Source organism: Pinus tabuliformis, chromosome 8 (genome assembly GCF_031772625.1).
Source record: "Pinus tabuliformis cultivar Carrire ecotype Pingquan chromosome 8, CPIR1, whole genome shotgun sequence".
NCBI classification, from domain to species: Eukaryota; Viridiplantae; Streptophyta; class Pinopsida; order Pinales; family Pinaceae; genus Pinus; species Pinus tabuliformis.
Window position 1 is genome coordinate 1,365,452,182 of NC_142294.1, and position 72,089 is coordinate 1,365,524,270.

Below are 72,089 nucleotides of genomic sequence, written 5' to 3' on the forward strand. Positions count from 1 at the left end.
TGTCGGGGATCGGTGATCGGGGGTGCTTCCCCTTTTCTGCTTAAATATGCCTTTGACCTCCTCCGATGCAATTTTCTTCATAAAGCCTTTTAGGCCATTTTTAAGGATTTTGCCTCTTTTTCTAAGGAACAAAGGGTATCTTTCTTGAGCGATAACTTCTGCATCCTAAGTCCATTTTTTCCCATTCAAGTTGCGTTGGATTCAGAATCAAGAGATCTCTGAAATGAGACTATTTCCAAGAGTAACTTGCAACTTTCATTTTCCTTTGATTTACAAAGGATTTGTGCCATTTGGCACCTTTTACCTCTTATATGAAGTCTTTTAGACTTAGAGGTTTATCCAGGATCCATTTTTGGATCACCGAGCAACCAAAGCTCCTCTTTATTGTACATGTATGCTAGCATAGATTTCTGGTTCTGTTCATTTGCTTAAGTAGCTGCATTTCCATTACAACAGTATAACGTAGATGATTCATGGTTTTTCTGTTCATTTGCTTAAGTAGCTGCATTTCCATTATAGCAGTATAGCATAGATGATTTATGGTTTTTTGTTTATTTTCTTAAGTAGTTGAATTCCGCTTACAATAGTGTAGAGTAGATTAGTTGTGCTTTAGTTTACTTCCATTTGTGCCTGCTTTTAGTTCACAGGTTAGATAGGAGAAAAATATCACCATAAGGTTGTCCGTAGGTGTCTCGACCTCACCTCCTCCCTCTTGGGCCATGACTTGAGGAAGAGACTCTTCAACAACCCCAAAAACATAGGTTTCTAGTTCTCGCATGAGCTATGGAGTTTGTTGTTTGATACAATTACTTGTTCACCCTCGCAGGTTTTTTCTGTCATTTTCATTTGAAACCTCCTTCAACACGTTCTTCGTGCATCGTTTCCTCACCGTCCGCTCCACAACAAACCTGCCCAATCACCATTTGATTCATTAGTTTATCCAAATGCTACCTCGGTGAAGTCTTCCACCTACTTTATGCGCTTTAAATTGCCACCGTAGATATGCCTTGCCTAATCTGACAGCTACCGCGTCACCTCAACACTTTATGCCCTTTAAACCCCCACCATCGATCTGCCTCACCTAATCCGACGGTTATTGCGTCACCCGCTCGCCAACCAGCTTGGCCAATCTCCACCATTGATAAGCCCTGCCTGATCCAACGGCTATCGTGCAATCTCATGCTACGTGTCGCTCAGTTAGGCTAATCGTGTGAAATTCAAAAATACATATTACAGCTTTGAGGGCATGCGAGAAGCTGCTTACCGCTTTTGAAACCCGCTCCATCATTTCCGAACGTTTTCTTCCCACGATACGATATCCGTTGTCCATCCTCCTATTAATCTTGTCCATCCATCTCTTGACTTAATCTCCATGATAAGATCTCTGCCATTCATCTCCTGTTAACCCTGTTCGTTCATCTAATCACTAAACTGCCCGCGATACAATCTTCGCTGTTCATCTGCTTCGTTACCCTATTTGTTCACCTATTCCCTAAATTGCCTGCGATAACATCTCCGCCATTCATCCTGTTCATTAACCCTGTTCATCCATCTATTCACTTAAGCCGCCGCGATAATATCTCTGTCGTCCATATTCTGTTTGTTGATCGATCCAACGGTCCCTATGCACTACTGCGTCCTTACATCCTCCTTTCACCAATTTATATCTCTGACTACTCTTCCACTTGAAAACATATTTAGTTTAGTTCCTTTTCTTACACCTTAGTATAGCTTAATGATCTTTAACTCTGCAACTTAGATAGCAACATCTAGTTACTGTTTAGCAATTCTGCTTAGTTTAGCATTACATGTTGTTTTCTTCATTATCGCAGTAGAGTAGTTCTCTTAGAATAAATTTTCTCTTCTTCCATCAAAGAATCAAGCTTCTTTTGACCCTATAGAAGTCTGGCTTGGAACCCTTGGGGTCTCTTTCCAGATGAACAAGTGACAACAGGTAGGACCTTCACTTTTACTTGTTCATATAGCATTGTTACCTCCAAGTTTGTACGAATCCCGCATTGATAAGTAAAGCTGGTTGCCCTGGGAGTTCCAACATTCTTGTTGCAATACCTAGGCTCATCACTTTTTGGCACTGTTGCCGGGAGGTGTCTAAGTAGAATGTGATTACTGCTTTCTTCTATTTCTAGTCTCCAAATTCTTCCATTAGTTTATTTCTGCAAAAGTAATCTAGTTTCTTCCTTTCTTTTAGTTGTCATTATCTGCTTTCCTTTCCATTCTGTAAGTAGAATTTCAATTCAACAAGTAGTTTCTTTGTTAGTATCCTCCTTTCTTTCATTTTTCATTATCTACTTTCCTTTTCATTATGCAAGTAGAATTTCCATTCAGCAAGTAGTCTTTTTCTTGTTAGTGGTTTTTCATTCAATCAACAATTTCCTTTATGCAGAGTACTTTCCAGCTTAAATAAATAAATAAAATTCTTACAAAAACCAACCCAAAAACATTTCTTTTCATGCCTCGTGATGAGTCCCAAAAATGGATAATTATATGGGCTTATTCAACCTCCTAATTCGACTTAATCCACCATTCTCATTATTTTATTGCATGTTTTTGATTATATTTATGCTAATAGAGTGAATTGGGTTAGTCATTATGCCAACAAGTCTAATGGGTGCTTTGTGCAGATTTTTAGTCAATTTTGAGACAAAATCAAAGGTTTTAATGAGCACTTGGCAGCCAAATTCGTGGAAGAACAAGGGAGAGGATTTGTAGTAAGGTGTCCCCTTCATTTATGGGCCCTTACCTCGAATTCTCCACCATCAGCTCGGAGTTCAAGGGCCATCAAATCAATTATCACAAGGGCAGCCGAGAAAGTGCTAGTAAAAGTGCTGTTAACTACAAGTTTTGGCAGCCGAGTTCCTAAAGTTTAGGAGGGCTATTGGGGTCCTCAATTTGTATAAATAAGATGGCTTAGGGCCTCATTTCAGTTAGTCACTTTTTAGGCAGAAGTTAGCTAGTTTGTAGTTCGATTTTAGTCAGTAGATTAGCTTTGCATTTTAGCACATTTTCAAGTTTTTCTTGTGGACATTTTTTGGAATGTAACTATTCTTTTGATCAATAAAGATGAATCCAACTTTGCATCAGCTCTAAATCTCTCTTAGGAGGCTGTAGCTCTTGGGGTTGGGCCCATCTCAAGTGCCCAGTACCTCCTTTGTTTATCTTTATGTGTTTTTGCTACATTCTTAGAATAAAATCTGCTATTTAAATTTTTAAATCTTGCTTTGTTATTTAGATTGCTTTTGATGATTAAAAAGGCTTTTTATGTTCAGATTGATTTGATAGGTTATTAATACGAAAGATCTTCAGAAAAAGGCCATCAAGCACCTTTGATTTCACCTCTCCGTCAGTGGGATCAGGAGCTGGGATCAAGGTGACCTTGCTGCCACCAAAAACACTATCTTTGCTTCACCATGCAATCATTAGTGTTCGACTTTTATTTGCAGAAGTTGGTTACATGTTCAGAGTCTTGATTGCTTAGTTTGCATAGCATTTCACATTATTTTGTTGCAAATAAACTGCTGTTCATTTTCCTTGCTGTTATTTAGGTCAAATTAGGTCAAGATAGCTAGATCTTGGGTTTGCATAGTATTTGTTTGGTTAGTTTTAGAAAATTGTGTGCAGATCACCTGTATTACCTCTCTACCTACCTTTCCTCCATCAGATAATCTGCTCCAACCCTTAATCCATGATTCCTACCCTTCATTTGCCATACTTTTCCCACCTTGCCCTAATTTCTACATTCTTGTGCATCATCGCTTCCTCCATCCTTGAACCAAACCCAATCGCTCCTTAGCCTCATGCGCCAGGTCCTAAACCCCTTAACATCATTATCCAACCTCCATTTCTACTTTCCCACCATTTTTCCTCCATAAACCCTCCAAAATCCACTTTTCGGAATATCTTGTAGAAAATTATAGAACATCCTGTAGAAATTCCAGAACATCCTGTAGAACCCCTGCAGACTTCCTGTAGAAGCTCACGAATGAGGTTTCTTGCTAGCCAAACTCTGTGAAACTCTTTGGAAGGGTGTTAGGGACCCCTTAGGCCCTCTCTGAACCTTCCCGACCTCCTCTAAGCATTTCCTCTCGCCAATCCACCTCTGCATAGTCAAAAACAGTGAAATCGCATGCATGATAATTCTGATAACTTATTCAAAAATACAAAAAGATGTTTCTTTTCAGATTTCACTTCAGAAGTAACTTAGTAACATGCATTTTACCTTTCTAGAGTCAATGGCATTCCTTTCTGAATCTTTCATCATTTTTCTTGCATCAGTAGGACTAGTTGGTAAAATTAGGGTTTGGATTTCCTTTCCGCTTTCAGTTTCTTTCTGCAAGTAGATTAGCCTCCTTTGAGTTAGCTTTCATCCATCAGTTAAAAAGCTTCTTCTAAGAGCTCATAGAAGTTGGCTTAAGCTCCTAGCGGACTTGTGGCAGATGATCAAGTGACAGCTGCGGCAAGAGCTAGTACTTGTGCATACAGCACCGTCGCTTCCAAGTTTGTTACGAACTACCGGGTTGATAAAATTAAAGAAGGGAGTCCCAGGAGTTGCAACATTATTGCTGCAATACTGGGGCTCACCACTCTTTTTGGCGCCGTTGCCAGGGAAGCGTCAAAGTATTGGTGATTTCTGCTTTTCTTCTATTTTTCACTACAACCTTCTACTAATTAGTTTATTTCATTTCAATTCCGCAATTTCAAGCGTAGATTAGCATTTCAATTCCGCAATTTCAATTCTGCAAACGTAGATTAGCATTTCATTCCTACAATTTCATTTGAGCAAAGTAGATTAGTCCTTCACTGCTTTCATTTCAATTCCGCATTTTCATTTCAGCAAGATAGTTAGTTGCAGTTCAATCTATTTTAGTTTTGTAGGTACAAGCAGAAAAAAGCAAAAATCAACCAAAAAGATTTCCTTTCATGCCTTGTAGGAGTAGAGATAATTCAGAAAAATGATTGCACAACACCCCCACTGCTTCACACAACCAACCTTCTCTCTTCTTCGATGGCTGTGATTAAAGAACCCTTAGGTGGACAACAAGACATATTTGAAGAACCTCAAGGGAAGAAGAAGAAGAAAACATTCCTCTGGAGCAAATGGCTACAAGCAGAAATGTTGGGAGCAGTACCTTATCCAAAAACGAATTTTCAAATCAGATGGAAGATTTCAAGAGCGAGATGAGGCAGTTTCTTGCCATGCAACTGGATACCTTGCAGATCCAAAGGAAGCAAGAGGAAGCCAAGAGGGCTTTGGACATCTTTTGTCCTAGGTGCACTAGAAAGCATCCTAGGAACGAATGTCCAATGCACTCCCTAGAAGTGTGTTTCGTCTGTGAAGAATACCATCCTACGAATCAGTGCCCTTCCTTGCCTAGACTTAAAGCTGCATATCAGAGAGCCAAAGGAGCCACTGAATCACTCTATTATATGAACCAAAGGAGGCCACATGGACCCATACCCTACCAGCAGGGAATGCAAGAGACATCCCAGACCTATTACGACCCCTATCAAGCCACTTCCATGCCTTCTTGGGGTTCCCCTGCTCATCCTTCCTGCTTGACACCTCCTCCTTGCTCCTTCACAGATCCATATTATGCCCAACAAGTTTCTCATTTGTTTCACTCTTATGCTCAGCCACAGCCTCAGTGGAATGCACCTCATCAAGGGTGGAGGCCCCAATACAACTCTCCTCCCACTCCTTTGCCTCCACCACCTGCTCAACCGCAACCATTGCCTCCTCCTCCACCAAGGCAGCCCCACATGCCTGCCCAACCATAACCCCATTCACATCCATCTCAAATATACACCCCCACTCAAATACCCGTACCACCATTTCCAAAACCATACAATGGAGTAGCTCAACCCAATTGCAACGCTGAGGCACAACATGTCCAAATGACTCCTCTTGAGCTCAATGATCTTCACCATAGCTCAGGAAGATTATTGCAAGAAAGAGACTATATTGATAGCATTGAAGGACCACATCCAACAAAAGGAGATTCAAAAGAGGAGATCAAAGAACCATGGGCTGCACTTGATGAAGAGAAGACATCAGAAGCAGAGATCAAAAAAGCTCCCTCATGGTTACAATCAAACCCTCCATGTAGTCAAGAGAAAAATCAGCAAAAAGAGGAAGATGTGAAGGTCATGATAGAAGAAGATATGGAGAATGATCCAAATCAGCAAAAGGACCAAGGATATCAGAGCTATATTGAGATATGGTTTCAAACGGTCACTAATTTGCAGCGGTACTCTCTTCCTCAGCTATGCTTGATCCCTTCAAAGTCAGATCATTTGGTTTCTGAAATCCGGATAGCTGTCAAAGCATGCATTTCAAGCCTCCACATCATTTTTTCTCTAATCTCGATGTGCACATGGCTCCATTGGAAGTATTCTTATACTTGAAAATGATTTTGTTTATCAAGTAAGGTAGGGTAGGAAAAAAAAAAGAAAAAACAGAGAAAAAAATGAAAATAAGAGGAAAATAAAAATCTAAGGTGAAAACCTCCTCGGAGGCGCCTTAGATTGGCTCATTGATTGAAAAACTCCATGAGGCGGTCAATGGGTTGGGAAAAAAGAATAAGATCTTTGGGTGAAAACCTCCCTTGGAGGCGCCCAGGGCAGGCAATTAGGGTGAAAACCTCCATAAGGCGCCCTAGTTGTTTCCAAAAAAAAGGAGAAAAAGAAAGAAAAAAGAGGAAAAAAATAAACCTAATTTATATTGAATAATTGCAGGTTGCAAGAAGGACATTGTAGGTCAGGAGGATCGCTCAAGACAAAGACAGAGGAAGTTTTGTGCCTTCTACAAGAAGTTCTGTGTCTTCTACATGAAGCTTACAAACAAGCCAAAATTGATCTCTGAAGAGGACCTGAAGGCCGGGAATCTATCCATGAGGCATGCAAGCATCCATGTTTCCATCCTTCACCCTTCTCCATCATTTTTTCCATCTCATTGTGCTTCTTTCCTAAAAACTGCGTGTTCTATAGGAAGTTCCTGTAGAAATTACAGGATTTCTATAGAAATCTAGAAATGGATTTAAAAAAGGTAGTTTGGCGAACATGATAGCTTCCTCAAGGGTTCAGAAGTCCTCCTGCAATCTTCAAACTCCTCCTCCATCATATCCATTTCTGCATCATAGCCCAAGCTCATTTTTTGTTACCATGCAAAAACTTGCAGAATGCTTTGAAGAAAAAATACATAGAACAGAATTTGTTTTTTCCCTAGCTTGAAAACCGTGCATCCATTTGCAAAACTGTTACAGTGGGGGTTGTATAGGGACGATGGCAACATGCCCGAGCAATTTCAGCCAATTTCGGTGCATGGTTTCCAAGAAACTAGCTTCCATCACCTTCAACCATTTTTGCATTTTCTCCATATCCGTGCATCCGTTTCAAAACCTGTTTCATGGGGAGATGCACATGGGTGATAGTAGCCTACCCAAGCAGTTTCAGCTGATTCCGATGCACGGTTTCCAAGAAATTGATCTCTGTAATATTCAACCATTTTCCATTTTTCTCGAAATCCATGCATCCATTGATCATAATTTTTCTATGGGAGGTGCATAATGATGATAGGAACATGCTCAACAAGTTTGAGATCGATCCGGTCTATCGTTCAGGAGAAATGGCGAAAACAAGTTTCGGTCCTGTGAAAATTCAGCAACAACAGCTTGAGGGTGCAGATCTGAACGTGAAGCCAACTCCTACAGCATGGATCTGGCCAGAGGATACCTGCACAAGAAAAAATGCCATGAATCAGCAACCAAGCCACCATGCAACCACAGAAACCAGTGCATGCAACAAATGAAAGGCCACAACACCTCACAGCAACCATTCGACCTCCAGGTATGTGACTAAAACTCGTTCCTCTATTGCATAAATCTAATTTAAGAACTGCATGAACGAATGGAATGGTGGGATTAAGCCACAAATATAGCAAGGTTAACCTGACATTGCCTTCTCTAGCGCCCAGGTAAAAATCACGCAGCATACGTGTATAGTCATTCACGTGAAATTTGAAAAACACAGGTAGTGGTACACGTGTTGAACTCCAGCGCACATGACATCAAATGATTAACAGATAGAAGAGAACATGTAGTTCATAACATCACTGCAGTTCGAATAAAGACAACACACATTTTGCCACCTCATCCCCTCGCCACAAATTACGCCGTAATTCAAAATGCTCGGCTAAAGACTCACGTTAATCGCTGTTCATTTACACTTGCAAACCTCTTCGACCGAAGTACGCGTTCTCTGCCTCTGAATTCTGTTAAACCGACGTCCTTTGCCAAGTTTTTCGGCCTGTTCAAAATTCTCCCGCATACCAAGATCGTTCAGAGGAGCAGAGACATCCTATAGAAGCTAGCCAACGTTCTACAGGAAGACGTTCTACAGGAAAGTACAACATAGCCTTCCAGAGCAGAAAAGCCTGGATTTTTCTTCAACAAATTGGGAGTCTTGAAAGAGGTAAGCTCGAAAAACACTCTTCCCTGCATGATATATTTCGAAAGGTGGTGAATTAAAACTGTCTGGAGTAGGAGAATTAGAAGCAAAACTGCCTGTGGATCAAGAATGGTAGTTTTCCGGTGTGATACACGGAATTTTTTTCAGTTGGTTCTGCATCACATTCTCCTCCACGGTTCCTATTAACAAATGTCTCATGTAGAAAAGTTAAAGCACTGTGAGGGTTAACATGTGCATGAAGAATGTGAATTTTATGTGGTTGTGTGCATGCTAGGGATGAAAATTAAGCTCTACACTCTGTCTATGGGAGCCTAATTCCCTTCTGACAGTCGAGTATTTGGGCAGCAAAAGTCTTGAAACCAGGGAATTGTTGTTCATTGATATCAAACAGCCGAGGAATTCTTCCTTGAGTCCAGGGGAAACTATAAACAACATTTCCGTTTCTGAAAAAGCATAAGAAAAAGGGAGCACTCTCACCATGCCAGGGGGATTCATAATTCAGCATTATCCATGGTTATCATGTGAACTTACACTTCATCCAGCAGTGAAGGTAGGGAACACATTGAGGCAAAAGAGAAAGTCAAGGGTAAGGAAACCCAGGACAGACCACCACATAAGGAACAAGAAGAGGAATGAGGGAAAGGCCAAGATGCTGAGGCCAAAACTGTGGGTGGAATAAAGGCACAAACACCAAGGGAGAAACGGTTGCAAATCAGGGCAGAAAGGACTGAAAACATCCAAACAAGTGAGGGCACACCCAAGGCAACCACAACAAAATTAAAAGAAAAGGCACCCCGAGCCAAGTAGGCCAAAACAGTGAAGACAATTTCTACAGGAAGCCAGAAAATAGTCAACATAAGACTTTCTATAGGAAGTCTAGAAACAGAGGAAAAAAAAGGGAAAATTGCCTGAGATTTCAGCTAGGGAGGCAGCAACTGTGCTGGCCACCCTAAGAACATCTCCAAAGTAGAAAAGGAAGTGAAAGAGGGAGCCTTCCCTGTATATTAAGGCAAGAAGGAGTGTGAGGATAAAGACTGGCAGACCCCAGCCACCATCAAAAGAACCAATCACGATTGTAGACACCCCAGCTACACAAAAGGAGAGGTATCCCTCCAAGGCATCCATCACCTATGAACGGGGAAGCCCAAAGACATCCACTTGCAGAGAAAAAATGAAAATGTTGGACACAAAGGCCTCTCTACAGGATGCTGAGACAGTTCTATAAGAAGCTGAGAATTCTCTAGGAAGGAGCACAGGCAGTGGGAAGAAGTAGAGAGAAAAGCATGGTTTCATGACCGAGAAGAGGACATCATTTCAGAAGCTTGGCATACAAGGGAGGTCACCAGGGCCATCAAAGATGAAGAGATAGATTGGTTGCTCAGAGGATGAGCAACACTTTCAGTAGGGGGGTGATGATGAGCCCCAAAAAAGGATAATTATATGGGCTCATTCAACCTCCTAATTCGACTTAATCCACCATTCTCATTAGTTTATTGCATGTTTTTGATTATATTTATGCTAATAGAGTGAATTGGGTTAGTCATTATGCCAACAAGTCTAATGGGTGCTTTGTGCAGATTTTTAGTCAATTTTGAGACAAAATCAAAGGTTTTAATGAGCACTTGGCAGCCAAATTCGTGGAAGAACAAGGGAGAGGATTTGTAGGAAGGTGTCCCCTTCATTTATGGGCCCTTACCTCGAATTCTCCACCATCAGCTCAGAGTTTAAGGGCCACCAAATCAATTATCACAAGGGCAGCCGAGCAAGTGCTAGTAAAAGTGTTGTTAACTACAAGTTTTGGCCGCCGAGTTCCTAAAGTTTAGGAGGGCTGTTGGGGTCCTCAATTTGTATAAATAAGAGGGCTTAGGGCCTCATTTCAGTTAGTCACTTTTTAGGCAAAAGTTAGCTAGTTTGTAGTTCGATTTTAGTCAGTAGATTAGCTTTGCATTTCAACACATTTTCAAGTTTTCCTTGTGGAAAATTTTTGGAATGTAATTATTCTTTTGATCAATAAATATGAATCCAGCTTTGCACCAGCTCTAAATCTATCTTAGGAGGCTGTAGCTCTTGGGGTTGGGCCCATCTCAAGTGCCCAATACCTCCTTTGTTTATCTTTATGTGTTTTTGCTGCATTCTTAGAATAAAATCTGCTATTTAGATTTAAATCTTGCTTTGTTATTTAGATTGCTTTTGGTGATTAAAAAGACTTTTTATGTTCATATTGAGTTGATAGGTTATTAACAGGGAAGAGCTTTAGAAAAAGGCCATCAAGCACCTTTTATTTCACCTCTCCCTCAGTGGGATCAGGAGTTGGGATCAAGGTGACCTTGTTGCCAACAAAAACACTATCTTTGCTTCGCCATGCAATCATTAGTGTTCGATTTTTATTTACAAAAGTTGGTTACATGTTCAGAGTCTTGATTGCTTAGTTTGCATAGCATTTCACATTAATTCGTTGCAAATAAACTGTTGTTCATTTTCCTTGCTGTTATTTAGGTCAAATTAGGTCAAGATAGCTAGATCTTGGGTTTGCATAGTCTTTGTTTGGTTAGTTTTAGAAAATTGTGTGCAAATCACCTGTATTACCTCTCTACCTACCTTTCCTCCATTAGATAATCTGCTCCAACCCTTAATCCATGATTCCTACCCTTCATTTGCCATACTTTTCCCACCTTGCCCTAATTTCTACATTCTTGTGCATCATTGCTTCCTCCATCCTTGAACAAAACCCAATCGCTCCTTAGCCTCATGCGCCAGGTCCTAAACCCCTTAACATCATTATCCAACCTCCATTTCCACTTTCCCACCATTTTTCCTCCATCAACCCTCCAAGATCCACTTTTCGGAACATCCTGTAGAAAATTACAGAACATCCTGTAGAAATTCCAGAACATCCCGTAGAACCCCTGCAGACTTCCTGTAGAAGCTCACGAATGAGGTTTCTTTCTAGAAAAACTCTGTGAAACTCTGTGGAAGGGTGTTAGGGACCCCTTAGGCCCTCTCTGAACCTTCCCGACCTCCTCAAAGCATTTCCTCTCGCCAATCCACCTCTGCATAGTCAAAAACAGTTAAATCGCATGCATGATAATTCTGATAACTTATTCAAAAATACAAAAAGATGTTTCTTTTCAGATTTCACTTCAGAAATAACTTAGTCACATGCATTTTACCTTTCTAGAGTCAATGGCATTCCTTTCTGAAGCTTTCATCATTTTTCTTGCATCAGTAGGACTAGCTGGTAAAATTAGGGTTTGCTAGGGTTTGGATTTCCTTTCCGCTTTCAGTTTCTTTCTGCAAGTAGATTAGCCTCCTTTGAGTTAGCTTTCATCCATCAGTTAAAAAGCTTCTTATAAGAGCTCATAGAAGTTGGCTTAAGCTCCTAGCGGACTTGTGGCAGATGATCAAGTGACAGCTGCGGCAAGAGCTAGTACTTGTGCATATAGCACCGCCGCTTCCAAGTTTGTTACGAACTACCAGGTTGATAAAATTAAAGAATGGAGTTCCAGGAGTTGCAGCATTATTGCTGCAATACTGGGGCTCACCACCTCATAGGAATAGGGACAATTTAGGGATATTCTTGTCAAATACCCCCACTGCATCCAATAGTCAACCTTCTCTCTTCTTCAGTGACGGTGAATTGGAAGACCCTTTAGGTGAGAAACCTTACATATTTGAGGAACCTACATGGTAGGAAGAAGAGGATGAACCCATTCCTACTGAACCAATGGCTGAAAAGAAAAATGATGGAGGAAATAGAGAGAGAATTGAGGGTTCCTTACCCATCAGGGAGACCAATGGGGACACTAAGATGAAGAATATAAGCCACTCTACTCTACCTCATTTCCATCGCCTGACCACAGAGGACCCTGACACTTTCCTATTTGAGTTTGCTATTATATGCTGAACTTATAACTATATAGATGATGAGCAAAAGTTGAAAGTGTTTCCATCTACCCTCAAGGATGCAACATTGCGCTGGTTCATGGGTTTACCTAGAGATAGCATCACAAATTGGGCTCAGATGCAACAATATTTTAACAACAAATATAGGGACTAGTGTAGGTCAAAGGATACTAAAGAAGAGATTTTCAGGATGAACATAGGCTAGGATGAATCCATAGAAGACTATGAAGAAATATTCCAGCTCAGTTAGAGGAGTTAGGAAGGATCTTCTGGATACCTTACATATGATAGTAGGAGGAGATATCTACCAATTACCCTATGAGGATATTAACTCTGTATTTATAAACCATTCTAGGGCAACCAGGAAAAAGGGTAGGGGTAGTCAACCTATGGCTAGTACATCATCCACCAACTCATCCATCAAAGGTGAAATTGGAAATATGCTGGAAGATTTCAAAAGTGATATGCTGCAAACCCTTGCCTTGCAATTGGACACCATGAACATCAAAAGGAATCAAGAGGAAGCAGGGAGAGCCTTGGCCATCTTTTTTCTTAGATGCACTAGCGGGCATCCTGGGAACGAATGTCCATTGAATTGTACTAAGATTTTCTCAGTCTGTGAAGAAATCCACTCCATAGACAAGTGCCCATCTTTACCTAGACTCAAAGTTGTATATCAAGGAGCTGAAGGGGTCACTGAGCAACTGTGCTACATCAACCAAAGGAGACCTCCTAGGCCTAGACCATACCAGTAGGGTATGCAAGGGTCATCCCATGCATATTACAACCCCAACCGAACCACAAATATACCTTCTTGGGGACCCACTGCTCATCCTTCCTAGTCTACACCCCCTCCTTGGTCCTATACATCTCAGTATCATTCTCAGCCAGCCAGTCAGTCATTTCAAACTTATGTTCAGCCACAACATCAACGGAATACCCCACTCTAGTGGTGGAGGCCCCAATTCAACAATGTTCCAGCCTTATTGCCTCCACCACCTACCCAACCATAACTCCTGCACTCTGCTCCACCCAGGTAACCCCAGATGCCTGCCCAGCCAAATCCGAACTCGAACAATAGGCAAACTCAACAACTATACAGTGGAGAGACATCATACCCACCTTATGCTGTAGAAATCCAGGAGATCAACCTAAGATTTGGGAGAATTCTCCTAGACAACCAACCTCCCTCTCCACATAGGGAGGTTGAGGAAGAAAGAGAGGAAAGCAACCTTAAATTAAATCCACCCTTTCCTGAGAGATTATCCCAACCACTCTAGCCTATCCCAGAAGAAACTGAAATTCTAGGAGAATTGAAAAATCTGTGTAAAGACCCCCCTTCTCCAGGAAATAAAAGATGTTCCCATTTACAATAAGTTGATTAAGGAGAAATGCTTCAAGCATCCAGGAAGAAGAAAAAGGGATGCCCCTACCATTAATGTCATTGGGCAACTGTCTAACTTAATGCTGGGGCATGTAATATGTCCAAAATATTTGGACCCTGGAAGCCCTGTAGTAGATGTGCACATCAATGTCACCATTGTCCCACACACTCTCATTGATCTTGGGGATTCCATTAATGTGATGAACAAGGACACCATGCTTAAGCTCAACCTCCAAGGGTCATTGAGGAAGACAACAACAGTTCTGCAACTTGCAAACCATTCCACAGCCACCCCTGAGCGAATTGTGGAGGATGTGATGGTCTCCATTAACTCCTAGGAGTACCCTACAAATTTCCTAGTTCTCCAGCCTAAGGCTAAGCTTACTGGTTACCCTCTCATCCTTGGGAGGCCATGGTTGGCCACAACTGATGCTTACATTAGCTGCAGAGCTGGGAATATGACCATCAAGAATGGGCATATGTCCAAACAGTTAGTCCTATACCCTCCTGCTCAACCTACCCTAGAGCATGATTTACCTTTATGGTTGGAGGAGGAGGAAGAAGATGAGGTTTATTCTACCCAACTTTATGCTTTGGAAGCAACCATAGGAGGAGGACAGTAAGATGAGGATGACTTAATTGAACACTTGCTCCAAAGTCCAACTCCTAGTTCACTACCATTAGAAGAAGAAGTAAGGGAAACCCAAAACAATCATCCAATTGACTTATGCTTGGCCAATTCCAACCCAATCCGTGTCAAAACCATAAAATTTGGCCTAGAGAAAACTTTGAAAATTAATCCATCTCTTTCTGCTTTAGAAGAGGAAAAGCTATGCAACATGTTGAGAGAAAACCTAGAAGCCTTCGCTTGGAGTTATAAGGAAATGAAGGGAGTACACCCCTCAGTGTGTACTCACCACATATACATCAAAGAAGGTTGCAAGCCAGTCAGACAACCACAAAGGAGGATGAATCCAACTCTTAAAGACATAGTCAAAGAAGAACTGCAAAAACTACTAGATGCAGGATTCATTTACCCTATCTCAGACAATGAGTGGGTCTCTCCTTTAGTGTTAGTTCCCAAGAAAAATGTTAAGTGGAGGATTTGTGTTGATTATAGGGAGTTGAACAAAGCCACAAAGAAGGATCATTTTCCCCTACCCTTCATTGACCAAGTGCTAGATGGCCTGGCAGGGAAGAAGTTTTTTTCCTTCCTAGATGGATTCAGTGGGTACAACCAAATCCAAATCTACCTAGAAGACCAGGATAAGACCACATTCACCTGTCCTTGGGGTACTTTTGCCTATAAGGTCCTTCCTTTTGGCCTATGTAATGCTCCTGCCACTTTCCAGAGAGCAGTCTTGAGTATTTTTGCTGAATTAGTACATGATGCTGTGGAAATCTATATGGATGACTTTACACCTTATGGCTGTGATTTTCAAGAAGCCTTGACTAACCTAGGCAAAGTATTGCACAAATAAATTGAAATGAACTTGTCTCTCAGTCTAGAAAAATGTGAATTCTTAATGACTGAAGGGACTGTGCTAGGTCATTCAATATCTCAGCAAGGACTGCAGGTGGACCTAACAAAATAGCAATCATCCAAAGGGTCCCACCCCCACAAAAGCAGAGAGATGTCAGGAGTTTCTTAGGGTTAGCTAGATACTACCAAAGGTTCATAAAGGACTTTAGCAAGTTGGCCTCTCCATTGTTTGGGTTGTTGGCCAAAGATTATGAGTTTATATGGTCAAAGAGATGTCAAGAGGCCTTAGAAATGCTAAAGGGTAAGTTAACCACTGCACCAATCCTTAGAGGCCAAAACTGGGCCCTCCCTTTTCATATTCATGCTGATGCCTCACATAAAGTCATAGGAGCAACCTTAGGTCAGGAGAGGAGAAATTTACCTATGCCATCTATTTTATCATTAAGAACCTGTCAAAGGCTGAGCTAAACTATACTGTGACCAAAAAGGAACTCCTGACTGTTTTGAATTCATTAAACAAATTTAGGCATTACATTATAGGATATCAAGCATTTGTGCATACTGATCATGCTGTAATCAAATATTTAATGAACAAACTAGATGTGAATGCTAAAATTATAAGATGGTTGCTTTTATTACAGCAGTTTGATCTAACTATTGTTGATAAGCCTAGTAAGGAAAATGTTGTTGCATACTTTCTATCTAGGATGAATCTACCTACAGGTGAAGAAGGAATGGTGGATGACTAGTTACCAGATGAGAATTTGTTTGCTATTTCAGTTCTCTCCCCATGGTTTGCTGATATAGCAAACTATTTGGTATCAGCACAGTTCCCACCAAACTAGCCCTCCAAATAAAAGAGCAAGATAGTCAGGAAAAGCATCGATTTCACCTGGACTGGGGGTAATTTTTTCAAAATTGGCCCAGATCAAATATTGAGAAGGTGTGTAAGGGAAGAGGAAGTTTTTGACATCCTTATAACCTGTCATGATGGGCCTTGTAGAGGTCACTTTGTAGCAAAGAGGACAACATTCAAAGTGTTGCAAGCAGGCTATTATTGGCCTACTCTTCATCAGGATGTGAAAATGTACATTAGTCAGTGTGATCGGTGCCAAAGGATGGGAAAGCCTACTCCAAGAGATGAAATTCCCCTACAACCTCAAGTGACTTTCGAGCCATTTGAAAAGTGGGGCATGGAATTCATTAGGCCTATCAACCCTCCTTCAAAGCAAAAGCATTACATTATTGTGTGCGCTGGTTATTTGACTAAGTGGGCTGAAACCAAGGCGATTAAGGAAACAATAGAAGAGAAGGTGGCTAAGTTCCTAAGGGAGAATGTATTCTACAAATTTGGGTGCCCTAGAGAGCTAGTCACAGACCAAGGCAGCCAGTTTACCTCCAGCATGATTCAATAATTGCTCAACCATCACAAAATCAAGAATAGGACCTCAACTCCTTATCATCCATAAGCTAATGGGTAAGTGGAAGTGACCAATAAGGCACTGGAGAACATCATAACCAAGGTAGTGAGCAGCAGCAGGAAGGATTGGGCAGAGAGACTAGTTGAGGCCACCTGGGCCTATAATACACCATGGAAGACCACCACTGGATTTACACCCTATGAGCTGGTCTATGGGAAAAAGGATTTGTTGTCCATTCAGTTTGAATATAACACATTGAGGATGGCAGTCCAACTAGATTTGGATCTCAGTCATGCACGAAAAGAAAGATTGTTCCATTTGAATGGCTTGGATGAATTCAGAATGCAGGCCCTCCTACATAGAAAGATAGTTTAGATTTAGAGGAAGATATGTCATGATAAACATATCAAGGAGAAGTAATTTCAAGAGGGAAACTAGGCATTGTTATATGATTCTAGGTATAAATACTTTAAGGGAAATATAAGGACAATATGGCTCAGACCTTATGTGGTGGAAAGATGCCATGATAATGGTTCAGTGCAAATCAAAACTATAGATGAAGAAGCCATTCCATTGCTTGTTAATGGACACTGATTGAAAATGTACAAGAGGCCATTATCAAAACACGAGTTCATTGAAAATATCAATAAGGCAGTGATGATGGTGGAGCAAGTTCCAGCTCCTCCCTCATCAGGGCACTGAAAAAGAGAAAAAAAGAATAAGGATTCAGGTGAAAACCTCCATGAGGTGCCTGAGTCCCATATTTGGGTTGAAAACCTCATAAGGTGGCCCAAGGATGAGAAAAAATTAAAAAGAGTAAGAAGATCCCTGGGTGAAAACCTTCCTTGAGGTGCCCAGGGCAGATATCTAGGGTGAAAACCTCTCTGAGGCAACCTAGGTGTTTTTCAAAAAAAAAAAAATAAAAGAAAAAAAAAGAAAAAAGACATAATTGTCATTTGCAGGTGGGTGAGAAAGAAAATCAAGGAGAAAATAGAAGATCCAAAGGGAACCCTGCCTCACATATATTCATCTCCTCCACTCCTTACCATGCATCCCTCCATCAATTCCATTGTTTTTTTACTTCATTGCTTCAATTTAAGGTGAAGATTGTGTTTTCTATAGGATCCCCTGTATTCCTACAGGATCCCCTGAATGGTAGGTTGGTTAGGTCCCCAAAATTCATTCTAGACATGATCTAACCCCTCACCTCATCCATTACCATCATCCCTGCACTCACACACACTCCTACTCCCTCTGTCCATTCATTACAACATCCTCACAACACCATCCAGCAACATGATCAAGAAATTCTAAGGGAGACACCAAACATTGCCAAGTGGTAATCCAGGAGCTACACAGCAGCAGCAACATCAGATCTGCAGTCACAGACACCATCAACAGATAACAGAGGAGGAAGAAGAATGACCATGCAACAAATGAACAACGCAACACCTCTGATCCTCGACAAACTATAGCATGGCATCAAGACCACAGGTAAGTATCCCACTCACTCACTCATATGCATCATTTGATCAAAAGTTGTAAAGTTTACAAGGTAGTTGGTTTTTAAGTGAAAATGTGGCCAGTTAACTTGGCATCTTTGTTCAGTCATCACATACAAAGCAGGGTGTCCTCTCACACATGGCTGCAGTCAACTCAAAGAATAGAGGAGTAGGATAAGAAGTGGTTAACTATGGATTTAACAACTGTGGGAGATGATTACAAGGAGTGGGAAAGATGAGGTGTTATAAAGGGAAACAAAACATCGTTTGCATGCATTCATGCATTCCACCTCCTTGAAACTCCCTCACTCAAGTAGCTCTCATAACGCTGGCCACCCACTGGAAGCAAGGATCCATCATTTTGCAAGAGAATTCCTACAATAACAGTCTACGGGATACACAGAGGTAGTCTATAGGATAGGCAGAGAGGGGTTCTGTTAGCTTTGCTGTGCAAAACTATCAAAAATGGATTCAAACACTCGCAAAGGCTGCAATTACACTTATAAATATGCCAAAGGATCCATGGTTGCTGTTCAGATTCTCAAATTATGGCTAAAAGTCTTCCACCGATCGAAAAATTGCAAGGGGAAAGCCCTTTGGAGGGCAGAAATACACTATCGGGAGGTGGAAATACCCCAAAAACCATGTAAAAATCAAAAGCGCAGGCTTAAGGATCCGCATCAATCTCAGCCATTGGATCTGGCCGATCAATGGTCCAGATCGCGTCGGCATATCGCAAGTCGGGGAGGCAGCGACAGTGACATGAGACATCGCCGATGAGCGATCACCGATATCGCATCGGCGTATCACAATGGAGGACTTACAAAAGGGGCTTTATTATTGAGCGATGAGCGATCGCCGATATCGCATCGGCGTATCGCTATTGGCATTTCCAATGGAGCATGGGCCTTTTATGTTTGCGACCCGATGGGCTGGACCTGACGGCGGTATTAATCCTTTTTGATAGATTTTCGGGTCCGCAGCAATACCGCATCGACATTATCAAAGAAATCGGGGCTTTTATGTTTGCGATGAGTGATCGCCGATATCGCTATCGGCGATAACAAAGGGGCGGGCTTTAACATATGTTATATTGCGACCTGATGGGTCGGACCCGATGGTTTATGGGTCACTTTTCATAAAATATCAAATCCGCGCTTGAGCCATTTTCAATGGTTTTGGACGCATTTTCTATGTATTATGAAATATAAAGAAAACTGCCAACCTTATCGGACCGCTTTTGCTCAACAAGTGGTTTTCCTACAAACGAGTCCGATGCAATAAAACTCTGCCACGCATCCTCTATACGTTTCCAAAAAAACCTTTCTATTGGGACGTAAAGGACAGTCAGGAAAGGGCCTCCGATATTCACCTCAACCGTTTGGTTTCTTGAGGGCAGATCAACGGTTGACGGACAACAACCGACCTGCAGCAAATAAATTTTACGTGGAGTAAAAATTTGGATTGACCAGCGTTTCAGAAAAACACTAAATAAAGTTCAATGGCATTCATAAATGTGCAGAGGCGAAGCAACATTGAGCTTGTGGAAGCAGAAGCCGTGAAGTGAACCATGCATGCACCTCTTAAAAGTCAAAATTGAAGCAGTGATGGGCGGGAATGAACAGTTTGGGCAGCGTTTCACTGTTTTAAGGCTGCACAATCATAATGGAGCCGTTTTTAATGATCAACAACAGAAATTAATCAGCAGTATGGCCGAGGAGGAAGCAAGACACCTCTGGGGAGTTCAGAGCATTCAATGATTATGGTTTCATTTGTATTTCACGCCACCCGTCCAAGCAGGACTGCAGGGCACCAGAGAGGGTCAAATCCATTCACAACACAGCCAGAGTCGTATCAGCAGCCCCATTTTTGAATGTAAATGTGGTTGGTGGCCATTTATGGGCTCCTCCACGCATAGCTAACAGGGAGATTGTGTAATGAGACACCATATATACTGAAAAAACCGATGTAGTGAGATTGATGAGTGTTTGATGAATGATAGTTTTGTTGTTGCCTTTAACTTCTAGAGACTGTAAATACTATGAGACCTGCAACTTCTGGTCTTGATTTTCAACTAATACAAGCTTCTTTTGCTGTCACCTGCTCACTTTCCACTTCTCTTTCTTGTTCCAGGCTGTCACTGCTGGCATTTATTTGATGTGCTGTGAATGTTTAATATCAAAGGGGCTGTCATCCCACCTCTATATTATAATTTAGTGGTTCATTAAAATTGCTGTTGTTTAACATCAGGGAGCTGTCATCCTGTCTGTGTATTAAACAATAGTGCTACAGACCTTCTAACTGGTTGCAGCTGGTCATCACAGGGTCCTGTGTATCTGCTGGTGTAATTAGTCTTCTCCATCATCACCTTTACCTTAAACTGTGAGTAGTTGGTAGTTGAAATCCTTGTAGTTTGGGGGTCTTCACCCATGTCTGGGGATAGTCATAGTAGGAGTGGTTATCTGGCTTAAATGTGTAGCATATCTCCATTTATCCATCATCTTATCCAACCATAATTGTTGAATTTGTAATGTTCTTGAGCATCACCGATATGAAACCTAGGTGAGTTTCTTGGGGTGATAACATTAATTGGTGCCGTTGCCGGGGAAAGGAGAATTGGAGCTCAAGCTTCCCTGGGAGAACGAAATAGTTTCAAGCTTTGATGACAGACAAGGTTTGAACACAGTATTGGTTGTAATCTTCTATCTGGCGACTCCATTGGTGGAAGACCATCCTTTGGTGACTCCACTTTGAAGTTCTGGCTCAGTTTGTGAGGCATACTAGAAGAAATCCGCAGAAATCTCCAGCTGAACCATTGCATGACCCTGAGAAAGTTGTTAAATCGAAGAAATCATCACAGAAAGGGGCATCAGGATCAGGTAAGCCTAAAAACTCCAATTTATCTCTGAAAGATGAGTTTATAACTGAAGAATTACAGCTTGAAGTCTTAGAGCCCAACACTGTTAATAAAGAAATTCCTTCAGAGATTAATTCAGCCCCTTGTGCAGTTAGTTCCCCTTTGAATCTCAGTCCAAAGAAAGCTTCCCATACTATCCAAAACATCCCAATATCTCTGCCATCCATTACATTATTTCCTACTGCTCCATCTGCTAGTGTTCTTCCACATATTCCAAACATGGCAGGACAACAAGCACCTACTAGGATTGAGAGGATTGTTGCTGCTAGATATGGACCTTTGGTATTGCCTGTGCCTCTAAATCCTATGCCTGTGGGAGAATATAAAAAATATATGCCTAAATTTACTGGAACAGAGGGAGTGACAACAGAAGAACATCTTGAAGCCTTTTACAGTTATGCTGATAATTTAGATATAAATGAGAATGATGTATGGATGAGAGTTTTTGTCTAAAGCCTTGATGGAGAGGCTAGGAAGTGGTTTATAGAATTACCCCAAAGATACATAATAGATATTGAAGCATTAGATGAGATATTTTTTAAGCAATGGGGAGATAAGAAGGACTTGCTGTATTATCATACAGAATTTGGAAACTTGAAAAGACAAAAGGGTGAATCTTTGCCTGATTTCAATAAAAGATTTAATAGAATGAATAGTAAAATACCAGCTGAGGTAAATCCTACCTCCACTGCTACCAAACTCACATATGCCAATGCTTTTGACTCTGATTTCTGCTTATTGTTGAGAGAAAGACAATGTGCTACTCTGGGTGATATGCAAGAGGCAGCCTTGGAGGTGGAATCCAATATTATGGCAGCAGAGAAGTTAAAGAATCAAGTTAATAGAAGGAGGCCAAGAGGTGAGGCTTCTTCTTCCCCTGCATCAACTTCAGAGCCTAAGTTAGAGAAGATGACTAAAATTATTGAGTCATTGGCTGCTGAAATTTCTAAGTTAAAGGTTGAGCAGACTTCAGGGAAAACAAGACAGCAAAACACATTTGCTCCAAAATCCAAACCCATTTAGAAAAGCGAATGAGCAGCTACAAATTATGCAAAGGGGTGAAGAAGAAAAAGAATATCATAAGGTTAAAGCTCCCTTTCAGAATGCAGTCATGGAGGGGGAAGAATTTGAAGAAGATGAGGATGAAATTCACTGCTTGGAGGATAAAGGCAGCGCTGCATTTTTAACATTGGCCGAATATGAAGAGTCATTGCTGCAAGAACAAAACAATTAGAGGTGGGACAGTGGTGCTGTTCTGCAATCTGGTGAGCAGCAACAAAAATATAATCTAAGATCCAATGCAAAGAATGTCAAAGAAAATGTTGCACAAGAAGCAACTACTCAAACAATGCCACAGAATAGAAGGCAAAGAAGACCAACAGCTGATCCTATCACCCTCAAAGCTCCAGTTCAAGAGGTAAAAACTGCTGATAAAGTATTATCTTCTTTTAGTTTTGAGTTAGAAATTCAGAAATTGAAAATATCCATGCCTCTGGCTGAATTGGTGAAGAGTGAATTATTCAGAAAACCCATCCTAGAGGCCCTTGAACTAGAATCTAAACAAACCTCCATTGACTCTGTCAATTTGCAAGATGACGAGCCTGCTATTGTGCTTAGCCCCATGATTGAACCTGCAGATAATAGCATAGTCCAGCTTCCTAGTAACCACATCCCTAAGGGTCTAATTCCTCTTGAGAGATTGTTTGACCACAATGATGTGCCTTACAAAGCTGCCCAAAAAAAAGATTAGTCTGCAGTTTGTAAGCATGATATAGGAAATCCAGGTCAGCCCAAATTCATAAATCTGTACAGTAATTTATCTGCTGATCGGAGTGCTGAATATTGCAAATTAATGAGGCAATTTGCCGATGTGTTCGCTTGGGAATACAATGATCTGAAAACATATGACAGGACTATAATTCAACATAAAATTCTGCTTGAGAAAGACACTATTCCTTTCAAACAGAAGCTGAGACCAATGAATCCTATGCTCCTTCCTATAGTTGAGAAAGAAATTAAAAAGCTGATGGCTGCTAAGATTATAGTGCCTCTCAGATATTCTAAATGGGTGGCCAATCTGGTTGTTGTGAGGAAGAAGAATGGAGAAATCAGACCGTGCGTTCATTTTAGGAATCTAAATAAATGCTCTAAAAAGGATAACTATCCCCTGCCAAAAATGGAGCATTTGTTGCAGCAGGTCTCAGGTGCCAAAGTAATGTCTTTTATAGATGGATTTTCAGGCTTTAATAAAATCACTATGAATCCATATGATCAAGAGAAGACAACATTTACCACTCCTTGGGGCACGTTAATGTATGCCAAAATGCCATTTGGGCTGATGAATGCTAGAGCCACCTTTCAGCGCACTATGGATATTGATTTTGTGGGTGAAAAGGATAAATTCGTGCTAATTTATCTTGATGACATAACTGTTTATTCTGGCAGCCATCATGATCATTTACAACATTTATAAAAGGTGTTTTTAAAGTGTATGAAATTTGGAATTTCACTCAATCCCAAAAAATTCCAATTTGCTTTGGAAGAAGGAAAACTGTTGGGGCATGTAGTGTCTGCTGCAGGTGTTCAAATTGACCCAGAAAGAGTCAAAGAAATTCAGGCCTTGACTCTTCCAAGATCAAAGAAAGACATACAGTCTTTTCTTGGCAAAATTAACTTTGTAAGGAGGTTCATTCCTAATTTTGCAGAGCTGGTTAAGCACATAACCTCCATGTTGAAAAAAGGAGCAGAGGTAAAATGGACTGATGCAGCCAGAAAATTTTTTGAGTCCATTAAGATGGATATTGTGGAAGCCCCTACTTTAATAAGCCCTGACTATAGCAAGGAGTTTCACCTATTTTCATTTGCCTCTAAGGATACCATTGCAGCTGTCTTGTTGCAGCAAGATGAAGCAGGGCAAGAGCATCCAGTGGCCTTTTTTAGCAAGAATCTGAGAGATGCTGAACTAAGGTATGATATTATTGAAAAGCAGGCTTATGCTCTTATCAAATCTTTGAAAGCTTTCAGATTATACATCTTGCATTCCAAAATAGTTGCATATGTGCCTTCTGCTGCAATAAAGGATGTCTTAACGCAGCCTGATGTTGATGGAAAAAGAGCGAAATGGATTGCAAAATGGTAGAGCTTAACATAGAGCTGAAGCCCATCAAGTTGGTAAGAGGTCAGGGGCTTGCTAAACTGTTGGATGAAGAAAATTGCAGGTCTTTGGACATCGATTTCTTGTTCAATGTAGAAGAAAATGGTCTAATGCAAGAGCATGAGACAGCTGAATCGCAGAGAGGACAGTCAGTGGCCGAGAACCTAGGTTCATGTAACTGGTATGCTGCAATAATTAATTTCCTTTTAAAGGTAGAAGTTCCTCCAGAATTTTCTCAAAGTCAAGCAAGAACGTTAAAGCTCAAGGCAATGAAATATTGCATCAATGGTGGCTTGCTTTATTGGAGGGATCCATCTGGAGTGCTTTTAAGATGCCTGGATAAAGAACAGTCAATAGAAGTTATGCAGAAATTCCATAATAGCATGTGTGGAGGACATCATTATTGGAGAACTACAGCCCAAAATATTCTAAGAGCTGGGTACTATTGGCCCTCTTTATTTTCTGATGTATTTGTTTTTGTTAAATCTTGTGACAGGTGCAAAAGATTTGAAGGTAAGCAGCAGTTGAAATCCCTGCCCCTAAAGCCAATACTTGCAAAAGTACCTTTTCAGTAGTGGGGCTTGGATTTCATTGGTGAAATAAGCCCACACTCCAGTGGCCAGCACAGGTGGATATTAGTTGCCACTGATTATTTTACAAAATGGATTGAAGCAATCCCAATAAGGAAGGCTGATCATAATGTGGTTATGAAATTCTTATCAGAAAACATTTTCAGCAGATTTGGTTGCCCACATAAGCTTATAACAGATAATGCAGCAGCCTTCAAGGCAAAAGAGTTGGTGGAAATGTGTGATTCAATGGGCATTAAACTTGTTCATCCCACCTCCTATTACCCCCAAGGGAATGGTCTAGTAGAATCCTCTAATAAAAGTATGATTAGGATTATTAAGAAGCTGTTAGAGGAAAATAAGAAGAATTGGGATGCCAAGCTCAAATATGCGCTTTGGGCAGATAGAGTGACCATCAAAAGATCTATAGGCTGCTCTCCTTTCAAGCTGGTATATGGTACTGATGCTATTTTTCCAATTCAACTTACCCTCCCTGTGGCAAAGTTGCTCCAAACAACGCAGAATGAAGAAGATGTTATGGCCAATAGAATCACTGATTTAACAGAATTATATCAGATCAGAGAGCAGTTGATTGAAAAAGCTACAACACATCAACAAAGGATCAAGGAAGTCTTTGATAAGAAGGCAAAAAGGAATAATTTGCAGGTTGGGGATTTGGTTCTGAAATGGGATGCATTTAAAGAAAAGAAAGGAAATTATGGGAAATTTGATGATATCTGGACAAGCCCTTTCATCATTTCACAGATTCAAGGGAACAATACCTTCATACTGAAAAGTATGGAAGAAGAACCAGTTTTTGATGGCCCTGTTAATGGGCGGTTTTTGAAAAACTATGTGATTTAAGGTCTTTTGGCCTTAAAAGCTGTAAATATTGTGCTTTTATTAGTTTTTAGTATAGCTGTAGTAGACTCCATGCCCAATGGAACACTAGGAATTTTGGCTAATCTGTTTGTTGCTGGAAAGGCATTGATCTGCAGGTTCTTGAGACCTCACAGGGAGGATCTCATCCCCAGAAGGAGCCAGTGTTAGCTTTGCTGTGCAAAACTATCAAAAATGGATTCAAACACTCGCAGAGGCTGCAATAACACTTATAAATATGCCAAAGGATCCATGGTTGCTGTTAAAATTCTCAAATTATGGCTAAAAGTCTTCCACCGATCAAAAAAATTGCAAGGGGAAAGCCCTTTGGAGGGCAGAAATACACTATCGGGAGGTGGAAATATCCCAAAAACCATGTAAAAATCAAAAGCGCAGGCTTAAGGATTCGCATCAATATCAGCCGTTGGATCTGGCCGATCAACGGTCCAGATCGCGTCGGCATATCGCAAGTCGGGGAGGTAGCGACAGCGACATGAGACATCGCCGATGAGCGTTCCGCGTATCGCAATGGAGGACTTACAAAAGGGGCTTTATTATTGAGCGATGAGTGATCGCCGAGATCGCATTGGCGTATCACTATCGACATTTCCAATGGAGCATGGGCCTTTTATGTTTGCGACTCGATGGGCTAGACCTGATGGCGGTATTAATCCTTTTTGATAGATTTTCGGGTCCACAGCAATACCACATCGACATTATCAAAGAAATCGGGGCTTTTATGTTTGCGATGAGCGATCGCCGATATCGCTATTGGCGTATCGCTATCGGCGATAACAAAGGGGCGGGCTTTAACATATGTTATATTGCGACCCGATGGGTCGGACCCGATGGTTTATGAGTCACTTTTCATAAAATTTCAAATCTGCACTTGAGCCATTTTCAATGGTTTTGGGCGCATTTTCTATGTATTATGAAATATAAAGAAAACCGCCAACCTTATCGGACTGCTTTTGCTCAGCAAGTGGTTTTCGTACAAACGAGTCTGATGCAATAAAACTCTGCCACGCGTCCTCTGTACGTTTCCAAAACAACCTTTCTATCGGGACGTAAAGGACAGTCAGGAAAGGGCTTCCGATATTCACCTCAACCGTTCGGTTTCTTGAGGGCAGATCAACGGTTGACGGACAACAACCGACCTGCAGCAAATAAATGTTACGTGGAGTAAAAGTTTGGATTGACCAGCGTTTCAGAAAAACATTAAATGAAGTTCAATGGCATTCGTAAATGTGCAGAGGCGAAGCAACATTGAGCTTGTGGAAGCAGAAGCTGTGAAGTGAACCATGCATGCACCTCTTAAAAGTAAAAATTGAAGCAGTGATGGGCGGGAATGAACAGTTTGGGCAGCGTTTCACTGTTTTAAGGCCGCACAGTCATAATGGAGTCATTTTTAATGATCAGCAGCAAAAATTAATCAGCAGTATAGCCGAGGAGGAAGCAAGACACCTCTGGGGAGTTCAGAGCATTCAATGGTTATGGTTTCATTTGTATTTCATGCCACCTGCCCAAGCAGGACCGCAGAGCACCAGAGAGGGTCAAATCCATTTACAACACAGCCAGAGTTGTATCAGCAACCCCATTTCTGAATGTAAATGTGGTTGGTGGCCATTTATGGGCTCCTCCACGCATAACTAACATGGAGATTGTGTAATGAGAGACCATATATACTGAAAAAAACGATGTAGTGAGATTGATGAGTGTTTGATGAATGATAGTTTTGTTGTTGCCTTTAACTTCTGGAGACTGTAAATACTATGAGACCTGCAACTTCTGGTCTTGATTTTCAACTAATACAAGCTTCTTTTGCTGTCACCTGCTCACTTTCCACTTCTCTTTCTTGTTCCAGGCTGTGCCTGCTGGCATTTATTTGATGTGCTGTGAATGTTTAATATCAGAGGGGCTGTCATCCCACCTCTGTATTATAATTTAGTGGTTCATTAAAATTGCTTGCAGATTGTTGTTGTTTAACATCAGGGAGCTGTCATCCTGTCTGTGTATTAAACAATAGTGCTACAGACCTTCTAACTGGTTGCAGCTGGTCATCACAGGGTCCTGTGTATCTGCTGGTGTAATTAGTCTTCTCCATCATCACCTTTACCTTAAACTGTGAGTAGTTGGTAGTTGAAAGCCTTGTAGTTTGGGGGTCTTCACCCATGTCTGGGGATAGTCATAGTAGGAGTGGTTATCTGGCTTAAATGTGCAACATATGTCCATTTATCCATCATCTTATCCAACCATAATTGTTGAATTTGTAATGTTCCCGAGCATCACCAATATGCAACCTAGGTGAGTTTCTTGGGGTGATAACATGTTCAAGAGAGAATATCAAGAGAATTGTCCACTGCCACCATTCTAAAGAGGTAGGATCTAAAAATCCATCCCCATTTACAAGCAAATGAACTAGAAGTCCTCTAAAAAGCTAGTGGATTACATACACAGGAAACTCTATTTTCTCAAGAATTTGCTCATTCCCTCACTCCACACAGTAGAATCCATGCCACTATTATAGTTAGAGGGCTCACGATAGATCTCACCCTAGAATTCATCAGTAGGGTCACCACACTTCCCCTAATAATTGCATGGAGAAAAGAAGACAAAGCAGACAATCAGGTGGCAAAAAGGAAATTCTTTTTAGAAGATGAAGAACCTATAGAGGATAAAAATGGAGTAAGGAGGGACAGTCTAATATACACATGGAGTGAGGTAGGCTACCAAATCATCAAATATATCTCATATGAAGGTAGATACAATGTTGTTTATGGCTACCATTTTATGATGCTTGAAGAACTAAGATTCGGGGTAGAAACACTAGTTCACCAAAGACTCAACATACCCTATTTCTTGAAGCAATCACTCATAGACTCCAACAACAAAGTAAAGGAAGGGAATTCCCAACAATTGGCTCACCATGGTTTGATCATAATCCTCATTAAGAATTCCCTCCAAAACCTCAGGATCCCTATAAAATGGTCAATCTTCAGAGACTTACCAACAGAAGATGACGTCAAAACCCTCATCTATGATGTTAGTCCTTCTATTAGAGAGGAAGAAGGCATTGAAACGGAAGGGGAAGAACACAAGGAGTCACCAGAGGCCCCTGAGAGGACAACTGCAGGAAAAGGAAAACCAACTAGAATGTATGGCCAGCCTCTCCTTGGGGGCCATCCAGTGTAGGATTCCAACTAAATCCTATGCTCTTTACCTCAGAAAACAATGGTTGCAATTTCAGATTAAAACACTAGCACAAAGGGGCACCATGCCATTTCAGGACTGCAGGCAGTTTATTGATCTTTGTGATCAAAGTGCACTAGAGGATAGGGCCAAAATGGCTAGGTTTTACTTGCACAACATGTCCCGCATAGACATGAATATTTGGAATTCTAATGCAAAGCTAGGATATCTACAATTAATGGCTTTGGCATCATCGATGAACCATGATAAGTCAAGGGCTGCAGAGATGAAAAGAATATTGCCCAGAGAGAAAAATGAACCTCTTTTCATCAGAGATAAACAATTAAATCCCATGGCCATAATCAACACCCATAATCTAATTGCAAATGATCCTCAACTGGCACCTAGATATCTTCCTGCACAAGAGAAAGCAATTTCACATTTTGAGGATATGTTTAGGCTGCTAAGAGATGATAATATACATGCCTACTAAAGGAGATGGAAAACACCGCCACATAGCTTGAAGATCAGAGAATATCACTCCCCTCAAAGGTTGAGAGAGGCACTCAACATGACACCTATGTATAAGTAATCATTGCAAAGGTTGAAGGTCAATTGGATAGGCCTAAAAAACAATCCACCACTACTCCTAGGGATGCTAGAAGGGAGAAACGAAGAAGAGGAAACGAGGCAATGGGAAGAAGTAGAAAGGAAAGCAGGCTTCTATAAACAAGAAGAAGAGACCACAGCAGAAGCATGGGATGTCAGAGAGGCTACCAGAGCCATGAAGGACATGGACATTGACTAAGTTGCTCAGAGGATGAGCAACACTTTCAGTAGGGGGGTGATGATGAGCCTCATCATTGGGTAATTATATGGGCCTTAATTGGCCTTAATTCACCTCCTATATTAGTCAAACCAACTATTCTCACAACTTATTGCATACTTTTTATTATATTTTGTTTATGAGATGAGTTAGAGTTGGATATTTTGCTTTTTGGTCTAATGTGCATGTAATGCAGGAATAATGGATAAAAGCAACGAAAAATGCAGAAATAAAGGATAAAAGCAAGGAACTGTGGCAAAGACTAATGAGCCTCGTCATTGGGAATAAAGGATAAAAGCAAGGAAAAATGCAGGAATAAAGGATAAAAGCAAGGAACTGTGGCAAAGACCTTGGTCAAAACTTGAATGGGACAAGGGAGAGGAATTATAGGAGGTAAATCCTCCTCATTTACTACCCCTCCATTCGAATATTCCTCCATCAGCTCAGAGTGAAAATAGCCAAATCATGAGGACTAAAAGACAACCGAGCAAGTGAAAGTGACAGAAACCAGTTTATCTTGAGTGGGGAGCCAAGCCTCCCTAATGGGAAGGAAGTCGTTGGAGACTTCAGATGTATAAGTAGAGAGGCTTAGGACCTCAGTAGGATTCAGATTTTTATTGTAAAACTCTGCTTTATCTCTGAGCTGCAAGACTTGTGACAATTTGTTATGTAATCCATGGTTTTGATAATGAGAATGAGTTTCGTTTTGAGCCAGCTCTGAGTTAACTCAGAGGGCTGAAGCTCTTGGGTTAGGGCCCAACCCGAGCAGCCAAAGCTCCTCTTTATTGTACATGTATGCTAGCATATATTTCTAGTTCTATTCATTTGCTTAAGTAGCTACATTTCCATTACAACAGTATAGCGTAGATGATTCATGGTTTTTCTGTTCATTTGCTTAAGTAGCTTCATTTCCATTACAACAGTATAGCGTAGATGATTCATGGTTTTCTGTTTATTTGCTTAAGTAGTTGCATTCCGCTTACAGTAGTGTAGAGTAGAACGGTTTTGCTTTTGTTTACTTCCATTTGTGCCTGCTTTCAGTTCACAGGTTAGCTAGGAGAAAAATATCACCATAAGGTTGTTCGCAGGTGTCTCGGCCTCACCTCCTCCCTCTGGAACCATTAATTGAGGAAGAGATCCTTTAGCAACCTCAAAAACATAGGTTTCTGGTTCTCGCATGAGCTATGGAGTTTGTTGTTTGATGCAGTTACTTGTTCACCCTCGCTGGTTTTTTCTGTCGTTTTCATTTGAAACCTCCTTCAGCATGTTCTTCGTGCATCGTTTCCTCACCATCCGATCCACAACAAACCTACGCAATCATTGTCCAATTCATTAGTTTATCCAACTTCCACCTCGCGTGAAGTCTTCCACCTACTTTATGCGCTTTAAATCCCCATCGTCGATTTGCCTCACCTGATCCGACGACTATCGTGTCACCTCAACACTTTATGCGCTTTAAACCCCCACCGTCGATCTGCCTCACCTGATCCGACGGCTATTGCGTCACCCGCTCGCCAACTAGCTTGGCCAATCTCCACCGTTGATCAGCCCCGCTTGATCCAACAGCTATTGCGCAATCTCGCGCGGATTACTGCATGGACGTTATCTGCTCGAGAGCATGCGAGAAAAGTGGTTTTCTCGTGCTACGTGTCGCTCAATTAGGTTAATTGCATGAAATTCAGAAATAGAACTTACAACTTTGAGAGAGCGCGAGAAACTGCTTATCGCATTTGAAACCCGCTCCATCATTTCCGCATGTTTTCTACCCGCGATACAATCTCTGTCGTCCATCCTCCGATTAATCCTCTCCGTCCATCTCTTGACTTAATCTCTGCGATAAGAGCTCTACCTTTAATCTCCTATTAACCTTGTTCATTCATCTAGTCACTAAACCACCTGCGATACGATCTCCGCCATTCATCTGCTTCATTACCCTGTTCGTTCACCTATTCCCTAAATCGCCCGCAATAAGATCTCCGCCATTCATCCTGTTCATTAACCCTGTTCATCCATCTATTCACTTAAGCCCCAATGATAAGATCTCTGCCATCCATCTTTTGTTCGTTGATCGATCCAACGATCCCTATGCACCACTGTGTCCTTATGTCCTCCTTTCACCAATTTCGATCTCCGACTGCTCTTCCGCTTGAAAACAGATTTAGTTTAGTTCCTTTGCTTCCACCTTAGTATAGTTTAATGTTGTTTACCTCTACAACTTAGATAGCAACATCTAGTTAGTGTTTAGCAATTCTGCTTAGTTTATCATTACATGTTGTTTTCTTCATTACTGCAGTAGAGTAGTTCTATTAGAATAAATTTTCTCTTCTTCCATCAAAGAATCAAGCTTCTTCTGACTCTATAGAAGTCTGGCTTGGAACCGCTGGGGTCTCTTGCCAGATGAACAAGTGACAACAGGTAGGACCTTCACTTTTACTTGTGCATATAGCACTATCACCTCCAAGTTTGTACGAACCCCGGGTTGATAAGTAAAGCTGGTCGCCCTGGGAGTTGCAACATTCTTGTTGCAATACCTAGGCTCATCACAATCCAAACATAGGATCAATATCTGATGCATGCATGATATTTACACTCCAGCAAATAATACAACTGATAGTACACTGTCCCTGCACTCTAGTCTCAACTAGGTCTTTCTCTGAACTGACATGCATGAGTTTCTCATGAGGTAATCTTCAGTTAATTGGAGTAGCACTAGTGGATGCACTAGTGCACCAACTGAATGTTAGTCCTCTATTAGTTCCTCGAACAGTTTGGAACTAATTTAACTAAAATTAACTCAGTAAATTGAGTGATCTAATTTCCAACTCAATTTAAACTCATATTGGACCCCTAAAAATTAGGGAGAACATATACATGACTACAAAAATACTTCCAACTCAAAATTCCAAAGCTAATTAAGTTAATTAAACTTAATTAACTATTAACAAGTTGCTATGAGAATAGAATTCGATTTTAATTCTCAGTTTAATTCAAAGACAAATTAAATTGGAATTTCTTATTGTCATTTCTCAACAGAAAGCCCAACTCTTTATCCTTTTCAATTTGTTCCTTCCTTTTGTCTTTATTGGTTTTCCTCCCTGTTCTTGTAACATTTCGGTCCATCTCTTTAGTTTTATCCATCTTTGATTTCTTATTTGCTGAGCTTGCTATGGTGGCTGGGCCGACAACTTCTTTTGAAGATAGGAAATCCTCCTCCTCATCTTCTGACGAATCATCTAAGGAGACCTCAGAGTCTTCACGAGAGTGATTCTCCTTTACCAAGGTTTTGCCGTTGTGTTGGAAAACTAGCTCCTGAGATTCATGGGAAGGGCCTTCTTCATCCTTCAAATTTGTTAAGGCACCATATTTTTTATTCAAGCCCTTGTCGTCCCCTAATTAATTTGAAATCTCCTTATTTTCGCCTAAATTGTTTTTGTTTCTTGTTCCTTTTGATTGCTGGGTTGATTTCCCTTGATTCAAGTCCTATTGTTTATTGGGGCCTTTTCAGCTTTTGGATTGCTTCCATTGTTCCCCCTGTTCCCCTTGATTTTCAAGAGTAGCTAGTGATTTTGAACAACTCCTAGTAAAGTGTCCATATTCGTGACAAATTCTGCATTTAAAGGGAAGTTGATAGTAATCAACTTCCTAAATGTGAGTCCAATCATACATGAAAAGATTGATTTCTGCCTGAAGCCCTTTCTCTAGATCCACTTCAACACAGATTCAGGCACATGCAAGTAATCCCTCTCTAGGTTCTGCGCAATCTATATATTTCCCTAAAAAGTTTCCAATCAGTTCGTATGTGGCATTGTTCCAACAATGCATAAGGAGATACAATAGTTTAACACATATTGGAATGAATATGGGTATACTATAGTCTGGATTAAAAATAGGGTTCCACCGATCCAGATATAACCCTTGTGGTCTCATGAAATATGGTCCACTTCTAAAGATCAGGTCCCAATCCTCCTTAAGTCCAAAGTAAAAAGTGAAGAAACCCTTCCCTACAAAGGAAGAAACAACTTCCCCTTTAATTTTTGGCTTCCAATTTGAATCGATCCAGGTTTTGACGGATCTAGGGGATGGCCATAAACCCGTAAATTTCCCTATCAAACCTCGATCTATAAGCTGAAGAGCCCTTGTCCTAGTTTGTGGAGTCGATATCACAATCTTTGGAATTTCGTCTATCTTTTTGATAAACTTCGAAGGGGGGGGGGGATTTTGAAACTTAGTGACATTAGAAACTAAGTTGTTGAAGGCCGCAACCTCCTTGGAGAGCTAAGACTCCTGGGCCAGGTCAACGATGGTAGCCACCACGTCAGAAAAACCTCAGGATCAAAACAAAGCTAGGGCAAAGAACAAACTTAAGGGTTTAGATAAAAGCCGAACCTGTCTAAGGAAAAAGCCACAACATCTTTCATGAGCAGAGCTTTCACACCAAAGGGGGGCATCGAGATCCAAGGCAGATGAGCTGATAGCATAGAGTCGACCAAAAGCCAACAAAGATCACGGCCCAATGCCACAGGCCTAAGCCACAGAACCTAGGGTTACCACAAGCTTACCTTCGCTACTCCTGAACCGCAGATTCCTTTCAATAAAGTTATTGTGTAATAAGTCGGGGTTTTGAATGACATGTTCATTGAGGATTCCCTATATAATGTCTACATTGAAATTGACGTCCAAGTATACCATTTTATATGCTTTTATTTTTGAATTTGGTGAGCTATCTCATCATCTTTGATTATCGCTCTAAGAGATCCAACAGATACCCTTGGGTAGGAGGCTAGGGAGAGATATCTTTGCAAGACCAAGAATCCAAATTTATTTGGAATCACATGTTAGCAATTAGACAAAACCTTAAAATTGGCCATCAAATAAAAAAATGATACTACTATTAAACCAAAATTGCAACTTAATTAACAACATGGCATTGTCTACTATAACCATTGCATTACAACTAAAAGGTTAAAATTTACTCCTAAATTGAAAAAGCGACATTAAATACAACTTTATTAATTGAATTTTTTGTAAATTTACATTAAAAAAATAACAACTAAAATTTTATTAATTATTTTTTAATATTGTATATTAATCTACATTTTCAAATAAAACAATAATCTTAACCCAAAAAAAAAACGTACATATATATAATCAAAATTTCATTTTTTTAATATAAACGAATTAAATAATAATAATAAAAAAAAATACAGTTAAAAAATAAAATAAAATTAAAAAAAATGCAAAAATTATCCCCAATGGGGTGAGTAACAAGGTGACGAAGGTTCATGAGGGGGTAATAAATCCACTCTCACGCAACAATTAAATGATGAAGAGTGTCGAAGATGCTCTGGATAGAGCGTAGATTCAGAGGTTTCGAGAATATATGAAGTTTATTTGTATGACTTGGTTGGTCGCGGGTCTCGACAGTCAGTTTCTGGTTTTGGACAGAGAGTTAATGAAGGAGATTTTATTCCTTGGAGTGCAGGGTGGCTACTTGGTGAAACCATATCTTGGCTTACGTTTTGTGCATGGGAAGCTCAATAGGGATTCATAGACTAATGGTGGTAATCCAATTTGCGAGTTGGTCCAGGGAATAAGCATTTGGGACCTTGGTCCAATTTAGGAGGTGCTGTCGGTGGGTGAATTCCGTGTAGCAGAGCGAGAGGGTTGCACAGTCAATAGGGCGACATTCAAGCCTGCCATGGAGGCTTTCCCTCTCTTGGTGGTGCATGTACCAAGTTTTTGTTCAATTTCCATTTTAGTTCGATTTTTGATTGATAGGGTCTCTGTAGTGGTGTTTGGAGAGTCCTAGGGTTTGGCCAGGCCAACCATTGAGGGTAGTGGAATTATCAATGCAACTTCTGCTCTTCCTTTTGGTAGTCATTTGTCTTTGGAGGGTCGGTGGGGAGGCAGGTTGATAGTTTGCAGTGTTCCATTCTTTGGGGGTGGGTCTAGAAGTCTTGTATTGAGAAGGGGGGTCTGTAGAAGGGTGAGTTGGTGGAGTCTTGGTAGGGGGACTAGTTTAGCAGAGAGGGGTTGAATTATTGACGCATATTGGAGGTCGCAAGGCAGCGGTTTGGACGCTGACGAAGTCTCTGTTATCTGGTCATCTATATGGGGAGTGGTCGAGTCAACTGGTAAGGTGTTTTGGGTGAGTTGGGCATTCGGATAGGTTATCCGCCTTGGAAACTGAGACACTGGGTTGATTTCTCTGTGTTGGCTGGAGTGGTTGACTGGAGCACCATGCAGTTCCAGCGAGGGTGGGCCTATTGTTGTGCTAGTCTGTGCAGTGAAGGTGTTGTTCACGATGCGTAATAGTAGGATAACATGGAGGAGTTGGAGCAACACCATGCAATTTTGCCGGAACTTGCAGAGCTGCATCCGCCATTTGATGTTTTAGAAGAGCAGCGTTGCCAGGTGACAACGGTGGAGCAGCTGGCCTGTGACTAGCATGACGATCGAAATGAGGTCATTGCTTTTATGAATAACCTCCAACACAACCAGTGGCATATGATGGATCCATTGGTCTCCGTTCAACATAGTCAGAAGTGGCTCTAGGAGAGGTTGGACAACTTGAAGGAAGGATGGCACACATGGAGGCTCATGTCCATGAAGCCTTTCGCTAACCACGTGGCAATGGTTCAGATGACCCAACTCCAGGTAATCTTGCGGGTTAATAATGAATGTAGATTGTATTTTAATCCTAGGATGATTCTGGTTTCTCTGGGCAATCTATGTATGGTCTTTAAGCTTTATTTTACCACTGTCAATAGCAAACATCTAGCCAACAAGTTTGATAGAAAAAACAAAAACATCTAACGAACAAGTTGGATAGAAATGAGAATAATAATACTTTAATATAAATTTCTTATAAACTAATAAAATATATAATTTACTAAAAATAAAAATTAATAAAATGAAAAAAATATTATAATAGATTATAAATATAATAAAATCAAAATTAAAAAATAAAAAATAAAAAATAAATAAAACTTAAAAGAAAATATGCAAATTTAGGAACAAACGAGCGAGGGGAATTCGTGAAATCGCACATTCCCTACACAGAACCATGGCCTACTTTACGCTTCTCGCACTCCACCTCTCACTCTGCCTCCCACATCTCTCCACTCAACCATTAAGCGAGAGGCTAAAGACGGAGAGGTTGAGGGTTTGTGCTGCGTGGATGCCAGATGGGGAAATGGGTAATTCTCAAGATCGTCCTCTCGCTACTGATATCGTTTAAAAAAAGTTTCATTCGTTTATTTTATTTTTTTGATTTTTAATTTTGTTATTTAAAAGTTTCAGTTTTGTTTGTTACTAGTTTTATTTTTAATTTGGTTAGTTATTATTTTAATTTTTAAGAAGAATTTGGAGAAGACATAATAATAGTATAACCTAGTGTTTTTAATTAGGGTTTGTTTTGTATGTTATTCTCTACTTGTTTTAAGGATGAGGTTTATTTTTTTTTTTAACAAATTGTCTAAGAAGTTTGTAGGAACGTTGGATTTGTTGGAAATATTTAGTAAATTTATCATTTTTGTTTTTTTCAAAATTTGATTGGAGGTAATGGAGATTATGGTCATTAAGAGAAACTATTATTTGGAGTATTTTGGAAAAATAAAATTCAATGGTGTTGTGTATCAAAAATAGTGCACGATCCAAAATAATAGATTAGATTTAATCAACATAGATCCATTTTAAATACGGATCTAACATGCGCTGGGAGGGATCCAATTTCTTCACGTGCAATATTTTTTATGAGCCAATATTATTTAAATGTTCTGTATAGTTATTTATTTTATTTTTATTTTTAGATTTTTTTTTTTTTTGGTCGACATGAGCAAAATTTCAACTTTGATGACGGACGAACACCCTTACACATCACACTGGGCTATAGAATGAGCCTCTCGGCTCAACAAGATTCCATAATGCATCCAATATATGCAAGATCATACTCTGATTTGCAACTTCATTGGACTATGGCCCTTTGAAAAGTCTTTGATCTGTTGGATCCAAAATAAATGGAACCTCAAGGGACAAATAGATCTGGAGCTAGGAGCAAAAGGGTTTTTCACAATACTTTTTTCTAGCTTGGAAAATAGAATGGTGGTTTTTGAAGGAGGGTCTTACTTTTTTAATAATTCTTGACTCTTCATGCGATTTTGGAAAGAGCCGTACAATCCTAAGAAGAAAGACTTCCTTGCTACCTTAGTATGGGTTTAACTATTTTCTCTTCCAAAGGAATGTTGGGAGGAATGAAAGCCTTGATAACATTGGCAATGCCATTGGTAGCTTTGTCGTGACTTTTGATGCAACTAAGAGAGGAAGAGACACATCCCATGGAAGCATATGTGTCTATATGAATATTTTGCAGCTTCTTCTAGCTTCAATAGATATTTATTATTGGGATAATCTTTGGAAGCATACATTAGATTATGAAAATATATCATTTAGATGTAGGTGTTGTCATGAATATGAACATTTTTTTAGAGACTATTCTCTAATTGCAAAGAATTTTCTAGCAGATCAATCGAGTCATAAAGAGTAAGAGAGTTTTAGAAAATTCCCCCAAAGGATAAGGAATTTGAGACCTGAAGGAGCAACAAATTCCAATCAGAACTCCATATCTAGAAACATGTTTGCTTCTCTCTCCTCTCAAGACGAGACCCTGACACAAGAAGTTAAATCAACCAATCCTCCATTTAGTTGCTGGAAGTATTCCCAAGCCTTTGCCACCCCAGTAAAGGCCAGGAAAAAGAATCCACATGGTAAACTGCAAAATTCTCTGCCAAAGGAGTCAACTAACTTAGTAATGGAAGTGGATAAGATTGAAGCCTTCGTATAAGACATGAATTTGGATGTTCCACATATGATTGCTTTGGCAATGACATGCCTTAATAAATATCCGCAATCCATGCTAGACTATTAAATTGATAATGCTCATTATGGTTCGAGTTCTTCAAATCCCCATTTAGGAGTTCATACACAATTTTTCAAAACCCCCCAAGATGGCAAGGAGGACTAAAATAAGGGGCACAAGAGTAGTGCGACTGTCCAAGAAGATGGAGAAAAGTTAGTCAACTAAAAGAAATCTTGAATTTTTAGAGAATAAGTGTGTTCTTAGTTGTAGTTATTGAAGATGGAGAAAAGTTAGTCAACTAAAAAAAATCCCGAATTTTTAGAGAATAAGTGTGTTCTTAGTTGTAGTTATTGTTATTACCAGTCTCTAATAGTTTGTTGTTAATTAGAAATTTATTAGTATTTTTGGTTGATAGACCAAGTTTTGTAGTCATTTGATGATAAATGACAATTGTTGGGCTTTACAAAGCCAACCTAGACATAACATTGAACTTTAAAAAGCCAAGCTAGACATAACTTTTATATTATTAATCAAAAGGCTCTTCTAATTAAAAAAATGTTTGTTAATTTTAATTTTTTAATCTTGTTTGTTAAAGTTTTGTTTTGTTTTTATTTATTCATTTTGTTTTGTTTTGTGTTTTTATTTTTTATTTTATTTAGTGTATTTTTGTGCCAAGCTCTGAGGGAGATGTTACTTAACATTACATAAAAGTAATAAAAAAATATGTGTCGGCTAATATATGTATATGCAAGAGATGTTGTGTGTAACGTTACTTAAAAAAAAAATTAATAACGTTATTTTAAAAACCAATGTTAGCCATAAATAAAATGCTTTACATCAAACTTTATATAGTGAGACAAAGTAATTGAAATTATTAAAAACAAATTAAAAAATGAGGGATATATGTAATTCCTTAATTGACCTGAGATCTAATGCCTATAGTATGTTAGAAATGCGTAACGTAATGTAATGTAAACATTTTAATTGGACGAAAATAAAATAAAAATAACCCTATAAAAATTAAATAATAAAAAAAATAAAAATGACCCATGGTTTTAAGAATCAATGATATTGACCCATAGTATTAATGTGGAATATAACCTATTTAAAGGGGAAATTAAACTAGCTTAGATCCATCTTAGTTTGATGTTATATTTAGATACATATTTAGATGTAGAAAATGACGTTAAAATGTAATTATTACATTTTATCTAATATTTCTATCTACTTTCATCCACTTTTTACTAGGTTATATTGGGTAAAATATAATACTATAATTTTTAACTATTACATTTTATCTAATATTTCTATCTACCTTCATCCACTTTTTACTAGGTTATATTGGGTAAAATATAATACTATAATATTACATTATACCCTATATTTGCCCTCAATAGGTCCACTTCTTATTGTAATTTCTCTTTATATTTGAAGTTTAAAGGTAAACAAACTCAATTCTCAATAGGTCCACTTCTTATTGTAATTTCTCTTTATATTTGAAGTTTAAAAGTAAACAAACTCAATTGTAAAATTAGCATGGGCGAGGGGGAATATTGAGTAAAATGTAATATTTAGGCAGGGGTGTGACTAAAAATATAAGGTAAAATATAATAATATTACATTTTAATTAGTATTGGGTGAGGGTGGTAATAAATATTGGGTAACATATAATATTGTAATATTATATTTTATGGAAGATTTCATATCACCATATTCACTTTTTATTAAAAATTTTCTTTATATTTGAGGTTCATAAGTAAATTTAACTCTTATGTAAACCTTTGATCCCAATATGGTAGATATGTTGTAATCTGTAAACATTTGATTCTAGTATGGTAGATATGTTGTAATCTTTAACATTTTCACTGGATAAAAATAAAATAAAAAATAAAAAAAAATATATTGAAGTTTACAATTATAATTTATTATAAATAATAATTAAACCAACCTAGATCCATCTTAATTTTAGATCTATTCAGAAAGATCAAATATGTTTGCATCTCAATAAATTTAATCTCTCCCTAAGCTAAAATAAATCTAAGCTAATTTAATGTTTTATAATATATTTTTTTGAAATCTAAATTTTAATTTTTAATTTTGTATACATCTACTTTTTTTTATTACATTTTGATTTAAAAAATATTAAATTTTTTTTCTTCTTTATTATATTATAGTAAATTTATTTAAAAATTAGTTAATTTATTTTTATTTTTTATTTTAAATATAAATTTAAAAAATAATAATTAATAAACCAATCATTATTTTGAGAAATCATTTCAAATAACAATTTATGAAAATTCCTGAAATAATCAAACATATGAACAATTTGAACGAGGAGCTTGCTTGCCTTGATCAAGCAACAAAGAGCCATGATAATCAAGTTGAATTTTTGAAATAGATCCCTCTTCCCTCGTTTTTGTCTCTCTTTGGTTACGATTCTCTCTTCCCATTTTGTCTTTAGCCTTTGTTTTTTTTAGATTTTTTTGTCTTGGTTGGATTTTTTATTTTTTTTAATATTTTCTCTTTTTATTTTGTTTTATCTTTTTATTTTTCAAATTTATATTTATTTTTACTTATTTTTATTTTTAATATATTATTATTATTATTATTTTACTTTATTTAAATTCTTTTTCCTTATTGTTTTTAAAGTTTTTTGTTATTTTATTATATAGATATTTTCTCATTATTATATTATTTATTATCTATTATATTATATTTTTTATATTTTTATTTACAATTTAAGCTTTTGTGATTCATAATCTGAGTTTATAGAAATATTTTCGGAAAAATCACATCAGAAAATTTTTGTCGACTCGTTTCAAATCAACGAGTATAGTTCATCCTCAAGACAAGTTGAAAAAATCAAATCATGACTACATGTTAAATAAAAATGACAGATCTTCCAACAATTATTAATTATTAATTATTATATATCATACATTATTTTATATTATTATTTATCATATATTTTATATTATACTTTATTCATATTTATTTAATCATTTATTTTTCCGTCTCATTTTGTTTTCAAGAATTCTGTTCTCTAGTGAACTTATTTCATAGCATCTCTTAGATTTTTTTTAAATTCCTGGCATTCTTCTTAGTTAACCTTGGCCTTGTCCTTTCTTCCTTACAGTGCATCTCATATTTATTGATTGATGTCTACATCTCTTCTCTTCGACTAGTGTCTCGAAGATGGATCTTTGTAAGGATTAGAAACATCTACAAACAACCAAAAGCACCATGGTTGATATTCTAGGTTCACTTTTTAATAATGAATCAATAATTGTTTATTTTATTTTTAAATTTTTTTGTTTTGTTTTTTCGCTATCACTATTTTTTTTTTCAATATAAATTTATCAAAATAATTATTTAATAAATTAATAAATTTTTTATCAATATCACTTTTCGATTTAAGAGCAAATTATAAGTTTTATTTTTTAATGGTTTTAGTTGTTAAGATTGTAGTTTCAATTAAGCCATAATTTTAACTGCAAAAATAAAATTGGTGATTCTAGTAGCATTGATTTTCTATTCGATTGTCAAATTTTTGTATTATTTTCAACACCACAATGCCAACACAATTTCAAACAAATCTCAATTTGAGCCACCTCCAAACAAGATGGTAGCATTGCTTTTCTATTCGATTGTCAAATTTTTGTATTATTTTCAACACCACAATGCCAACACAATTTCAAACAAATCTCAATTTGAGCCATCTCCAAACAAGATGTTACAGGTAGTACCACTTTTTGGTTCGAAGGTAAACATATTCATTTAAAGTGACGACTAGAAAAATGAGAGCTTTGGAGAGCTCTCGTTAACTTGACAACTTTGTTTGTTTAAGAATCCAACTAAAGGATTATCCCACTATTGATGTGGTCTAACCTACACTAACTCTTGGTAATTTGAGGTTTCACAAAGTATGCACTCACTAAAATGCTTATGGCTATCCATATTCAGCATAAACGAGAAACGTCATCCAAAATAAGTGTCAAACATAAGCCAAACAATAAGAGTTATGAGAAGAAGGTTGCTCAAGACCAAAGACACATCTAGAAAGAGCCATAACAACCAATGCTTTGTGCCACAATGATAGTAATGGGGGATGCAAGCAGAGACCATACCAGATTGGTTAAGAGAAAACTTTAGTGGAGACAACAACAAGTCTGGATAGCTCTTCAAACCTTTATGGAGGAAGCTTTAAGGGACATAGGGGTGTGGATTGATGGAAACCCTTCCACAATTAGAATGCACTCTTCATTCCAATGTACATGCATAGTCATTTCACCAAGATTAGCGAATAAAGAGTTGAAAAACATCATATCAATAAGAGCGATTGCACACATGCACTAGAATAATAAAACAATTATGTTGAACACCATGTTTAAGGGAACGAAACCTTTCCAAGCTTATCTGTAAACCTTGTTGTCCTAAAATTGTTAGGTTTTTGGACGTCTCACCACATATCTTGCTCCATGTGTTTGTTGACTTTTAAATTTTGCTTCATATTTTCCTCTTCCTTCTTCATTATCACTGTGAATTTAAGGTTCATCTAAATTCTTCATTATCATTGGAAGAATCTATCAAATGAATTTAAGGAAGTGAAACCCCTTGAGGCCATCATATACCAAAGTTATTGTCCCTTTCCACTTACTTTGTGGCTCTAGTTGGATGGTTTTTACCTATGATGTTTGGTTAGTGGAGGTTGTCATCTTATCTTCATAATTATGCTTGCACATATATTATTTGGTGGTAAATTTTAACAATTGTATTTTTTGTTTACTTGCTTTCTATAAGAGCTATTGTGTTTGTTGTGGATGCTATTATTGAAGTACCATTGCCACATTTCTTTGTAGCCACCACTTTCATTCTTATATATCATTGTTACTTTTGTCACTAACATTTTTATCTTTAGCCACTGATGTAGTTCCCTTTGTGTATATAGAGTAGTCTTTTCTTATTTCCTTTTAGCTCCTTTGTTCTCAAGATACCCCCTGTCTTCCTATACTCCATTTCCATGTATGTACACCATCCTATGGTGTTTTAGTTTTATTTATGTTTGCCTTTTGTTTTGATTTATTATTTTAACAAAAAAATGTTGAAATTTGTATTGAAAATAAACTTCAGTTGAGGTGTATGGCATGGAAATAAAAAAATATAGCCATGTCTTAAAAAAAACTAGTGATAGTTGTAAACAATATGTGTTTAGTAGGGAATTTGTGAACCATCCTTCACAAAGGATTTCAAAAATTTCTTGCTAGTCTAGATTTTATAAAAGACACCTAACATTAACATTGTTTTTCATAACGTAACATAAAAAATTAATGAAAAATATGCTTCTCGATGCTTCAACTTGACTGATATTAGTGGGGTGAGATTTCCAGTCGCCCAAGCCCATGTTTTCGATAATTTAGTGGAATATTTCTTCTTCTTTGAGATCATTAGATGTAGAATTCAATAATATTTTGAAATTTGAGGCCACCAAGTGGGAGCCTTTAATGAGGTAAGAAACGATGTTCCATAACATTGAGCATTCGGCTTTTAAAATTTGAATTTGCCTATTTTGCTAGACAACATTCTCCAAGACCACTACAATTTGAAAGATATAGTCATGTTCATTCTTATGTACCTTAGTGGTGACAAAAAAGATAGATGTTTTGTTTTTGTTTATAAAATCCTCATGCCTTTGGGAATCTATAATTCTCGCTATAATCAATAACCAAAAACATCAATAAAAGTCCAAATAAAGACAAAATCAACATTGAAAGGGACAATTTCAAAGGACCAAACTAGGATTTCCCAATTCGTAGGAACATAAAACTATACTTACTTTCCAAACCAAGAGGAAAAATACACAATAAATGTGAAATGATGGAGGATGATAAGAGTATGGAGAGGTTATGGGAAACCAACCCAAATTTCCTTTTTAAAATCAAACAAGGCCTAAAATTTGGGGTGCAAAGCCTTCACTCGCAAGGAATAGGCTTGGAACGATAGAAAATCAAGACCCTTAATTATTAAGCCATGGAGAAAGGGCTTTGCACTAATACGTGCACTTTTACTACCCCTTAAATCCAAACAAACTTGAAAATAGAGCATTGGGTTGAGGAAGAATCCACTAGGAATAGAAACAAACACACTAAGGAAGTGCCAAGAAACAATCAAATTTGAAAGGGCGAGCTTACTCAAATTTGTAGTAAAACCTAAGTTGATTGTTGCCAAAATCCCTCGCCATACACAATGCCCATATTCTGAGCCATTGTTCCACTTATCCCTTGTATAATTTCATTGTGTTCTTCAAATTGTTGGTTGAAATTTAAGTTGGGCATGCGCAAGGATTGCATAGGGTTGATTCAATTTGCATCTTTCCTCCCTTTTTTTATACTAAAACTATACATATTCATTGATGCATATTGGTTAATGGTCATGGAATATATCACTACGCATAAATTAATTTTGATAAAAACTTAAGGGATTGCTTGGAAAAGAATACCACTATTTTTTAAAAACTTCCTTCACTTAGTTTTGAGGTTGCATTTGCAAGGGTATTCACTTGATGATTTAGAGCCCTTGGAACTTGTGAACATATGATATTGTTGAACCAAGGGGTCTTTTTTTTTACTCCAGTGCCATGAGGTTGGGTAGCCTACTATTAGTGGGGTTTTACTTATTGTTCATAAGATTGATAACATGTTTGAATCACCAATAGCAATAAAATTTCTCACTCTAGTTACATTTATTGAGAGTAATATTTGGAGGAGAGAACATGCCTCAACCTAATTGTTTGTAGTTGTCCTTATCCACCATTCACAAGTAAATTATTGATCCAACTAGGATTGAGCATGGTTCCCTTGCACCTACCACCCTTGGTTTGTGCTTTGATTTATTATTATCTTTTAACATAGATAAGAGCTTTGCATGACCTTGCTTGTTTGAGTTCTAGAATGGGTTGGTTTTATTATTTTTAGCACATTTATCCTTGGATTGGATGCAATTGATATTATTTAGGATTTTCTCATCCATATAATTTGGTCATTGAATGGAAGGATGGGTAGATTTTATTATGGAAATATTACAGTTCATGTACTAGAGATATCATTGAGTCGATTGTTCAATCCACGCCATTTGAGCGTTTGTTCTATTTACGACTATAAATAAGTCTACATTATTTACAATGATGGATATTTATCATGAGTTCATTTATAAAAATTTACAATATAATAGAGTAAGCAGTTATCTATGTCTACATAAAATTAGTAGAAAGATGCCTTATGTTTCCATTAAGAGAGATTGCATCTATTTTTGTTACCACAATTCATGGAGATTCAATGTTCTTGATGATTGTTTTGTGTGCATATGGAAACTCACTTATTTCTAATAACCCAACCTTGGAGACAATTTCATATGGTATTGAGGTCCATGATTTGTCCCTTCATGGGAGATAAGGACCAATTCTTTGTCTTCCAAGATATACTCATTATACCATAGCATTTTTTGTTTTGAATTTTGACAAGTGCCTATAAATAATCCCAACTAACAAAATTTGTAGTATACGAGGCTACCATTTCTTTGCTATTAGGATATAGGTAAATATTTGATAAGGTCTTTGATATGGACCCAATGGTATTTTATGTTTGTTGATAACAAGGACTAATGTCTAAGATAGTTCTATTTTTTTTTCATGAAGAAATATCTTTATATTTCATATGAGGAATATACATGTTTCGGTCCTCGAGAGACTCTCAAACAACAAGGCTTGAAGCCATTACAATTATATAATCATTATGAGGTAAACATGTCACATGTTGGAATTGAAACCAATTTGGGCTTTGAAAATGGATGGGGTTATGTGTTGGATGCAGAATTAAACTCCCCATTTAATGGGTGCCTACACTTGACATTTGAGTAAACCTATAAGGATGTAAGCCAGAAATACAATTAAAAATATAATTTTATTTCTTTTCATATAAAAATTGATAGCTCTTGTTTTATTATTTTAACTATTATTCTACAATTTTCCTTAGGAAACCCCTTTTAGACCTCAAAATTCCCTTAATGATGGGGGTGAGATTTGATCCACTTATGTGTACAAAGGTCACAAGACCATTTAATATAATATCTCTAGGTGCAACCACATGTTCGACCACTACCTCAAGGTGCCCCCGTGGCTTTCTTATAGGCCTTCATGGGAATTGAACCTTGCATAATGACAAAAAAATCCTTGCTTTCCATCATTGTATCCAACCCCTTCAGGATTTTAAAATTAAAGGGCAGGGGGTGGTTTTTGATCCACTTATATGTGCACAGGTCGTGAGATCAATTAATATGATCTCTCTCGATGCAACTAAATGTTTGACCACTATACGGTAGTTCTAACACTGTCAAAGAAAACCCCCTAATAGGGTACTACCACAATCACATAGAGGGAATTGTAGCTCTCAAAACAAAGTTACCATCTCTTTAAGATCTTGCATCTTGTATGATCAAAAATCCACTGGGATATCTTAATAAAAAATGCGCTTATGATCATGATACAAAATTAAGACAAATAAGAGCTTGCCTCCTTTCACTAAAAACATTTGTGGATTGTAAGAAATTAAAATGCATCAAGATTTACTCAACATTGCACCATCAATGAGACTTTCCTACATGTTTGATAGTTACGGTAAAGTTGCAATTATTAGATTTACCCCTTTTCTATGGCATCTACTAAATATAATTACAGTCTTGGTAAAACAATTAGTTGATATTTCTATATGAAACTACCTTGAAGGTTTTGTGATGCACTTGAATGATGGATTTTTTTTATATTTGCTCATTCTAAATCAATAAATTGCTTACTTTCCTCTTGTCAAACACATCATTTTTCTCCCCTAATTTATGTTTCAATTTCTCCAAGTGAAGAATATCAACTTTTTTGTATAAGTGATATTCTTAATCCTCCATTATCTATTTCGATTCCATCTACTTCTACTGAGAATAATATGGTGTTGTTCATTGCTAATTGCACTACTACCATTGCTAATATTGGGGCCTTATTTACTTGCATTTCCATTGTGATGTTGAGAATCTAGTCCCCCAGTAATTTGTGTTTTGAAGTCAATTTAATGCTTCGTCTTTCTCTATAAATGATATTCTTGATCCTAAAAATTTTCCTTTGAGTTCATCTAGCTCTACATGTCACTATGTAGGATGTTGATAATAGTTATCCTGCTCAAACTACATTGAAATTGGCTAGTATGGAGAATTTAGTTGGCCATGCCCAGTTGCTAACTTAAAATGATGAGAATAACTTATTCATTAAGTTCAAAAGAAATCTTAGGGAGTGGCTGGTCATGGATCTAGTGAAGTTTTGAAAACTTGGTTAATGTAGACTTTTCCTTGGTCGAGTTAACCCCTACATATTATGAATCAACCATCTAAATGGTATAGGGGTTGGTTTGATATTGAAATGGATGAGTTGTACATTGAATCAACTAGTTTGGTACAAAATCAGTTGAGTTGCACCCTATAGATGTGTGCCAAATATTTTGAGGGTAAACTTAAAAAGAATAAAAATAAAAAGTTACACCTTATACCTAATTTCATAGAGGGGCACAACATTATTATAGGTTGAAACAACACTTGGATAGTACAAGAGGCCAAATTTCCCCATGTGAAGCACCAACAAAAAATAATTCCAATTGGACTTGCAAATGATGAGGGGATCCAAGGAAAATATTAGTTTTGACTTGGAGAATATTCCTCTAACCCTCTACCAATGTTAGGTACTCCTTTTTCTATGTTTCTCTCATGAAAATTAGCCTAAGAAGAGGAATAACACTCAAATTTGTTTTACTACACCATCCCCCACATCATCCAGTGCTAATGCCTCTTAGTCTCAACCAAGTTAGACTCAACCCACCTTAGATGACCATTGGAAGAAGCAATACAAATAATTTTCTTATGAATACATTCATTAGATGGTGGTATGATGTAGATATCAATTTCAATGCTACTTGCTCACTTTATTACCAACATATGTGAGATTCTACAATTGTTGTTGATAAGGAATTTGGTATGCATGACTTGAGGGGATCATTTTCACATAAAGAAGTTTTGTCCATGGATGAATATATGAATTATTATAAAGGGTCATGGGACAAAATGAGATGTAATATTATGTAAAATGGATATATTGATGGAAGGAACTGTACTATTAATTTTTCATCACATTCCAAAAGGGAACCATGTTTTTGAAATTGATGATACAATTGATAAGGTGAAAGATGCATATTCGTTAATTCAAGTAGATGATATTGTTTTGGGTGGCAAATGTTCATATAATCAAAGAAAATGCCTCCAACTATGTTTTTTTCGTGTAATATGTTTGTTAAAAATGGTTGTTATTGATGTCTAAGGTTGCCCAAATGAAGGAGGAAATTACATATTCAAATCTAAGCATATTATGAGAACTTCCCAATGAGATATGGAATTCCCACTAATTCCATAGGAATGAGGAGATATGAAATAATTTTTCAATATGACCCAACCAAAGTACAAGTTGACCCCATTTGGATACCCTATATTTGAAGGAACGTTTACCCCAATTACCTAGCTCAAATGGGAGCATAGGATATATGGTTGGAAATATTATATTGAGACCTTTCCAACGATATATGTCACACCTTCTAACTCCTCAAGGTTGAGGAGAAATTAATTTTTGAATATTCAATATACATTCTACACGTTTAATCAATTAGCCCAACCATTGGCAAGTTCACCCTATCCCAACGTCTAAAAACACTATAAATAGTTATGAAAAGGAGAATTTATAACTACTCGAATCAAGCATTCGGTTCTATGTTTAGGAGAGTGAAGGAATAGGTCTAAAGTTCATACCTAATGAATCAAGAAGAAGCGAAGTGAAGCTAAGTTGAATAAACTTTCTGTGGAAGGGTTTTGGCACATCTTTTGAAGGGTTTTCAACATTGTCCTTGTGAAGGGTTTGTAGTTTGTTTGAGATTAGTTTTTGAGGGTCAAGGACATGTTTCTTTGGAGGTTGAGTAGGCAAAGTTTTGGTGAGGAGAAAGCTAAACTTCAGGCCTATATTGAGGGCCAAATTTTATCCCTGTAGAGGCTGAGTTGGAGTTTTGATTTGAGGGTCGAGTTCTATCCCTGTGAAGGCCGAGTTTTAGGGTTGTGTACTACTCTTTGAAGGTCGAGTTTCAGGGTATGAGTTCTATTATTTGAAAGATGAGTTTTTCTATTTGAATATATAGTTCATGCCTAGTTTGAAGGCCAAGTCATGGTGTCTTGTAGTCCAAGTTCATGCTTGATTTGAAGTCCAAGTTTTGGTGTATTAAAGGCCAAGTTCAAGTTGGAGCCTACAATTACTATTAGTTGATGCTTACTGAGGATTAGTGTCCTCATATTATTGACAGGTTGGAGCTTGAAATTTTTGTAACTTGGTGCTTACATAGGATTGGTTTCCTCATAAGAGATTATGTGACTAGAAAAATTAATAAAATACTGATTCACTCGACCGTTTGAGTATTTCTAACAATTGGCATCAGATTTGGATTCTTCAAGAAAGATCTAATAGATGGAAGAAGATATTACAGAGGGCTATGGATAGACGAGAAGCATCAATAAAAATTCCTTTCTTTGATGGAATAAATTTTGTATTTTGAAAGATAAGAATGAGAACATGCTTGATGTCTCTTGGTGTTGAAGTTTTAAAGTATGTAATAGATGGATATAAGGTCCCATACTCTCCTCCAACTAATCAAGATGGGAGAAAAGCTTATGTCTCCAATGCAAAAGCTATGAAATCCATTTTAAGTGGCTTGTCAAATTCATAATTTGTTAATGTTATGAAGTGTGAATCAACTAAACAGATGTGGGACAAGAATTTAAGAAACTATGAAGGAGATGACTATTGGATAATTGGCATTGTCTGATTGGTCAGTGGAACTTGGTATGTTGGCATTAATGTCAACCAGACTAACATTGAGGTTAGAATAAATTGATGTGAGAATGTTGTTCAGGGGGAGTCCCATGGTTGCTTCAGTGTTCTGTAGAGAATCATCATAGTAACAAGCTTAGTGGAGAAGCCATAAAAAGATGATTATGATGGTTGGAAGTACAAGATTTTGGAGGAGATTATGGCTTAGGAGTCCAAATTAGATGTATCTATAAATGACCTCATTGGATATTATTCTGGAAGATCTTTCCAATGGTATGATGAAGTTCGGAAAATGTCTTATGGTGCAAGAGTTATAGACAGTTGAAGTTTGTAGATAAAGAAGTTCATTCCTAAGGACTTAGGCATATTTGAACCAATTTAGGCCAAGTCAGAGGTCGGGGCCATGTAGTAGAGCTAGCAGGAGAACATTGCGACCCCCAAACCCTGACCTATGTGGGACCATCTCTAAGTTAGGAGTCAAGCCTTGTCGGAGGTCAGGGTCGTGAAGAAGAATTGGTAGGGGAATACCGCAACTTCTGACCCCTGACCTATGTGGGACTTTGTACAAGCATCATGGAAGATGACGTTAGTGTGACGTGACAATACAAAGGACACATTGAAGGAATATTCAACATTATTGGGTAGAATAATGGGCCAAATATAGGTGACATGTGTCACCAGACAGAAGGTTCCAAGCAGACAAGATGATGTCAGCATGACATAAGACGAAGATGTGGAAAAACCTCGAAGTTTGTGCAAAGGGGATGTTTGTATTTTCCTGTGTATTTGGTCTTCAACATTGAAATTGTTAAAATAGGCCCAGAGCAAAGGAGAGGGATTTAAGTCAGGCTTATAAGAAAGTCGGGGGGTCGAGGAAAATGCAAGCGTATAAGAAAACATAGTGCGGCCAGACCTCCTGAATGACATTGGAAGGAAAATTGAGATACAAGGAAATGAGAACCTTGACTTGTCGCATATTAATGCCGTCTGACACAGTCAAACCTGAAGTTATCCTCATGCCATGAAGAGATAAATGGGAGTAATGGAGATTTGACCGAGCTCAAGAAATCAATGTTGATTGTACTAGAAAACTTTAAATGGAGGAGATATTTTGATTATGAAGGTGGATTGAAAATTAATTCTCAGGTTGGTGGAATCGCTAGAGCCCATTCTCAAATTTAATGCAGTTGCAGTGGACAAGTGTTGGGATGTAATAGGAGAATGGAGAGTTTTTTATGAGTACACACTCAAGTAGAGTGAAGCACAAAGTGGGCATCATTGAAGAACCCCAAACATTGAGTGAACTAATCCTACCTGCAGAATTGACTTTAGATGCCCATCCTATGCATCAAATTAGTTGGCGTGACTGAGAACACAATATACAACAACATGAAAGAGCCTTGCTGTTTTGGGTTCATTATTTGCATTAACTATAATGAAACTACAGTTGGATCCCATTCTTAGAGATTAATGCAATAATAATGGTCTTGCAGTCTGATGAAACAACAACATGGATAGCCATGCATAAGTACACTTACATGTACTGTGTTATAGACATCATCGATCACAGTGCAAGAGAGGAACAAAACATTGGAGAAAAGTTATGGAAATTGTGGGAATGCAGTATTGTTGTGAGTCACAAAGTGCACTGATGTGGGTGTGTGATTGAGCTAAGTGTCATTGAGTGAAGGTGTATCACAGGGTCGAGACCTGAGCTGGTTGAGTCAGCAGAGAGAATAGTTCTAAGGAGAAATGGGGAGCTGAAGGAAGGGAAATGATACTGGAGAAGACCATATTTGTATTTCTATGTATATTCATTCGCCTCTATTTTCAGTTTGAAAATTGTATGAAAAGTAGAACAATGGTTAGAATAGGTAGTGGCCTACATTATTAAGAGGTAGGTTCCTCTTGGAAATTAGTGGCTTGCTATCTTAAGGGGGTTGGTGCCTCCTGTGAGTGGTTGCTCACAAACAAATTGATTTAATTAAGTAGGTGCTTAATTACATCAAAGCAACAAACATATTGGTGGTTTTTTCCCTTTGGGTTTCCATGCAAAAATACCTGTGTCAAATGTGTATGTTACTCATGTGATGGATTGTATGTGCATGTGAATGCCTTATTGGTGGGATCCAGTATTGTAGCAATAATGCTACAACTCCTGGAGCTTCCTTCTCTAATTTTATCAACCCGGTAGTTCGTAACAAACTTGGAAGCGACGGTGCTGTATGCACAAGTATTAGCTCTTGTCGCAACTGTCACTTGGTCAGCTGGCACAAGTCCGCTAGGGCTCAAGCCAACTTCTATATGTTCTCAGAAGAAGCTTTTCAAGTGATGAACGAAAGCTATCTCAAAGGAAATTAACCTATTTTGCAAGAATGAACTGAAAGCCAACAAAGCATGGAAACCCTAGTAAACCCTAATCTGACCAGCTTAATCCTTACGATGCAATGGTGGGAATGCAACTTCTAAAAATGATGCCATTACTTCTAGTGAGATGAGATGCATGAGTTTAAACTACTTTCATCTGAAGAGAACATGTTTTTGTATTTTTGATCAAGTGGTTGGAGTTATTATGACTGTGCTTCTTACTGGGTCTTGACTGTGCAGGTGTAGTTCAAGGAGAGGAAGGCTTGGGAAAGGTTAGGAGGACTCTAAGAGGTTCTAGGGGATCCCTAACATCATTCCACAGAAGTTCACAACGTTCAGGTGCCTGGCAACCGTGTTTTCAAGCTTCTACAGGATGTCTGCAGGGGATCCTACAGGAAGCTCGGGATTTCTACAGGAAGTCTGCTACCTTCTACAGGATGTTCTGCAGTCGGAGTTTTAGGTGATGGAGGAGTGAATGAGATGTATGGGTGGATAGGTAGGATGAGAGGGGAGCTTGTGATGGCCTATGGACAGAGTGATGATATGGAGAAGGGGTGTGTCAAGATGGTTGGTCGATAGAAGGGTAGAGGCAAATGGAAGGCCGAAAAGATAAAACAACGTGGATAACAGAAGATATGGTGGCCAAATTATCTAATTGGGAGGTAAGGAGATGGCTTAGGCACAACTGAGAAGGATAAGGACATGATAGAGTGGTGCTGCGCAGTGTAAATGGAACAAATCACCTCTGTCTTGCACAAAACCGAGAATTCATCAACCTATTCTAACTGTTATATTAAAAACCAAAGAACATCGATGTGAGTTAAGAGAGAAATCGTGCATGTTGCTGAAACAAAGAGTTATTGCTCAAGATCTAAATGCATGGACACTTCTACTAATGGAAATATGACTTTAAAGCTTGCATGAACATGTAAGACTGCGTTTTTTGGTGGTTGGCACGGTCTACACTCCCAATCTCTAAACAGAGGTGGAAGTGAGTGTACGATCAACCTTTTCTTGGAACTCTGATGAATTCTAATCCTCCTATTCTAATCTAAACTACTGAAAGCATTTTATCCATAAGACTAACCTACTTAATCACATCAAGAAATTCAAATCAGCAGACTGTGTTTTCCAAATGCATGTCAAGGCAAAGAAATGAAATGCTGAAAGGAAAGACAAGTAACAATACAAAGAAAGGAGGCCTATTGCTCTCAGGTTGGGCCCAAACCTGAGAGCTATAGCTCCTCTAAGAACTCAGAATTGAACTCAAATCTGCCTGCCTTTTATTAAAAGATCATAATCACAAGTCTAACAACATGCCAAAAATGGCTTACAAAGAGCAAAACAGAGCTATAGCTCGTGATTCAAAATCTGCAACAAAGGTTCAAAAGTCCCCATCGAAGGCTACAGCCTCAATATTTATACATTATGAGGGCCAAGCTGGCCTCCTAAATTAGTGGGGATTGGCTATCCAACTAAAAGTAAACTGCTGTTCCTGTAGAATCTGTTGGCTGCCTTCTAGCTCGGTGGTGATAGCTGTTGGAGCTCGGAGCTGGGGTGGAGATCACGAGGAAGGTCATTCAAGGCTGTGGACAACCTTCCTACACCTGCAATGCCACCTTGGCTGTCTCCTTGCCTCCATCTGCGTGGTCTTTGCTCCATTTAATGTCAAAAAACCTGAAATAAACGTGTATTAGCCACATAGGCATAATGACTGCACTCCTTCCTACAAATAACATGAATATACTAAGAAATTATGCATAAGTGATAAAAAATGAAGGGTTGAGCAAGGTAAGTAGGCCAAATGAGCCCAAAATGTTACCAAAATTTGGGGTTCATCATCACCCCCAGCTAAAATATTTGCTCATCCTTGAGCAACTAGTCCAACTCTTCATCTTTCATTGCCTTTACTGCTACCCATACATCCCAAGCCTCTGTAGTAGTGTCCTCCTTGCTGATATGAAACCCAGCCCTTCTGTTTACCTCTTCCCACTGTTCATTATCATCTGTCTCTGTGCTGCCTTCCATCAATCCTAGCAGCAGTGGTGGGCTGAGTTTAAGGCCAATCCAGCTGGCCTGGAGGTTTTGCATGGATTTCTTATAGAGGTCCACTCGTACCAGAGTTGGGGTATGGTACTCTCAGATTTTCAGACTGTGGGCCAATGTATTCCATCTGCGGGTGCATGCTTGGACAGCGTTGTCTCCTAACAGTCTCTCCATGTCCTCAAAATGAGCTATGGCTTAGGCCTGTTGATCCATATATCTTAATGAAGCTTGAGGGTCAGTGGACAAATGTTGGTGTGCCGAGATTAGTGCAACTGGGTCCCCTGGTTCTGGTCTGATGAGCAATGGCTCGTTCAGCTCTCGGTTCATGACCGCTTTGGCTTCTGCTGCTCTTGTGTCCTCATGGTTCAGCCATGAGGCAAATGCCATTAATTGCATATCTCCCAAGGCCGTATTGGGATCCCATGAAACTACATTAGGCAGGGCCAGATTATGGAGGTAGAACTCCGCTAATTTGGCCCTATCCTCTGATGAACTAGTATTGCATACTTCAGTGAATTGCTGCGGGTCTTGGAGCTGAGAGATACCTCTTTGCGCCAAGGTATTGATTTGAAATTGCAGCCATTGGTCTTTCAAGTATAGGCCATAGGATTTGGCCGACTGTCTGCATTGGATAACATCCATGGCCCAGTTGGCCATGCAGGCCAATTGTGCCTCTTTCTGCTGCAGCTGCTCTCTGAGAGCTTGCACCTCAATTTGTGCTTGCTGTTCTGCTTCCTGTAGATGTGTAGTTGGCTCCCCAAGACCGGTGTTCAGTTCCTCTTTGCCTTGCTGTTCTGCTGTGGTGTCCTTGGAGGATGTACCTGTCATTGACCTCAGCTCCTGTAGCTGCAATCTCAGCTTTTGGTTTTCTTCCTGTAGGAACACTCGTTGGCAATTTGCCATGTGTTTAGCCATGGAAAATTCACTTCTGGCCTCCTTGAGCTGCTCCTGCAAGGGACCTATGTCCGCCACACCCTTTGACTTGGATATTTTCATCCACGTGTGTGTACGGACCCTTTCTTCCTCCAATGCAAAAAACAGTGGCACAGTAAATTTCTGAGGTATAATTTTGCCAGCCTCTAAAAAGTTGTAATATGAACTCAGACTTGGCTGAGGGCTGGGCTCTGGTATATGCTCTTTCTCCACTTCTTTGGGTGGCTCTACTTCGCCCTCCCTCGGTGCTGATAAGGGTGCTTCTCCTTCCATTCTCTCAGTTTCTTTAAGCCTGGCTAAGGTTTCCTGTAGAGCATATTCAACATCCTGTAGCCGAGATTTTGTAGTCAATTGGTCTAACCTTTCTTGCCATGTAGTTTTCTTCGGGCTTCCCCTCTCATAGGTGACTGATATCCTCGAGGGGGACCTTTCCTTGGGCAAAGTAGGGGCATCTTCAATAATGATTGGGCTGCTGGACGGAGGCTGTGGCTTGCCCATCTTTATTCTCACACTTCTTCTAGCTTTAAAATATATAGGGGTCTCCCTCTTCCTCTTCTCCTTTGGCTTAGGAGGTGTGCTGAGGGCAGCCAGCACAGCTGCTGCCTCCCTTGCAAGAATGTCAGCTTTCTTCTCCTTGGGTTTCACTTTTTCAGGGCTTCCTGTAGAAGACCCTTTTTCAGTTAATTTCGGGCTTCCTGTAGAAGCCGGTTTCGGTTTTCCTGTAGAAACAGGTGTCACCGCTTTGGTTTGTTTTGCTGCATGAGTTTTACTTTTTGACTTGGTTACGGTTGCTGTCGAGGCACTTTTGCTGATGTGGACCTTCTCAGCCTTGTCCACTCTGCTTTGCAATCTTTTCTCTCTTGCCGTCAAAACGGGTGTGTCATCTTTCTCTTTGGCACCCTTTTTCTCTTGTTTCTTCTCTTGCTTTTCCTTCTGCTCTGTGGTCGGGGTCTTCTGGCCTTTTTCTTTCTTCACTGTGGGCACTGACTCTTTCTCCTCACTACTAGATGAACCGAGCTCTTCGGTCAGCATCTTTATATCACCATCCTTGGTCAAATTTCTGAAGGCTTCCCATGAGAGAGGAACCTTGTATGTGTGGAGCGCATCCTCCACGAGGAGTTTGATGAGACCATGGTGGGCTACCTGGTCTGGTGTGCCTTCTTTCAACTTGGTGGCACACTCAATCAGAGACTGTAGTAGAAAGTAGGGGAGACTGAGCTTGTTTTCTACAGGTAGATCCATCTGGTGCCTTAATTCAGTGAGTAACCAAAAGTGATACCCATATACAATGCTAAAACGGCCTTCGCAGGTGATGTACTTCATTATCTGCAGGCTAACTTCATTCCACGGTGGCAGTAAACTGGTTCTACGAACCCCATTTTTATCTTTTGAGAATTCCTCCTCTGGTGGAAAGAATTCTTTCTTAGCCTGTTGGCCCAATTTCCTTTCTTCTTTATCCCATGGTAATCCCATTGGGAGCTCAGTAACTCGGCTGATGAATTGTGGGGTGAGTCTGCGACTCAAACCCCTGAAGTTAATGGTGGCCAATGTTTTGGATTTCAGCCTCAGAGCTTGCAAAAACTCCTCTGCCACCTCGTCGTCATAGCCCTGCAATTTGTCACAGAAGGATATCCATTGCGCTCGCGTGAAGAGCTCCACCACCTCAGGATTTTCTCTTAACTTCGTTGAATCAGTTGGTTCCCTTCTGATGAACCCACCCGGCATGGTGAAAACTGTTGCGTTAGCTGGAGGTGGCGAATGCAGAAGAAATTTGGCCTACTGGGACAGAGTGTAGAATTACGCCTCTGTCATGCATATAATTCACAAAGCTTATCTCCCGAGGACCTTATCACAACTTAATTACACTGACATCCTGTAGGCCGACAATTCATGCAACGGCAGACAATATTTGCAAAAATTTTCTACGACTAGACTGTAGACGTCGATTCTGCCACCCTTAAAACCAATTGCATGGAGAGTTCAGGCTTACCTTTTTAATCCGCCACCTTTTGACGTGAGGAACTCGATTTCCTGTAGAAACAACTTTCCTGTAGGAGCAGCATGCGAATTCTAGAGGATACTGCAGTGGGTCTGCGCTCTTGGTGTTGCTTCACAGGCGTTCGAATGGCCAAGGACTTGGAGTGTCGAGCTGCAGAGGGATCCGGATGATCACTCGAGTCTCAAACGGTGAATGATAAATGCATGGGGTGGCAATCTAGCCGATTAGATTTGAATTCGGCGGAATCCGTGGTGCGGGGGTGAGCTGTCCCTGCCGGACCGTTGGACGACGTCACTCCATCATTCGTCTGCGAGTTCCCTTACTGCCGCATCATTCCCCGCAGATCCGCCGCCGTCTCTTCTGTTAAAACTCGTTTTTCCCGACGGGATGGCTATCACGTGTGCACTGCCCGTTCCTTTTTTCCACGTCCACTGCCCCAAACATCCGACTAAACCACTAACTGGTCGACGTGGCCAGTCGAATGGCCATACAACCGCTCAACCCATTCAATTCACACTTGCAAACATTTTCAAAGTAAAATTCATGCAATTCGACGGAAGAAAGGGTCGAGGCACTTACCTGTGCAGCCGCAACACGATTTTTCGGTTCTTGGACGACGATGAGTGGATTCATTTGCTGCTGGTAGATTTGCACAGGTCCGGCGGTTCATCTTCACAGGCCGCTGACGATGAATTGGATGCTTTGGCTGCATGCGCCCGCGTTTTCATTGCATGTGGCAAGCGCTGTGAATGGTGTACACTCTAGCGGGCTTAACTGTTACGGGACTCCTGCAGGATGTCCTGTAACAGTTTTTCCTCCTCGGGTGCATGCTGCACGACGAAGGCAGTGGCCTCACGATCACGTTCACAGAGCTCATGGATGGCTGGGATGGATATGGTATGACATCTCAACGTTTTTTTCTTTTAAAAAAATTGCTTTCTCTTGATAACTCAATGATCTGCTTTGATGGTGCAGGTATCTTCATTGCATGTCGACAGGGGTGGTAGAAAGAGGTGACAACAGTGTGTAAGGGTGACAACAGTAGCTTGCATGCGTCCAAACCGATCCTTGGTCGTTAGATCTCCTCATACAATGAATTCTGGGCCGTCCCGAACTTCTACAGGAAGTTTCCTGTAGAAATACAGAACTTCCTGTAGAAAGTTTGCATTTCCTGTAGAAAGTCTGCACCTTCCTGTAGAAAGTCTGCATCTTCCTGTAGAAGACTTAAGTTGTGATGAAATCGTGCCCATACCTTGGAGAAGATGAGCATTCTTGGAGGAGGTGCTGGTGAGGTCTCCTGGCAGCATGATAAGGATCCTTGGCTTTGAGTTGAGAGACCTCCTCTCCTTCATAGAACACCTGCAACCTGCATGCATTTTCACATTATAAACTTGTTGTCCCTGTCCTTTTTGCATATTGTTTTTTATTTTTTTTTGAAATATAGCAGGGGTGCCTCAATGAGGTTTTCACCCTTGCCATCTGCCTTAAGCGCCTTAGAGAGGTTTTCACTCAAGGATCTTTTTCAAATCTCTTTTTTTTTTTTTTTTTTGAAAGACAATAGGGGCGCCTCAATGAGGTTTTCACCCCTACCACCTGCCTTGGGAGCTTCAGAAAGGTTTTCACCCAAGGATCTTTATTTATTTATTTATTTTTTTTAGATCTTTCAGGGTATGCCCAAAGCAGAGGCAAAACCCTTCTCTATGACCAACACTGATTTCTCCATAGTTTTGATGAACTCTTGTCTTGAGAGAGGTTTCCTGTAGATCTTCAATCGATGCCCATTGACAAGCATGGGGATGGCTTCCTCATCAATGGTCCGAATAAGAACAGATCCATTGTCATGGCATTTTTCCACTGCATATGGTCCTAGCCATCTGGTTCTCAGCTTCCCCTTGAAATCTTTGTACCTGGAGTCATACAACAATGCCCAATCTCCTGGCTGGAATTGCTTGTCATGTAGGTGTTGGTCATGCCACACCTTTCTCTAAAGTTGAACCACTTCTGAGTGAAGGAGGGCTTGCATCCGGTGCTCGTCCAGTCCATTCAGCTGCAATAACCTTTCTTGTTGTGCATGGCTGAGATCTAGGTCTAGCTGAGCTGCCATCCTCAAAGTGTTGTATTCAAATTCAATGGACAACAAAGCTTTCTTCCCATAGACCAGCTCATAAGGTGTGAAGCTGGTGGTGGTCTTCCAAGTGGTGTTGTAAGCCCATGTGGCCTCAACCAGGCGATCTGCCCAATCTTTCCTACCGCTGCTCACCACCTTAGTCAAAATCCCTTCCAATGCTCTGTTGCTGACTTCCACTTGCCCATTTGCCTGTGGATGATAGGGGGTGGAAGTCATATGCTTGATTTTGTGATGAGCTAATAGGTCTTCAATTAAGTTGGATGTGAACTGGCTCCCTTGATCGGTGACCAGCTCCCTTGGGTAGCCAAATTTGTAGAAGATGTTCTCCCTTAAGAAATCAGCCACCTTTTCTTCTGTTGCTGCCTTGATTGCTTTAGTCTCTACCCACTTTGTTAGGTAGTCAGTGCACACAATGATGTAAGGCCTTTGCCTTGAAGGAGGGTTGATTGGACCCACAAAATCCATACCCCACTTCTCAAATGGCTCAAGAGTCACTTGAGGTTGGAGAGGCATCTCATCCCTTTGAGTCGGTTTCCCCATTCTTTGGCATCGGTCACATTGGCTGATATACCTTCTGACATCTTGATGAAGTGTGGGCCAATAGTAGCCTGCCTGCAGGATTTTGAAGGCAGTCCTCTTTGCTGCAAAATGTCCTCCACAAGGCCCATCATGACAGGTGAGGAGGATATCAAAGACTTCCTCCTCCCTTACACAACGCCTTAAGATTTTATCAGGGCCAAGCTTGAACAGGTTGCCCCCGATCCAAGTAAATGAGGCACTTTTTCTGATGATTCTGCTCTTCTCTCTTGAAGATAGGTGCGGAGGGAACTGTGCTGAAACAAGGTAGTTTGCTATATCAGAAAACCATGGAGAGAGTACTGAGATAGCAAATAGATGTTCATCGGGCATCTGGTCATCCACTGTTCCATCCTCATCTGCAGACAAATCCAATCTAGATAAAAATTTAGCAACAACATTTTCTTTACCTGGTTTGTCAACAATGGTCAAATCAAACTGCTGCAAAAAAAGTAACCATCTAATAATACGAGCATTCACATCTAGTTTATTCATTAAATATCTAATTGCAACATGATCCATATGTACAAAGGTTTGATAGCCAGTAATATAATGTCGGAACTTGTTCAGTGCATGGACCACAGCCAAGAATTCTTTCTCGGTTACAGTGTAATTCAGTTCAGCTTTGGACAAGTTTTTGCTAACAAAGTAAATGGCATATGGAAGTTTTTGTTCAACTTGTCCTAAAGCTGCCCCTATGGCTTTGTTCGAGGCATCAGTGTGGATGTGGAAAGGTAGGGCCCAGTTTTGACCTCTCAAGATTGGGGTTGACACCAACTTGTCCTTTAATTCATTCAAAGCCCTCTGACAATCGTCAGTCCATTTAAACTCCACATCTTTTGCCAACAGGCCAAATAATGGCGAGGCTAGCTTGCTGAAGTCTTTAATGAATCTCCTGTAATACCCTGCTAATCCTAAGAAACTCCTAACATCCCTTACCTTTTGGGGAGGTGGAACCTTCTTGATGAGAGAAATTTTGTTAGGATCCACTTGTAACCCTTGGCAAGAAATGGTATGGCCTAGCACGGTCCCTTCAGTCATCAGGAATTCACATTTTTCAGGACTAAGGGATAGGTTCATCTCAATGCATTTGGTTATGACCTTTCCCAGATTTGACAATGCTTCCTGGAAGTTGGACCCATAAGGAGTGAAGTCATCCATATAGATTTCCACCGCATCATGGACCAACTCCGAGAAGATGCTCAAGACAGCTCTCTGGAAGGTAGCAGGAGCATTGCATAGCCCAAAGGGAAGAACTCGGTAGGCAAAGGTACCCCAAGGACAAGTGAAGGTGGTATTATCTTGGTCTTCTGGACTGATTTGGATTTGGTTGTACCCGCTAAACCCATCCAGGAAAGAGAAGAACTTCTTTCCTGCCAGTCCATCCAACACTTGATCTATGAAAGGTAGAGGGAAATGGTATTTCTTGGTAGATTTGTTCAATTCTCGGTAGTCCACACAGATTCTCCACTTCCCATTTTTCTTGGGAACCAACACCAGAGGGGACACCCATTCACTATCTGAGATGGGGTAAATGAATCCGGCATCCAACAGTTTTTGCAATTCTTCCTTGACAATGTCCTTAAGGGCTGGATTCATTCTCCTCTGAGGTTGCCTAACTGGTTTACAATCCTCTTTGATGTATATGTGATGGGTACAGGCCGAAGGATGGACTCCTTTCATCTCCTTATAGCTCCAAGCAAAAGCATCTAGATGACTGGCCAACAGGCTACACAGCTCCTTCTCCTGGGAAGGAGATAGGGAGGAGCTGATCTTTAACGTTCTCTCAGGGCCAAACTCCACATTCTTGACTCTGGGAGTGACAGGGTTGGTGGCACAAAGGTCCACTAAGGTTCTGGCTTGGGCATCCTCCACCAATTTCTCTAAGGATAGTGCACTGCAAGGTGGGTTCTAGATCAAGGTCTCAATCAAGTCATCCTCGGTTGGGGGGCCTCTTCTAGTGGTGTCTAGGGTGCACAAAGGTGCTGAGTACACCTCATCCTCTTCTCCTTCCTCCAACCACAGTGGTAAGTCATGCTCTAAGGAGGGTTGGGCAGGAGGGTATAGGACTAGCTGCTTGGACATAGGACCATTTTTTATGGTCATGTTTCCTGCACGACAACTTATGTAAGCATCTGCAGTGGCTAACCAAGGCCTTCCCAAAATAAGAGGATATCCAGTAACCTTTGCCTTGGGTTGCAGAACCAAGAAATCTGCAGGGTATTCCCAAGAGTCGACAGAGACCAAGACATCCTCCACAATCCCTTCGGGAGTCACGGTGGAGCGATCTGCTAGTTGCAGGACTGTCGAGGTCTTCCTCAAGGAACCCTGAAGATTTAGTTTGAGCATGGTATCCCTGGTCATCACATTAATGGCAGCCCCTAGATCAATCAAGGTGTGAGGTATGATGGTGCCATTGATGTGGACATCTACTACAAGACTTCCCGGATCTAGGTACTTTGGGCAGATGACTTGTCCTAACATAAGGTCAGACAGTTGTCCTAATACATTGATGGCTGAAGCATCTCTCTTTCGCCTTCCTGGGTGTTTGAAACACTTTTCCTTAACCAGTTTGTTGTATATTGGCACATCCTTGATGGCTTGGAGAAGTGGTATTTTCACACACAACTGCTTGAGCTCTCCCAGAAGCTCATCCTCCTCTGGGTTGGGTTGTGTGGTGGCTGTTAGTCTCTCAGGAAAGGGTGGAATAACCTTTGGTTCACTTTCCTATTTGTCTTCCTCGTCCTCTGGGGGAGGAGGTTGGCGATCCAGAAGAGTCTTTCCAGATCGAAGATTGATCTCCTGGATCTCCACAGCATAGGTAGGGCATGATGTTTCCCCAGTGTATACCTGCTGGGCCTGTCTATTGTTGGGGTTCGGGTTCGGTTGAGCAGGCATTTGAGGTTGCCTTGGAGGAGCAGGAGGTAATGGTTGAGGTTGAACTGGTGGTGGAGGCAAAATGGCGGGAGGAGTGTTGTACTGGGGCCTCCACCCCGACTGAGGTGCATTCCACTGAGGCTGTGGCTGGGCATGTGAGTGATATGAATGAGTAGTGGGTTGAGTAGGGTACTGAGGTGGATAAGACCATGGAGGAGGCATAGACCAGGAAGGATGAGCAGGGGGACCCCAGGAAGGCATAGGAGTAGATTGGTTGGGGCTGTAATAAGCTTGGGGTGCCCCTTGCATCCCCTGTTGGTAAGGTCTAGGTCCTTGTGGCCTCCTTTGGTTGAGGAAATAGAGAGGTTCAGTGGGGGTTTCTGTCCCTTGGTACATGGCTTTAAGCCCAGGTAAGGTTGGACATTGATTTGTGGGATGGTCCTCCTCACAAACGAAGCACACTTCAACCGAATGCAATGGGCATTCGTTCTTAGGGTGTCTCCTTGTACATCTAGGGCAGAAGATAGCCAAGGCCCTCTCAGCTTCTTTCTTCTTCTATTGGCTCCTGAATGTGTCAAGTTGCATGGCAATGGTCTGTCTCACCTCACTCTTAAGATCTTCTAATTGATTTGCAAACTCATGCTTGGAGAAAGGAATACCAGCTGAGAGGAGGTTTCCTCTACCTCATTTCCGGGCTGCCCTAGAGTGGTTTCTAAACACAGTCTTGATGTCCTCATAAGGAAGTTGATAAATATCTCCCCCATCTAACATGTGAAGGGTATCTAAGAGGTCTTCAGGGACTCCTCGGAGTAGGACCAACTTGAGGGATTCAGGGTCAAGTGTGCACCTGGCCCGTTTATAGCTAAGTTGGAACCTCTCCTCATAATCCTCTAAGGACTCATCATTTCCCATGGTCATCCGAAAGATTTCTCCCTTGGTTTCCTTAGACCTACTGTAGTCCCGGTACTTGGTATTGAAAGCTTGCTGCATCTGAGCCCAAGTGGTGATACTATTCCCAGGTAAGCCCATGAACCAACGTAATGCTGCATCCTTAAGAGTTGAAGGGAAGAGTTTCAGCTTCTGCTCATATTTAGTATAGTCATAGGTTCGACAAAGGACAGCAAACTCAAACAGGAAGGTATCAGGATCTTCAGTAGTCAGTCCATGGAAGTGAGGTAGAGCGGAGGGACTAATGTTTTTCATTTTCATGTCCCCATTGGTTTCTCGGATGGGGAAGGCACCTTCTATTCTCTCATCTTCTCCTCTATTGTCAGCCATAGCTTCAGATGGGATGGTCTCTAATTCTTCTTCTGCTATAGGATCTTCGTATATCTCAGGAGGTTCACCTATAGGTTCTTCTAGATCACTGTCACCGAAGAAGAGAGAAGGGTGACTCAGTGATGTGGTGGGGGTGTTGGGTAAGAATTTGCCTGTTTTATCTCGATTCCTACGAGGCATGAAATGGAAAGACTTTTTTGATTGCTTTTGTTTTTTTCTTTGGTACCTGCAAAACTGAAACAGATTGATCTACAACTAACTATCTTGCTGAAATAAAAATGCAGAATTGAAATGAAAGCAGGAAAGAACTAATCTACTTTGCTCAAATTGGAATTGCAGGAATGTAAATGCTATTCTACGCTTGCAGAATGGAAATGCTAATCTATGCTTGCAAAATTGAAATTGCGGAATTCAAATGCTAATCTATGAAAGCAGGAAATGTCTATGCTACTTTTGCAGAATGGAAATGAAATAAACTACTTGGCAGAAGGCGAGAGTAGGAAAATAGAATAAAAAGCAACAATTACTAATACTCTGACGCTTCCCCGGCAACGACGCCAAAAATATGGTGGGCTCCAATATTGTAGCAATAATGCTACAACTCCTGGAGCTTCCTTCTCTAATTTTATCAACCCGGTAGTTCGTAACAAACTTGGAAGCGACGGTGCTGTATGCACAAGTACTAGCTCTTGTCGCAGCTGTCACTTGGTCAGCTGGAACAAGTCCGCTAGGGCTTAAGCCAACTTCTATATGTTCTCAGAAGAAGCTTTTTAAGTGATGAACGAAAGCTATCTCAAAGGAAATTAACCTATTTTGCAAGAATGAACTGAAAGCCAACAAAGCATGGAAACCCTAGTAAACCCTAATCTGACCAACTTAATCCTTACGATGCAATGGTGGGAACGCAACTTCTAAAAATGATGCCATTACTTCTAGTGAGATGAGATGCATGAGTTTAAACTACTTTCATCTGAAGAGAACATGTTTTTGTATTTTTTCTCAAGTGGTTGGAGTTATTATGACTGTGCTTCTTACTGGGTCTTGACTGTGCAGGTGTAGTTCAAGGAGAGGAAGGCTTGGGAAAGGTCAGGAGGACTCTGAGAGGTTCCAGGGGATCCCTAACATCATTCCACAGAAGTTCACAACATTCAGGTGCCTGGCAACCGTGTTTGCAAGCTTCTACAAGATGTCTGCAGGGGATCCTACAGGAAGCTCGGGATTTCTACAGGAAGTCTGCTACCTTCTACAGGATGTTCTGCAGTCGGGGTTTTGGGTGATGGAGGAGTGAATGATCTGTATGGGTGGATAGGTAGGATGAGAGGGGAGCTTGTGATGGCCTATGGACAGAGAGATGATATGGAGAAGGGGTGTGTAAAGCTGGTTGGTCGATAGAAGGGTAGAGGCAAATGGAAGGCCGAAAAGATAAAACAACGTGGATAATAGAAGAGATGGTGGCCAAATGATCTAACTGGGAGGTAAGGAGATGGCTTAGGCACGGCTGAGAAGGATAAGGATGTGATAGAGTGGTGCTGCGCAGTGTAAATGGAACAAATCACCTCTGTCTTGCACAAAACCGAGAATTCATCAACCTATTCTAACTGTTATATTAAAAACCAAAGAACAACGATGTGAGTTAAGAGAGAAATCGTGCATGGTGCTGAAACAAGGAGTTATTGCTCAAGATCTAAATGCATGGACACTTCTACTAATGGAAATATGACTTTAAAGCTTGCATGAACATGTAAGACTGCGTTTTTTGGTGGTTGGCACGGTCTACACTCCCAATCTCTAAACATAGGTGGAAGTGAGTGTACGATCAACCTTTTCTTGGAACTCTGATGAATTCTAATCCTCCTATTCTAATCTAAACTGCTGAAAGCATTTTATCCATAATACTAACCTACTTAATCACATCAAGAAATTCAAATCAGCAGACTGTGTTTTCCAAATGCATGTCAAGGCAAAGAAATGAAATGCTGAAAGGAAAGACAAGTAACAATACAAAGAAAGGAGGCCTATTGCTCTCAGGTTGGGCCCAAACCTGAGAGCTATAGCTCCTCTAAGAACTCAGAATTGAACTCAAATCTGCCTGCCTTTTATTAAAAGATCATAATCACAAGTCTAACAACATGCCAAAAATGGCTTACAAAGAGCAAAACAGAGCTATAGCTCGTGATTCAAAATCTGCAACAAAGGTTCAAAAGTCCCCATCGAAGGCTACAGCCTCAATATTTATACATTATGAGGGCCAAGCTGGCCTCCTAAATTAGTGGGGCTTGGCTGTCCAACTAAAAGTAAACTGCTGTTCCTGTAGAATCCGTTGGCTGCCTTCTAGCTCGGTGGTGATAGCTGTTGGAGCTCGGAGCTGGGGTGGAGATCACGAGGAAGGTCATTCAAGGCTGTGGACAACCTTCCTACAAACCCGCAATGCCACCTTGGCTGTCTCCTTGCCTCCATCTGCGTGGTCTTTGCTCCATTTAATGTCAAAAAACCTGAAATAAACGTGTATTAGCCACATAGGCATAATGACTGCCCTCCTTCCTACAAATAACATGAATATACTAAGAAATGATGGATAAGTGATAAAAAAATGAAGGGTTGAGCAAGGTAAGTAGGCCAAATGAGCCCAAAATGTTACCAAAATTTGGGGCTCATCACTTATGTTGATGTTCAGTTGTGTTGTATATGAAAGCTCTCACAAGTAACTAAATGTAGTGAAAAGAATCAAAGACTTATACTTAAAATTTTAGAAACCTCACAATTACTGATTCACCCCCCTCTCAGTAATTCCTTATTCCAACGATTGGTATTAGATCCAAGTTTATTCTGGTACAGTAACCACTTGAAGGAAGATCCATAAGGAATTATGTCTAGGAAAGAGATTCAAGATGCTTACTCAAGAAAGATACTAGTCTTTGATGGGATAAACTATGCCTTATAGAAAGTTAGGATGGAAGCTTATCTTTTGTTAGAAGTAGATGTTTGGAGCTCAGTACTAGTAGATTATGATGTCCCTCCCACTGATGTAGATGGTAAAAAATTGTAGTTAAATAATGCTAAAGCCAAGAATGCCATTCTCTTTGGCCTTAGTCAATCCGAACTTGTAAAGGTCATGCACTATAATTCTGCCAAGGAAGTGTCGGTGAAGCTCAATCATAGTCATGAAGGAGATGATAAAGTCAAGTAGGCCAAACTTCAAACCTTCAGAATGAGGTTTGAAAACTTAAAAATGAGTGAAGAAGAAAGCATAGTAGAATACTTCCTCAAAGTTGATGAAGTAACCAATATGATTAGGGGACTCGATGAAGAAGTCAAGGAATGTATGATTGTTCAAAAGGTCTTAAGTTCTCTACTCATGAGATTTAATTACAAAGTCTCTGCCATTAAAAAATGGTCGATTTAAAGAATGTCAAGATGGATCAGCTGCTTGGTACTCTCACATCCTATGAGATGAGAGGAGGAAGAGAGAAGTTTGAACCTAAGGAGGAAGTGTTCAAAGTATCCAAGAAGGACAAGGAGCACAAAGATAATAAATATTGCTCCAAATGTGAATATGATTAGGAGATGGCTCAATTTTCCAGTAAACTAAAGCGTGGCTCAATAAAATATAAAGGGAATTTTCCCTTTAAATGATTTGACTATGGAAGATTTGGACATTTTTCATCCAAGTGCCCTTACACAGAAAGGATAGAAAAGGAAGATGATAAAAAATTTAGAAACAAATCTCAAAAACATCAAAAGAAGTTATATAAGAAAAAGGGGCTCTACTCCCAAGAGGATAACTCAACACTAGAGTTTGACACCGAAAACTCTTCAGAATATGATTTAGATAAGTATTTACTCATGGAAATTAGAGTATATTCTAAGAAACAAAATATTACTGACTCTGAAGAGGAAGGAGAAGAAGTAGGAGTAGTGGAATTTGAAGGGGAAATCATTAGTGCTCTTGATGACTTAAAAAATGCCAAGTAAAAGAAAAGGTAGCTAAAATAAAAACTGCAACGTGCTGAAGAAGGTATGTACAACTCAGAAAATGAGGAGTTTTTTTATGAAAAAGACAAACTTGAAGAAGCCATTAAAAGCAAAGATAGGTTATCCCTTCTACTAGAAGAAAAACAAGGAACATGTGAGAAAGAAGAAGAAGATAACAATAATTTAAAACAAGAGTTGTTCAAGTTAAAGAAGGAAACAATCTCAAAAACATGCAAAGATGAAATTCCGTCCTTGAAAGTCAAATTAGAAGAAGCTAAACAAAAGGAATAATTTCTTCAAGATTTAATCCATGAATGGGAAGAGAACTGTCAAAGTCTCAAGGCAGAGGCCATCTATCTGAGAATGGATCTTGAGAAAGTGAAGGCCAAGAAAGGTATGAATGAAAAATTTGCAAAAGGAACAAGAAAGATATATCAGATTGTAAATAGGCAAAGGTCTTCAGGAAGCAAAACAAACCTGCAATACTCTAGACCACAAGAATATTCTATGGGATATATGAACTTCAGGTCTACAGGATTTGAGGAACCTTAGAGCTATGCAAAGATGTAAAAAAAAATAAATAATGAAGAAAAAACGATAGTAAGCCAGAGAGGAGCCCATCACTGGAATAATAAATTCATCCACCCCAAGGATCCACACCAATGGAGAATGAATCAATTAGCCAGACAACAAAGGTACCTTCATGAAAAAACTCATGAACTTTCCAACTTCAAGTACTCTCATTTATTTTATGGTCATTGTTATAAATATCACATCTTTGGACATAAGGTCGTTGATTGTAGAAGGATCAAAGTTGAAAGAGATGAAAATTCCAAATATAATAAGTATTGGTACTTTAGATCTCAAAACTCTCCTCTCATAAATCAAAACTTGCCTTCTCTCCCCTAATGAGTGATGTTGAATGTTTCAAGTGTAATAATTTTTGGTACAAGGAAAGTGAGTGCAGAAGTAGACTTGAGTACCCATCTAAGTCCCAGAACACCTGGCAACCAACTTCTAAAAATGATAAGGAGAATTGGATGTAGGTTTTAACCCCATAAAAAAATTACTTGCATACGAATTCTAACAACAGAAAATAAACAATGCGAGAGCATAACACATAAAACACATATACACAAATATTTTCCCCTGGATCCCAAAACCATGACTACCAGCTTTATTTTTCATTATGTTCCTTTCAATGTTAAAATACATATTTATACATGCCGAAGCATCCAATGCCATGGACCGAAAACCATCGCGTCCATTTTTTTTTCCCGAGGTGCTGCCCCGGACCCCATAGAGGGGGGATACCCACCCCCCTCAAACCCCCTAGACAAGGGGGGTTTCTGCCCCCCCAATGACCCCCTCGTTGTGCAATCGGCTCAATGAAGGGGGGGCTCAACCCCCCCGCCCCCCCGCCCCCCCTCTAACTCCTCAGTTAACTACGTCGGCTAGTCGTGGAAAGAATATAACACAACCCAACATTCTCCCACTTGTTGTTTTCTTTCCATAGGGGGCCACAAGAGAGCTTAGTCATTTATCCGTCCCTGCAATGCCCATTGTTTCTCTACACCAAGAGAACTTATTAGAGTTCACATATTTTGCCAATGCATCTGTAGTAGTCTTCAAAGTGTCCACCTTTACCATCAACACTTTTTTGTCTTCTATCATATCCATCACAAAGTGATACTGAACATCAATGTGCTTTGTCTTTGAATGATAAGCAGGGTTATTTGCCAAGAAAATTTCACTTTGGCTGTCACAGTCTATCCTTATAGCTCCCTGTACTAACCCCATACTAGAACACAATCTTTGCAACCAAACTGCTTCCTTGCTTGCATGAGTGGCTACCATGTATTCTGCCTCTGTAGTTGATAATGCCACTACAGATTGTTTCTTACTCATCCAACTGAATACACCTCAAAATAGGTTAAACACATACCCACTTGTAGATCTTCTTTGATCTAGATCTCCAGCCCAGTCTGCATTAACAAAGCCACAGATATCTAAAACTCTGTCCAATCCCAGTCTTCCTTGGTAGCACAAACCACAATCACTAGTGCCACGCAAATACCTGAAAACCCGCTTCACCACTGTCCAGTGCTTCTTCCCTGGTTTTGACATAAACTTGCTTAATACTCCCACTGCATGTGCAATGTTTGGTCTAGTACAGACCATTGCATACATCAGGCTACCGACTGCACTTGCATATGGAACACGAGACATGTCCTCTTGCTCTTCTTGTGTCTTGGGACACTGTTGAACAAATAACTTCACACCTATAGAAATAGGAACCTTCACCGGTTTACTATCCTGCATATTAAACCTCTTTAGTATTGTCTCGAAATACTTCCTCTAGTTTAACCAAAGCTTCCTCTTTTCCCGATCTCTTTTAATTTCCATGCCCAAAATATAGTTTGCAACACTAAGATCTTTCATGTCAAATTTGGAGGACAATTGGGTCTTCAAATCTTGGATAATTTCTTTGTCATTTCCAACCAACAACATATCATCCACATACAAGACCAGATAAATATCATGGTCACCAATTAATTTAAAATACACACAGTGATCTGCTTTGCTTCTGGTGAAGCCAAGTCCTAGTATAAATGTATCAAATTTCTGATACCACATCCTTGGTGACTGTTTTAACCCATACAGAGACTTATTTAACTTACATACCAGTTCTTTCTTACCCCTCACCACAAAGCCTTCAGGTTGCTTCATGTAGATCTCCTCTTCTAGATCCCCATGAAGAAACGTTGTCTTCACATCCATCTGTTCTACCTCAAAATCAAAAGTAGCAACAACAGGTAAAAGTAATCTAATAGAAGCTACCTTGGCAACAAGAGAAAAAATATCACCAAAATCAATTCCCAACACCTCAGAATAACCTTTTGCTACCAAATGAACTTTGTATTTCTCCACCTTTCCTTCTGCATTTGTCTTCTTCTTGAACACCCATTTGCTACCAATGGGTTTCCTTCTAGGCCGCAAATCCACCAGATCCCAAGCCTCATTTTTGTGCAAAGATGCCATTTCATCAACCATGGCCTCTTTCCAGAGCTTTCAATCCTCTGAATCTACTGATTCCTTCACAGTTCTGGGATCATCATCAGTAATAGATAAAGGAAAATTTGAATAGAAAGTAGATGGAATATACCTTTTTGGTTGCCTTCTTTCTCGAACTGATCTTCTCACACCCAAAGTTTGTGGCTCTTCATCTTCTGATTCCTCTTCTGCTGTAGAGTCCGATTCTTCCTCCTTAAGCTCAAACTCTATCTTCTCAGGTTCCTTTGGTTGGACTTCATGTTTAATAACATCTTTCACCTCTCTGAACACCACATCTTGGTTATACACAACCTTCCTTGTTACTGGTTCCAAAGCTTATA